This window comes from Dreissena polymorpha, chromosome 3 (assembly GCF_020536995.1).
Source record: "Dreissena polymorpha isolate Duluth1 chromosome 3, UMN_Dpol_1.0, whole genome shotgun sequence".
Classification (NCBI taxonomy): Eukaryota; Metazoa; Mollusca; class Bivalvia; order Myida; family Dreissenidae; genus Dreissena; species Dreissena polymorpha.
The window spans coordinates 63,783,731-63,855,819 of record NC_068357.1 but is presented as its reverse complement, the minus strand read 5'-3'; the positions used below and the strand labels follow the sequence as shown (position 1 = coordinate 63,855,819).

The 72,089-nt window shown below is 36.3% G+C and overlaps 4 protein-coding genes and 1 non-coding gene across 9 annotated transcripts in view; 1 reads left to right on the top strand and 4 right to left on the bottom strand.

Annotated features, from left to right (window-relative positions):
• LOC127874477 (uncharacterized) overlaps positions 1-22,983 on the bottom strand; it is a 30,792-nt gene extending 7,809 nt beyond the window's left edge. The window contains exons 1-3 of one of the 4 annotated variants that reach the window (XR_008046937.1): positions 22,910-22,968; positions 22,738-22,768; positions 10,501-10,594 (exon numbers count right to left, since the gene is read on the bottom strand). Coding sequence is in view for 3 of the 4 variants with exons in the window: in XM_052418833.1 (XP_052274793.1) it covers positions 10,501-10,584 (84 nt within the window). In the remaining variant the exon portion in view is untranslated. The other 3 variants (XM_052418833.1, XM_052418835.1, XM_052418834.1) reach the window with 3 other exon arrangements.
• A 9,341-nt stretch (positions 22,984-32,324) lies between these two features.
• LOC127874472 (uncharacterized) lies at positions 32,325-46,429 on the bottom strand. 2 transcript variants are annotated; one of them, XM_052418828.1, is made up of 11 exons: positions 45,982-46,429; positions 42,751-43,371; positions 41,951-42,051; positions 39,752-40,060; positions 38,764-38,841; positions 34,717-34,779; positions 34,262-34,327; positions 33,807-33,923; positions 33,452-33,529; positions 33,145-33,179; positions 32,325-33,003 (listed from the first exon to the last, which is right to left on the bottom strand). In XM_052418828.1, the coding sequence occupies exons 2-11, from the start codon at positions 43,362-43,364 to the stop codon at positions 32,524-32,526; spliced, it is 1,941 nt and encodes a 646-aa protein (XP_052274788.1). In that variant the 5' UTR covers positions 43,365-43,371; positions 45,982-46,429; the 3' UTR covers positions 32,325-32,523. The 2 variants fall into 2 exon arrangements, with proteins under 2 accessions (XP_052274788.1, XP_052274787.1); XM_052418827.1 differs by having other exon boundaries at positions 38,764-38,847; positions 45,982-46,428.
• On the bottom strand, positions 38,967-39,041 carry Trnat-ugu (transfer RNA threonine (anticodon UGU)). The gene has a single exon. It is a non-coding gene; the product is annotated as a tRNA-Thr (tRNA).
• Positions 46,430-55,553: 9,124 nt separating the features above from the next.
• On the bottom strand, positions 55,554-61,836 carry LOC127872281 (zinc finger protein 98-like). The gene is made up of 4 exons (XM_052415611.1): positions 61,374-61,836; positions 61,045-61,151; positions 60,081-60,231; positions 55,554-55,642 (listed from the first exon to the last, which is right to left on the bottom strand). Exons 1-4 carry the CDS (start codon positions 61,834-61,836, stop codon positions 55,554-55,556), a joined length of 810 nt encoding a protein of 269 aa, XP_052271571.1.
• A 3,774-nt stretch (positions 61,837-65,610) lies between these two features.
• LOC127874475 (uncharacterized) lies at positions 65,611-67,141 on the top strand. Its single transcript, XM_052418832.1, has 2 exons — positions 65,611-66,244; positions 66,666-67,141. The coding sequence occupies exons 1-2, from the start codon at positions 65,776-65,778 to the stop codon at positions 67,016-67,018; spliced, it is 822 nt and encodes a 273-aa protein (XP_052274792.1). The 5' UTR covers positions 65,611-65,775; the 3' UTR covers positions 67,019-67,141.
• The last annotated feature ends 4,948 nt before the right edge of the window (positions 67,142-72,089 follow it).

The following is a 72,089-nucleotide window of genomic DNA, read 5'->3' as shown; positions in this document are numbered from 1 at the left end:
CTTTAAACGTCATGTTATATACCAGTATCATATTCCAGTATTGTGTAATTTGTTTTAATAGAAAATACAGTTTGTGATATCAATTTAATTTCAAAATTGTTTCTTACCAAGATGTTATATTTTATTTTGCTAAACTTTAATTTAAGTATTCTTAAACAGAAAAATTAACTCAATTGATTTTTTCCAGATGTATTTACCCATAGCAGTAAGGTTACTCTATTACATACCTGTTAAATGCTTTTTACAAAATACAGGTTGTATCAATCGTTGAAATAAAAATCCCGTATTACGCTACTCGCTGTTTCCAATTCCGTATTACCATACTAGCCGGACTACTTAGACCCATTTAATGATGTCACATAACGCGCACCGAAAATAGAAATATTTTATATTACGAACTATTTTAAATTACGTAGAACATCGTGTGCCGTCATTTCTGTGACGAAACACAATGGTTTTATCTTAACTCTCTGGATTTCAAGGACTAACGGACGGGGTGTTTTTTAACAGTAGGCCTAAACTATTTGTTAAAAACATAGAATGAATTCAAAACGTATTTTGGAAGGTGTGTTTGTTTATCATGCATAAATGTATATTTCGTTAGGAATTCAATGAATTAGTGTGGTTTAAACTAAGTTTCGATAAAGACATGGAAGATGGAAGTGGAAGTGCATATCGTGTCAACGTTTTTGTTATAAATATCGGATTAAAATTTGAAGTTGTCAACTTAATTGTTATAAACATTGGTTTAACGATTGCATTAAGGTAAGCGTTTCGGAAACCTTTGTTTTCCCGGTTCGAATGTTTACACGTTAATTTACATAAACTGTATTCATACGCGTCTTAAATAAACTATGGCGTACCAAACTTTTAGTCATTGTTTTGTCAGTTTTTTTAAAGTAAAAAATACAATTGTTAACTGTTTTTGTTAGTTGTTGTATATAATAAAAGGAATATTACGCTAGTCAATTGTTTCAAGAGTTTGTATCACTCTCGTGGCGTGTGCTATTTCGCATCACACTCGAGACTCCGCCTCTCGTGTGATACGTCATCACACTAGCCACTCGAGTGATACAAACTCTTGGAACAATTGACTAGCGTAATATTCCGTATGTATTTAAAGTATTATTATCAATATGAATTTTACGGAACGCATACGTCTGTGATAGATCGATGGTCCCCATTCAAAATGCCGAAGTTACACAAACACAAGTTTTCAAGAGACGTATTTTTGTTAAACATTTCTTTCACAAAATCAAATAAATATTATGTTTAACCTTTTTTAAAGTGTTTCATAATGGAGCATGTTTGTATGGAATTAATTTGACGTTAAGTTAATAAATCTGCTGTAAAATGTATCTTCATCATTTAGACTTGAATTTATGTGATGTTTCGGCAAATTGGACAGCTAATTGTAATAGATTTTGTTTCAATAGAATAAATTATGCCACTGTTTTCCATTAGATATAGCATAGCAATGCGTATTTTTTCTGTTTTACACGATGGCACAGAGGAGACAACCTCAGTTCTTTATTTATATTGTGGCCTCAACTTAGTAACTTGTGGGAACAACTTCATAAGATTTGGCTTCAACTTAATAATTTGTGGAAACAACGTTTAAAATATCTTGTGGAAACAGCTAAGTACGTTGTCCCCACAACTTATTAAGTTGAGACCTCAGCTTAATAACCTGTGGCCACAACGTAATAACTTGTTCCCAAAACTTATAAAGTTGTGTCATCAACTTAGTAATTTTTCCATTTAACTTATTAAGTTATTCCTTCAACTTAATAACTTGTGGGAACAACTTATTAAGTTGAGGCCTCAGCCTAGAAACTTGTGGCGACAACTGCATAACTTGTTCCCACAACTTATTTGTTGTTGCCTCAACTCAATAACTTGTGGGACCAACTAACTAAGTTTAGGCCAATACTTTAAGTTTAACCAATCAGATCGGCCGTTTCATCTTTACCGTTTTATCACAATTAGTACCCCTTATACAACTAGGTGCTCGGGTTCGTGCTCCGGTCTGAGCACTATCCCTGTTAGCTATAGATCCCCGGTTCGAGTCCTGTCTGAACACTTGCCATGTAAGCCATGGATTCCAGATTTGAGCCCCTATCTGAGCAAGCGCCAAGTTAGCGACTGGGTTCAGGGTCCAACCCTGGTGTGAAAACTAGCCACATAAACGACGGACTCCGGTTTTGAATCCAGGCCGTATAGCTCCTTTTTTAAACAATGGGTCTTTGGGTTTTAGCCCAAGTCAAGGACTTTCCCTGTTGACGACAGGGACCACAGTCTGAGCATTCGCACCCTACGTAACGTGTCCCGGTTTTGGGGCCCTGCCTGAGCACTCACACTGTATGCTATGGGCCCCGGGCTCAAATCCCGGTTTAAGTACCTACCATTTAAGCGAACGGACCCTGATCCAAGTCCTTTATTAGCGCCGGACCCGAAAAATGCGGGATTTATAGCTTACATGGCTAGTGCTCAGACCGGCGCTCGAACCCAAACACCCATCGCTTGCGAGGCGAGCTGTCATTCCGGGACTCTAAACCAGGAAATGTTGCTTACGGAGCTAGTGCTCATTTCGGCAACGGTCGCTTAGAAGGCGAGTGCTCAATATGGTATGTTAGCGACGGCTGTTTGGTTCGAGTCCCTGTGTGAACCCGTAGCTTTCGATGCGAACGCTCAGACTGAGGTTCGCAACCGGGATCCTTCGTTTACTGGGCTAGTGGTAAGACACAGGCTTGATCCGGGATCCATAGCTTTTAGGGCTAGTACTAAGACTGGGGCTTGAACCCCGGACCTGTCACTGTTGGTGCAAATTCTCACATCGGCATTCACGCCGTCGCTTATAGGGTAAGTCCTCAAACCGAGGCACGATCTAGAGACCCAAAGCTTTCAGGGCTAGTGCTCGTACCGCGATTCGAACCCCGGGACCGTCGAAAACTCTTAATTAGCTTTAAGGACTAGTGCTCATACCGTGATTTAAACTCAAGGACCGTCAAAAACTTAGGAATATGGCACTCGCTTCGTAAGTTTCAGTTTCACGATAAACGTTAAAACAATACACTCATGATATGCAATTCAAATGAAAAATAATAATACGAGCAATAAGAAATGATAACTTGCAAAAGATGATACATGTAGCATGTTTTAAAATTGTGTGGAAATACAATAAATCCTGTTAGAAAAATGCAATAAAACATTAAAACTAAAACCATGTTGCCAAGAATTTTATTGTGAAACATACTTTTCCAAACATATTCACGATTTAACATTCCGTAGCAACAAGATAAATCACTCATACGAGTTATGTGATGAAACCTAACACTGAATACGAGTCTGGTGAATGAATTCATGATTTAAGTTCACGTTCCAAAATGTTTGTAATGAAACTTGTGAAACAAAACTATTGTACTTTAAACACTAGGATTTTGTCGTTATTATATTGCCCCACAATAAATGAGGCTGTGCTCCTGTTGTAGCAGACTGAAATTGGGTCACTAAGTCCATCCTTTCTGGTAGCAAGAGTTGCCAGCTTCTTCCTGCCTTCCCCATCAAGCTGTAAGATAGTGTCGGATGCCCCTCCACAGACCAGCACCTGTCCATGAGCTGTTACATGTATACCAAGTGGACATTGTAGGTCTGGGTCTGTGAAGGTGCATAGTACTGTACCATCTCTAGCCAGGGTGAGGACTTGGTGATGGGTACAGTTTGTGACAAATATCTTGTCACCTGTTGGATTAACTGCGCACGTCCATACTGCAAAGAAGAATAGTATTAATGTAGTTAATTTTTACATAATAATTATGTTCATAAGACACATTACTCATTTTTTTCAAATATATAAAGGATGGTTCAAATGTATAACATTTTCACAATAATACATGTGGTTACTGAGATACCGAATGTACTGACATAATTATGATCATGGCATTATTTTAAATTGTATTTTAGTTAGCCTCAACATTTACATAATAAAGAAAGTCCTAATGATACTTAGCAAAGAAAATACTATTGTATGGTGGTTTTCAATGTAATGCAAACATCAAGTAATTAAGTTCATGATTTGCAAACATAGTTATATCAGGAATACTTATGAAATCGACATGTTAACTATACAGTATAACAATTGTTAATATCTTTCAAATACTATCTGCATATATCCACCATTGTATTACCTGTACGACAGTCTCTAGACGTATCCTCATAAAGCCTCTTCAACAGGTCTCCATTGCTTGAATACTTGTAAAGTTCAGTGCCAGTGGTGATGTACAGGTCCTTCTGATCATGAGCAATACCACAGCATGAATGTTCAAATTGTAACTGCCTGCCCTTAACCAGCCGTCCACCATTCACTGAGACAAACTGGACCGCATGTGTCTTGTCATTATGCACCGTAACAGCTACTTCAATTGGTGTGATTTGACAAAGGCCACTTGGATGAGCATTTAAATCACAGTGTCCTATCACCCGGTATTGCTGATCTAGTAGCTTAACACAATTATTATCATTATCTGCTACAAGAATCTGATCACTGGAGAGAATACAGATGGCATTGATCTGACATCTACTTGAATCTCTTGGTATTCTTACATTATATATATACCCTGACTTTCCTTGCACAGTTGACTGAGAAAAGGTCGCCATCTTAAATATTGTTTAAGTTAAAGAAAAATGAATCATGTATGTCCTCAATTTACCGGTAATTATAACATCACTATTTAATATTTTCCAGTACCAAAGAAACATTATCCAAACAAACAAAATATTAAATACTTATGTCAGATTTCAAGCAACTAAAAAATTGTTGAACATAACCCTAACAAGATAAACGTTAGATAACTTCCGCAGTTTCAGTTTCAGTTTCAGAAGTCACTATGCAATCTGTCCTATGAGTATAAGGTTTCACTAAATCAGTACCCATACAGCAAATTTGTAATTCTGTTTAAAAGGAAAACAGACGTTATGAAATACCCTATGTCTGTTTTGTTTGGTTTGAATCCATTGTGGTATTCAGGTAAGTGTTGTTTTGTGAAAGTAATAATAAAATGTGATCATAAATAAAGAAGTTATGGCAATTTAAGCAAAATGTTCAAATATATAAGTGTAAAAGGGGCCATAAGTATGTCAAAATGCTTGATACAGTGGTATGCTCTTGTTTATAAGTTGGGGTCATGTTGGTAAACAAGTATGCAAAATATAAAAGAAATATGTCAAAGGATATAGGAAATATAATTTGGGGTAGTACGCAAACTTTAACATAGATTTATCAATAATATGCATATTATAAGTATAAAAGGGGCAATAATTCTGTCAAAATGCTTGATACAGTTGTCTGCTCTTGTTTATAGGTTGGGGTCATGATGGTTAACAAGTATGCAAAATATAAAAGCAATATGTAAAGGGACATTGAAAATAGTTGGGGTAGTACGCAAACTTTAACATTTGCTGCATATTATAAGTGGAAAAGGGGCCATAATTATGACAAAATGCTTGATAGAGTTGTCTGCTCTTGTTTATAGGTTGGGGTCATGACGGTTAACAAGTATGCAAAATATGAAAGCAATATGTCAAGGGACATTGAAAATAGTTGGGGTAGTACGCAAACTTTAACATTTGAGGCATATTGTAAGAGGTGAAAGGGGCCATAATTATGAAAAAATGCTTGATAGAGTTGTCTGCTCTTGTTTATAGGTCAGGGTCATGTTGGTAAACAAGTATGCAAAATATAAAAGCAATATGTCAAAGGATATAGGAAATATAATTTGGGGTAGTACGCAAACTTTAACATAGATTTATCAATAATATGCATATTCTAAGTATAAAAGGGGCAATAAGTCTGTTAAAATGCTTGATAGAGTTTTCTGCTCTTGTTTATAGGTTGGGGTCATGATGGTTAACAAGTATGCAAAATATGAAATCAATATGTCAAGGGACATTGAAAATAGTTGGGGTAGTACGCAAACTTTAACATTTGAGGCATATTGTAAGAGGTGAAAGGGGCCATAATTATGACAAAATGCTTGATAGAGTTGTCTGCTCTTGTTTATAGGTCAGGGTTATGTTGGTAAACAAGTATGCAAAATATAAAAGCAATATGTCAAAGGATATAGGAAATATAATTTGGGGTAGTACGCAAACTTTAACATAGATTTATCAATAATATGCATATTCTAAGTATAAAAGGGGCAATAAGTCTGTCAAAATGCTTGATAGAGTTTTCTGCTCTTGTTTATAGGTTGGGGTCATGATGGTTAACAAGTATGCAAAATATGAAATCAATATGTCAAGAGACATTGAAAATAGTTGGGGTAGTACGCAAACTTTAACATTTGCTTCATATTCTAAGTGGAAAAGGGGCCATAATTATGACAAAATGCTTGATAGAGTTGTCTGCTCTTGTTTATAGGTTGGGGTCATGTTGGTTAACAAGTATGCAAAATATGAAAGCAATATGTCACGGGACAAAGAAAATATTTGGGGTAGTACGAAAACTTCAACATTTGCACGCTAACGCAGACGCAGACGCTAACGCTAACGCAGACGCCGACGCCGGGGTAAGAAGGATAGCTCCACTATATATATTTTATAAATAATAGTCAAGCTAAAAATGCTAGCTTATAGCTTATACAATACTTGTTCAATAGGAAGGACACAACGTATTAATACAAAAAGGATTGCTGATATAATACATGTTTAGTAAGAACTTAATGTTTTTAATTTCAGAAAATATGCCAAAAAAATTGGACACGGCAGTAAATTTCGTTGTAAGAGAGCCAATTAATACTTCTTCAATAACTAGGATACACAGTATATTAAGTATAAAAATATTGGGGCGTGTACAATACTTAAACAGGAAGGACACAAAGTATAAGTACAAAGAGGGTTGCTTATACAATACTTGTTCAGTGAGAAAGACACAAAGTATAAGTACAAAAATGCTAGCTTATGGCTTTTACAATACTTGTTCAATAGGAAGGACACGAAGTATTTATACAAAAAGGATTGCTGATATAATACATGTTAGTAAGAAGGACACACAGTATCAGTTCAAAAAGATAACTTATGCAATAAGGGTAATATATTTATCGCAAACTAACGATATATACGCATAAGTGGGCACGCACAAACTATAAGTACAAAAATGCTAGCTTATGGCTTATACAATACTTGTTCAATAGGAAGGACACACAATATTAGTACAAAAAGGATTGCTGATATAATACATGTTTAGTGAGAAGGACACAAAGTATCAGTTCAAAAAGCTAGCTTATGCAATACGGGTAATATATTTATCGCATACTAACGATATATACGCATAAGTGGGCACGCACAAAGTATAAGTACAAAAAAGGTTAGCTTATAAAATCTGTGTTCAGTGAGAGGGACACAGAGTATAAGTAAAAAAGGTTAGCTAATGCAATACGGGTAACATATTTATCGCATACTAACTATGTCTACGCATAAGCGGGCGCGCAGGCACAACACACACTTGCACAATTAATCGGAAACAAAAGGGTAAATGCCACACACTTTTCAGATAAAATTTGGTCATAGGAAGACCCATCGTGGTAACTAATTATCACTGAAACGCAGGGCATAGAGTGTAAATGTAAACATGGTATCTTATGCAATACGGATGGCGCTTGTATCGCAAACGAGCGTTTTTTACGTATATACACGTACGCAAGCACAATACACACGAACGCACACACGCCGCACACACACACACACACACACACACACACACACACACACACACACACACACACACACACACACACACACACACACACACACACACACACACACACACACACACACACACACACACACACACACACACACACACACACACACACACACACACACACACACACACACACACACACACACACACACACACACACACACACACACACACACACACACACACACACACACACACACACACACACACACACACACACACACACACACACACACACACACACACACACACACACACACACACACACACACACACACACACACACACACACCACACACACACACACACACACACACACACACACACTCTCATACATTGTACATATTATACATATTATAAATATCATAATATTGTCACATACACGCAACCTACAGTGAAAAAACGTAAGCAGGGATAACTACAATAGGTACATGTACATGTAATAAGTCACTGTGTAAGTTCAGCACGTATGCAGAGAAATAGAAGGCAAGAGTTACACGCCGCGCTGCGCACATATAATCACATTCAGTCATGCACGAATAAAAACTATTTGGATATCAGCTTATTGCTAGGTTTTAACAAATGCTAACTGTTCCGTATGAATAATTGTATAACAATGAATGAACTTTATCTGATAGTGTGATGCTTGAGTAAACACGTAATGACGGCAAATATACGGTTCAGGACAGGAAAGGGGACTTATTCGAACACTTTAAGTTCATCATGTCGAACAACCCTGTTCTTGACCATAATGACCCCGTCAGCAGTCCATCAGCCCTCCAGCTTCTTGTATTTTACAAGTTGCCTGGCGTTGTACATGATCTGGCTTCTTTTTACGGGTTAGGTCCTCGTTTAGATAGGCACCGGAGAAGCCCGTCGATTTTAGCGCCGCACGAGTTTTGTAAAGGGTTTGACGTGCCCGATAAGTTGCAAATTTAACTATGATAGGTCTGCTTTTGGAAGGGCCGGCTTTACCAACACGATGACTTCTGTCAATATCTGACAATTTTATGTCAGCATTGACCTGCTTTCACAGTTGGATAATGATGTCATCTGTACTCTCGCCCTCTGTCTCGGGTATACCAGTAAGTCGTAAGCAATTCCTGCGGCTGTACTGTTCCGCGTCATCTATCATGTTCTCCAACGAGTTTACGCGAAATCGGAGATCTTTATTTTCCTGTTTAAGAGTTGCATTTTCATGGCTCAAAAGATCTAGTCTAGATTGTAGACCCTGAACCACGCCATCAACGACTTGTTTTTTAAGGCTAAGAATATCATCCTGGAATGCTGACTTCACTACTAGTGCGATTTTCTCTAAGTCAGTGTCTGATAGTGCTAAGCTATTAACAGCACTAGTGTTGCCATCAGTTTCCATGATACTTTCCAAGAATTGACCCTTTTTTAAATCAGCTATGTCTTGCGGCGATGACAAAAACCTCTTTTTAGTGTTGTTGACAGTTGGTGTCGAAGTGTTTGTTGTATTGGTATCAGACATACGCTAGTTTTTATGAGTAGTATACCCTGTCAATAGTAACACAAGCCATATAAGGAAATGTGATTGTTAAAATATAGACAAAACCAGAGGAAGAAAAACAGTCAATTTCTCGTGGTCAGCCTGAGAATTGTGAAAATCGTGGAGCGTGTAAAGTCAGTTGAACAATACTGTAATATGATCTTCACTTACTTCTCTTATTCCTAAAATAAAAATCCGTACCACTTTATCTTCCTTGCATGATACACTTTAATATTGTTTCCAGTTCATTCAGCGCTCATTTTTCATAAAAACAACATCACCTTTCGTAAGATAAACAATGAAAAACGACCACACACACACAACACTACTCCGCCATGACAACCAGTACCGGATCCACTTATTGTTATGAATTTCTTTTCATTTTAATTTCAAACATTTCAATTAAAAATGACCCTTCAATACAGGTTTGAAAAACAAAAACAAACGACTAATCACAATGGCTATTCTATTACAGTTCTTACCACGAATTTTGACCACGAATTGAGACAAATTCTGATGCCGAGTGGGTTTTCGTACATGCCGTTGGATCGAGTGAATTGTACCCCTTGAAGCAAATATCATTATTATTAAAGAAACAAAACCGATCATCTAAATAACAATCAAAATTAACAAAAATATCTTGTATTGATAGACAAATATGTCAGCTGTGAATATTGAATTTCAATATTGAAATTCTGATTTGTTAATGTTTTTTTTACTGTGCGTCAGCATAGTTCACCGAATAACATGCACTTTCTATTGACTAAGCACAAAACGATACTTAAACGTTTTAAACCTCAACAGAAGGGTTAAATTATCATAATTGAATAATATATTCCATACATTGATTTACGCATGTAAATATATTTTCAAAAACACGGTATGCAATTTTGACATTTAACACATTTTTTAAGAAATTAGAGTTTGAAGCACCAAAACGATATTGGTGTCGCAATTTAAAGTTAAATCTGAACAACGTATGTGATCAACCAAAACTTGGGTATGATAAATACCATGAGCTTAACGCTCAGAATTTTTTTATATTCCATAAAATTATTACCCGAGATTAACGACTACACAATCGGTTGTGTCTGGGTACTATTCAAGACTCTGCATTACCCGAGAGTGACGACTGTACATACTGCTGTGTTTGGGAACGCTTCCCGTCTCCGACTAACCCGAGAGGGGCGACTGTGCAGACAGCTTTGTCTTCCATTTCCTAACTTACCTGAGAGTGACGACTGTACAGGCTGCTTTGTATGGGAACGCATCCAGTCTCCGAATCTCTAAACCCGATACACCATTCTGCCATTTGTAGAATGCTGGAAGTTAATAAACGGTTTTAATTGCCAAATACGCGACTAAATAAAAGAGGGCTTTATGAATGGTAATAATTTACGTTTAAAGATTTGTAATCGGGTTGTGTGTACTAAACACTAGTTGTTGTATGTTCCACGTTATATTCAATCATATAAATGATGGTCTGAAACATTTATAACACATTTCCTAATTAGCACATTACAACGATAATAATAATTTAAATATTCTATTGTACTACACAATACTATCCAAGAAAAATACAATTGGATAAAACACAATGACCAATGCTATACGATTCTATAAAGAATATATATTAAAAGGCAATTGGAACATGAATAACACCTCTTTCAAGGTTTGGCAAGCAATCGAACAAATGTTTTTGATAATTTAAAATCATAAAGATGTTTATGAAATCATCGCACCAAAACAGCATGCACGGTAAGAAATACAACTCACTCATTTATCACCAGTTATAACCCACACTGAACCTCTCTTACAGTCTTGATTGGATTTGTAGTCATTAGCAGATAAGGGTGTGTGAATACCCTGTTACAGATTGTTTAGATTAAATGTATGTGTTTTATGAATGTTTCAATGCTGAGAATCCTGCATAAACCGTAATCAAAACGTTAAAATCGATATATACATAAACATAACAATTGACAGTCACATATGAATGCAACTCAAAATTTTCGTCAAAGGGTCATATGTTTTTGCGATGCTATCAATGAACTTTAAAGCACCAAACACACTGCGGAATATGCTAAATCACATGTAAATTTATACATCAAGAAAATATATACAACTGATATAATCATTGTGTGGCGAATCGCACCTAATATCCTCGCATTATATGTTTTTCTCCGCTAAAATACGATTATTTTTTGCCTCTTTGTTATGCTTCCTGTTTCCTTTTTCCCGGCTTTAGTGGGTATAAGCCATAGACTGGTTCACTGCAAACGCGACAGTTTTTCCAGACACAATTTTTGGTAAACATGACCCATCTTAAATGAATTGACTGAATCGCGAATTATTTCGAATTAATTTGCTTCGATCTATTCAATATCGTATTGTTAATCATCAATAACCTCATAAATACTTAAACGCTTAAAAAATAGTATTTTGTATAGTTGTCATCTGTATTAACGCGGTATCGCTATTCCCATGGTATGCCAATTGCGCCCCCCTACGTCGTGTTTATATGTCATAGTTTGTGACCCATTTTCAAGTCGCTCTCAGATAGCAGCTTTACATGTGATCATGAGCAATATTCTGTTAAGATGTGGTTGCAATCCATCATAAATACGTTTATTTACAAAAATTAATGATATTCCGACTTAACTTGTTAGTTCCGTAATTACTTTAAGTTTTCAGACACTCTTAATGTTCGACCCCCCGTTTTTTCATCCAAAATAATTATTTTTCGTGACTCTCAATTTTCAGACAACACAGGTTTTTAACAAAATTTAATGACTAAATGTTCGGGCAGTTTAGTTTACAATTATATTGTAACATATTTCTGCCAGATTGCGCTTATCTGATGACACCTCGATCATGTTTTTTACAGCTGGATTAAGGGCATAACAGCTGGCAGACGAATGTCATAAGGCAATGGACCATTGCGTTTACGTTTTTTTCAGTAAATAACTATGTATACCGGTAATAGGCAATGGTTTCACCAAACAGCCTAAGTGAAACATTATGTAAAAGTAATTTGTAGAATACGGCGTGGTATTTTACACGGACTTGCTATTCCTCGAAACATTTGCCTCTATACAAATTGCATACCCGTATCCGATTATCAATGCAATACTTTACAGTGTCTCTAAATTTTTGATCATCTGTATTTGTTATTCCAAATGTTCGGATATCTTCGTTTTGTACATATTAGCCATGGTGATCTTATTTATTGGTTCTGCTTGTTTACTTGTATTGAACATATTCGAACTTTTACAGAACTTTGAAGAGTCTATATATGTCTGCCTGCAATCAAAAATCAGCTATGGCATTATAGAGGTCAGATGTGCAAACATTATCAAAGGGTTGTTTAATTTACAATTTCAATGCAATTTACATGCTAAAAAATACAATACTCCCATCGATGACAACCAGTTCCTGCAAATAAATGTCAAACTAGTAAAACAAAACTTACCACAAGTTTGTAAATGCACTTATTAACTAGACCACTGTGTTGTGGTCATTTTTTAGTGAGACAGTGTAATTCTTAACAGTAGCAACTAGCTTGCTTAGTTAATTCATACTCCATTTATAGGATTTCCTTTTTATTGTGCAATTAATAAATTGGATTTTGTGTTTCATGATAAATGTTTCATTCGCTAGTAGAAATCCAGCATTGTTTGTCGCGAAGATCGCGAATTTGAATAACATTTGTGCAATATGTGTGTATATGTTTCTACATGTATATTTGTTTAATGACTACGGTTTCTTAATATGGTTATGTAAATATGAGCTCCGGTATGATGTCATCAGTGTAAATTTCGTCTTTCTTGTTTTTCACGTTAAAATTGCTTGGCGGGAACTTTTTGGTCACTATATATAGAGAGATTGTTAAGATTTCTCTTTAGAGCTAAAATTTATGACTACAGGATTTCTATCATAAATGATCTATGTCGAAAATAAAGTGTTATATTCAAGTTGGATGTTATTCAGGATTAATTAAATTAGAATTTATTCAGTGTTCTGTGTGATATTTCAAATATGTACAGCTCTCAAAAGTTTTCCTTGTGGTCGGATCCAGGGCAGTACTGAAGAAAAAAAGCATTCTCCACCACACGGAATTTGGTGCCGAAATCCGGGAAGTGTTGCAGGATTTAGTTCGATAAAAGTATTCTAGATATGCAAATGTGATTAAAGTTCAAAAGTAAAAAAAGTATTGTGATATCGTGAAAAATGAAATTGGATGGAAAAGGATTATTACCACATAGCAGACTCGACAATTGACAAATAGGTAAGTATCGAATGTTATAAAAGTAACATTTGCTTTGTGTTTCTGCTATCGTGAATGAAATACTTGTTCTGAATATAATATGTTCGAAAGGTGTTTGCGATAGGACATAAAAGGTGTGTTAAACTAGTGTGTTGATTTCAAGTTTTATTGTGTCAGCGTGAAACTACGTGTGATTCAAAATGTCGTGAAACCAACAGTACATAAAAGGTGTACGCACGAGGTTCTATAAGGTATTGGAGAAGGAATTAAATTTAGGATTGGAGTTGTTGGCTAAAATAGTTGAGGAGGAATTGTTGGAAGAATATGAAGCTATTATCAAACAGGTTAGTGAATGTAGAAATAAAATAAATACATATGTTGAAAAGTTGAGCGCCCAATCAGAAAAATTAGCAGAGGCTTTAGGGGATTCAGATGAAGATACAACAAAACGGATCATCAAAGAGGACTCAATCTTGTCTGAGAGTGCATTATCATTATCGTATAAGCTTTAATCGTTTGATAGTGAACTGAAGGAGTGTGCTAAGCATGTAAAGCAAGAACATTCTGTTAGTGATAGTGCTATACAACAAATGTGCGAATATCAAATTAAAATGCAACAGGACTTCTTTAAACACCAACAAGACAAAAGTGACAGGCAGTTTGAAATGCAGAAGATCTTCATGGACAAGCAAACATTACAGACACACACAACCTCGGTGAAGTTACCGAAACTGGATATTCCGTTTTTCAACGGAAATCGTTTGTATTGGATTGAGTTTTGGAACTCCTTCAAAAGCTCCATTCACAATCATGACAGATTATCACCCATACACAAATTCAATTATTTGAAGAGAAAGGTTACAGGCGAATCGAGAAGTGCAATAGCTGGACTTAGTCTTTCGAATGAAAACTACGCCGTTGCAAAAGGAATACTTCATGATCATTTCGGTGATAAACAGGAAATAATAGACATTCGGTGATAAACAGGAAATAATAGACATACATTAAAATCGTCTACTGAACATTGAACCAGCTAAGAATACCATTGAAAGTTTATTAATGGACAAAATTGAAAGGCATTTGCGAAGCCTACATGTGCTGAATGAAATACAGACCAACGTGTTTTTGTGTCAATGATCCGTAGTAAACTACCCTGTGATGTGTTATTACAGTTAGAAATAATGAAAGGTGCCAATAAAAAATGGACAACAACTGAATTGCGTGAACTACACTGTGTCTAAAGCGAAAGCAGAACAGATAAAACCTTACGAAAGTCTTCGGGATGATAAGGAACAAAGACAGCAACCTCCAAGAACGCCAACTGGTAAACTGGTACTTATGGCAAATATCGAGAAAGTCAATCGGCTCCAAGGCATGCCACCGGAGCTCTTGTTGCCGGAGAGAAGAGACAGAATGCCCCATCACAACTACAAAAGAAGTGTAGATATTGTGAGAAAGCTCATTGGAGCGATGAATCTTTAAAGTATAAAAGTGTAGATGCAAAAAATACAGTTAAAGGGTAGCTGTTATAAAAATTTTAAAGACAGCCACAAAGCCAGCGAATGCAAAAGTTCAATGTCGTGTGTTTACTTTGGTAAAAATGATTTACCCCATAGAAGTTTATGCTGGAAACAATTTCCTAAACATAAACCAAGGGAAAATGTTCAGTTGTCCGAAGAAGTACAGGTATCTTCGGGAGAATGTAGTGAAGAAGCTGGACTTTAACCTGTAAACGAAACTGTACTTATGCAAACGGTGCTGACAGAAGTACAAGGTGCAGACAGTTTAAATAGTGAAAGTGTGCGACTGATTCTAGACTCAGGATCTCATCGGACATATATTGCTAAATCATAAGCAGATCGTTTAAGTCTTAAGGAAGAAACGGAGCAGGAAATCAACATTGTTACATTTGGCAGTGAACGATCGAGAGTGATAAAAACGAAATCAACCACGATTAGTTTAAAGACAAAGGATGATGAATACATGACAATTAAGGCAAACATTGTACCGAGTATCAGTGGTGTGATTCAACGTACACCTGTTAAGTACGCACATAAACAAACGTTAATGGAGCTTACGAAAAATCTGCATTTGGCAGATTCTACTCCAATGGAAACGGAATCAGATGTGTTAGAATTGTTAGTGGGTAATGACTTTTATCTGGACGTCATAGAACCAGAAAAGAAACACTTGAATCCGGGACTATACCTACTTTCCTCAACGTTTGGATGGATGGTGTCGGGAAGAACAGAACTTGATGATATTGATAATTCAGAAGATGTCAATATGTTGATACTGACACACGGTAATAGCATTCGTGATAACAGTAAATTCTCTGAGGTCGATGATCTCTTACCTATGAAACCAAATATTGAAGACTTCTGGAATATAGAAGGAAATGGAATTACTGATGATCCTATGAAAACCGATGACGAAAAAGCTATGGAACATTTTTAAGATACCGTTAAAAGAGAAAACGGAAGATACCAGGCCACCTGGCCATGGAAAGGAGATAAAGCAGAAACAGACCTTCCTGAAAATAGGGCTTATCTATTGGCAGACTTAATTCACTAGTGAACAGAATTGAAAAACAAACCGATCTTATGGAAAGGTACGATGCGATAATGCAAGATCAATTACAAAGTGGTATAATTGAAAAGGTAGATACGGGTGTGTGTGTAATGGAATGGAGCATTACATACCACATCACGTAGCCCTAAAACCAGACAAGGCAACGATGAAGCTCAGGATTGTTTACGATGCATCGGCGAAAGCGAGTAAAGAGCATCATAGGTTGAATGAGTGTTTATTTCGAGGACCTATTCTACTTCGTGATCTGTGTACAATTATTCTAAGATTAAGGTTAAGATAGCTATGACTTCTGAAATAGTAAAGGCTTTTCTGCAAGTTGCCTTAAACCATCAGAAAGGGATGTTACGCGTTTTTTTTGTTGTTAAAGCATTATAAAAAACCAGTGGTGTGTGTTAATTACAATAAGGAATTAAGGTTCAGTAGAGTGCCGTTTGGAGTGGTAACGAGCCCTTTTCTTCTCGGCGCAACAATAGAGACTCACTTAGATTCGAATGGGACCTCACTTACTAACATGCTAAAAGAAAACGTTTATATGGATAATGATATATCGGGAGCAGATACAGTTCAAGGTTGTGTTGAATTATATCATGAAACAAAGGCGATATTTGTTGACGCATAGGTGAATTTGAGGGAGTGGAGTGTCAATATTGAGGAAGTGAACAGTGAAATACCAGAACATGATCGCGCGAAATATGATAAAGTCAAAGTGTTAGGATATATACGGAAACGTAAAAATGACACGATAGCTATTCAAACATCAAATACCCTTAACAAGGAACTACCGTTTACAAAAAGAAATGTTTTGAAACAAGTGGTATCAGTGTACGATCCGTTGGGAATGCTTGCTCCGGTAACAATGAGGGCAAAAGTTTTGCTTCAGAAGGTGTTGGGAAAACATTTGGAATGGGATGATTCACTAGATAAAGACGATATTACAGTGTAGTTGGGAATAAAGGATGATCTGTTGAAAATAGAAAATGTGTGTATAAAACGGCGTGTGACAAGTGCTAGAGTGAAACTCGATATATGCTGATATGCTTTTTGACGCTTCGACTTAAGCGTACGCTACGACGATATATCTTAGGCAGGAGTGTAAAAATTCGGTCAAAGTAGATTTGGTGTTTAATAAAAGTAGGCTTGCTTCTTTGAAGGGTTTATCCATACCAAGACTTGAACTTCTGGCAGTTCTTATAGGAGTTAGGTGTGTAGTGTTCTTAGTTACTCAGTTGAAGTTACTGTTTAGTTTAAAAGTGGTGATGACGGATTCACAGTGCGTGTTACAGTGGAATGTATCTGAAAAGCAACTACAAACTTACATTGAAAAAAGAGTAAAAGAAATTCGAAATCACGAAAATCACGAAAACATAGACTTCCAGTATGTCAACTCGAAATATAACCCTGCGAGTCTTGGTTGTACTCTATCTCAACTTGACGAACATTTGTGGTGGCATGGTCCACAATGCTTGCTGAAACCTATAAAAACATGGTCAAATATAAATAAAGGTGTTGTGAATAATGCAGGCAGTTGTGAAAAGACAGACGATATCCGGATGTGTTTGAAGCAATTACCGCGAAAAAGACAAATAATGTTGTGATACAGCTCGATTTATTCGTTGACGATAGTGGTGTTCTTAAATGTGGAGGTCGATAACAAAATGCCAGTTGTACTGAAGCCGCAAGATTTCCAACTTTGTTGCCATCGGGAGAAAAGTTGACTAATCTAGTAATTGAACGAGTTCACCGGAGTATACTTCATAGTGGAGTGTCTCAAACATTAAATGAAGTTCGTCAAGCATACTGGATACCAAAGGGCAGAGCTTCAGTTGGCAAAGTGTTAAAGGACTGTTGAGTGTGTCGCAGAATGGAAGGTGGGCCATATAAGCTTCCACCCATGGCTCCATTTGCAACACGCGTTTCAGAGGCTACCCCATTCTCTAGAGTAGGAATAGATTTCCTTGGACCTTTACACATAAAAGAAAATTAGGAAAGAGAAAAGGTGTGGGTGTGTCTATTTACTTGCCTCGTGACACGTGCTGTACATCTACTAAAACTTGTTCAAGATATGTCAGCAAGAACGTTTCTTATGTGTTTAAGACGATTCATAGCTACAAGAGGCACACCAGTGCAAGTAATTAGTGACAATGCAAAACATTTCAAACTTTCAAGTGATACTATAAAAAAAATATGGTTAACAAGTATACAAATTAAGGACGTACAAAAATTACGCATCCACTCTTGGCATAAAATAGACATTCATTGTCGAGTTGGCTCCATGGATAGGCAGATTGTACGAACGTCTTGTAGGCTTAGTGAAACGCGCGTTAAGACAAACAGTTGGAAGGAAGTTACTTTCTTTAGACGAAATGACAACGATGTTAAAAGAATGTGAAGCCATTGTGAACTCGAGGCCTTTGTCGGAAGTGATTTGAAGTCTTCGATTGCAATTTCTCCTAGACATTTCATTTCATTGAATCCCTACACTGGAATTCCAGATTCGGAGTATCATGACAGTGGTGCCGACTATGTATCATTTGAGAGCAATGCTGACAAACTATTAAAGCATTGGAAAAATGTCAAAAACTGTTAGATTTCTTTTGGCAGATATTGCGCAAAGAATATCTTTTAAGCCTTTGAGAACGAATGCAGAACAAGTTAAAATCGCCGCGCATCCAATCAAATGATACTCCCAGCGTTAGTGATATTGTGCTGATAAAGGAGGACATTCCCCGTGGTCAATGGAAATTTGGGTAAGTGATCAAAATGAATATCAGTCGGGACGGAAAGATACGTTCAGCAGACCTACTTACACATACAGGAAAGGAATTGAAACGACCTTTAAACCTATTATATCCAATTGAAGTATCTCAAAGTGTCAGTGATAAAGTGTAAAGTGTCAGTGATACAGTGTTAAGTGTTAGTGATAACGTGAAAAAATGTAAGTGATAACCTTAACAACTGTAAAGTGTTAGTGATAAAGTGTAAATAAGAGTGTTGTTACTGAGTACATTATATCAGGTATACATAAGTAATATAAGTGTTATACAAAATGTTATACTTCTTAAATGCACTACGGACTTAAACTGTTGCGGGGATAGTCGCTAACCTGCGAATTATTATATATGAATTGATACATGTTGTACATAAAATTGTTTTAAGAAAAGTATAAATGCATAAAAATGTGCATTGTAAATTATGCAGGACTTGATTACGTGTAAACTCACCGGAGCATAAAAACTATAGTAGCACAATTTCCCGCGCAAATATATTACCGGAGCAAAGTACAATATTGTGAATTGAGGCGACGCGCACGTGGTTTTCGTGAAAGTGCTGCATAATTGTCTTCCGGTAGCCATTTTGTCAACAGGACAGGACGTATTTTCAAAGTGTTTTTACAAAATTAGAAATTATTTATCGTTGTGATACCTGTTACAGAACTTACCGGTATAAAAGGAATCTTACAAGGCATATTTCTGAACGCCACAGGGAACTTAAAAATTGGACATGTGTTGAAGTGAGTTGTTCTGTGAAGTTTATTTGGCGAAGTTATTTATTGGATCATCTGATAAATATTCACAAGTACACGCGTCCTAATGCAAGAACTGCAACATTGAATCCAGAACACGAACATAAGCAGAAATCCCCTGCATACAACGAGGACATATCTTCATTAGATGATGATATGTTTAACATATTGGCCGAAAAAGAAGAAATAGATCAACTGGATTATGAAAATGGAGAAACGGTTTTGATATGGGAGATTTGGACAGTCCAACAAGTGAAGTGATTGTGAAACCAGCAGAAAGTAACAATCAATATGAATTATTGTCAAATTTGGAAAGTGATGATGACAGGTTGAAACTCAGTGATGCTTCAAATGCTTCAAAGAGTGATGATAATGAGGATGTTATAAGTGATAGTGATGTTTCAAATGGTTCGAACAGCGATGATAAGCAGGATGATACAAGTGATAGTGACAACATGAAAGGCAGTAATGTTTCAAATGATTTGGACAGTGGTGAGAATAATTCAGTCGTTGAAGTTAGTGATTCTAGATCTTCCGGTAAGTCCTCCCAATTGGAACTCTGAGAACGAGAGATAAGCTATGGAACGGCGGGCAGTGGTCGAGACCTGGACGAAGACAGGCGTGCTATATACAACATTCAGGGGCGACGGGCCATTATTCCGCTGGGTCAAATATGAAGATGATTATAATAAATATAACAACGAAACCATGAACACTATTACATCTTGTCAAAACACGATAAGATGTTTGATGAACAATTTATTTCCGTATTTTGGTAAATACGATTAGATATTTCAGGAACATTTTATTTCTATTTTTTTATTAAAAGATTGGAAGTTTCAGTTAAAGTTTTAAGTAAAAATGTGTTACTATTGAAGCAAAGATATTGCATGAACCTACGGAATTTGTTATTTGACATTCATTTGTGAGGAGTGTCGCGAAGATCGCGAATTTGAATAACATTTGTGCAATACGTGTGTGTATGTTTCTACATGTATATTTGTTAAATGACTTCGGTTTCTTAATACGGTTATGTAATATGAGCTCTGGTATGATGGCATCAGTGTAAAATGAGCTCTGGTATGATGCCATCGGTGTAAATTTCGTTTTTCTTGTTTTTCACGTAAAAATTGCTTGGCGGGAACTATTTGGTCACTATATAGAGAGATTGTTAATATTTCACTTTAGAGCTAAAATTTAGGACTACATGATTTCTATCATAAATGTTCTATGTAAAAAGTAAATTGTTATATTCAAGTTGGATGTTATTCAGGATTAATTAAAATTGAAATTAGAATTTATTTAGTGTTTTGTGTTTTATTTCAAATATTTAAAGCTCTCAAAAGTCTTTCTTGTGGTCGGATCCAGGGCAGTACTGAAGTAAAAAGTATTTTCCACCACATTGTTTATTATTCAAAAGGTAATACATTTTTACTTATTACGGTAGATCTAGTTTTGAACTCGAACTTCGTGCTATGCTGTATTTTGCTTGCTTTTCATACATGCATTGAATGGTTCATAATACATAAGTCATTCATTCCACAATTTTTCAAAAGATAACATCACTGTGTAAGTACATGTACATAAATGCTCTTGTAAGGTATGCCAGTGTTTTAGTATTACTTATTGTTTACTATTATTTTACGTGCAAGTAAATGCTGTGAAGTGTTTTGTATCGCCATACAATACCGCATACATTTTTCTATATATTTACTTAATATTCTAACATCATTTACATTTTTCTGCTAGTGGCTAAGTCTTAAAAGAAAATGACTGACATAAAACACTCATATGATTACTGATATATCTGTGTGTGTTGTATGTGTTATTTGCATGTATAAGAACCAATAATTTAGGATATAACATTATGTTTGTTTGAATTCCAATAATTACCATACAGCTACGAAATAAGAGTATGCAGTTTGGACTGATTTATTTATTGCCTCAAAATAGCTAGTTTTTAGTGGCGACATAATTTAAACTAGGCGACAATTATTTGCGAAAGAAAATAAAAACCCTGCGAGATACCCGTATTTATTAATTATTTCAATTGCAAAACATGTATGCTGTTATATGCACCACATAATTATACATTTCTTATCCTGCCAATCTTAATTGATTTAACACCTCACATTTTGATTATTTTTAATCAGTTACCAGCTTCAGCGAGTTTGAGTTGAATTGAGACATTTGATAAAAAAAACCTGTTTCTTGGGTAGGGTAAGTAATTGATGTCTTTAGTGTGCTCTTAAAAACACTCCCAATTAAGGGATCAAAACCGAGACCTCCCAGTCACAAAGCTGACAACATAATCACTACACCGCAGCCCCAGAACCAGCTTTGAATTGCAGAGGCTTAAAAAGCACACAATTATAAGGTATTAGATATTATAGCTTGGCACATGAAAACGCCTTTCTTCCGTCTAGCAAACATAGGATTAAATTTTGGATGCATTACTATTTTATTGAAACAATAATGTTTTGAACACAATAATAGCCATATATTTATTAAAATACATGGGTATCATAAAAGCTTAAGTAGTCCGTAAATTAGGTAGCACCTATTAGCACATTATGTCCCATGAAAGACAAAACGTCCTGGTCGCATAAATGAACCTGTTGAAAAACTACTAGCAATTTTTTATTTATATTCGAAATAATGATAGTCTGAATAGGCAAGTCAAAACTGACTAAAAGGCAAGTTAATACTTGCATGCACATATTGACGTACGTACAGCAAGCTATGGTTCGATAAAGCTCTAAGAAGAACTTATCTTACTCATGACAAAAATAATATATCCGCGTCGAATAAATAAAACTTTTTGTAAAACACAAGCAAAGTAAATCTTAAGTTTTAGAGTTGGGCAGGTAACAATATTAAAATACATTGCATTTTCGATTTAAATAGTTCAATATCCATTCAACAAGAGTTCAAAATTATTAATTAGCTTACAAGTACAGTTTCAATTACAACTCACTGTCTACTGCAACGCCGAACTTAATGTGATAACAGTTACTAATGGCAAACACATGTCACAAGCAAACACATCTTTAAGGTTAGGTTGTAAAGAAAAGTGCACGTACTTTCGATTTCAGGGACATCCCGAAAGAATTTCTGATAAAGAAAGCAATTCGAGGGGTTAGCCATATACCATCACGGTTAATATTAATATTGTAAACAAGTGGTTATTTAATGTAAGATATATCATTTTTAATTACTTCAATAACGTTAAGAGATCATAGTCAATCTACTTACAGATCTAAATTACGCGAATGGAATTTTCCTTTTGTGTATTTACCTCGCTTAACTACTCCTGCCACGTTTGAGTGATTCGGGCATTCTTTAAATAGATAGCATGTGAACGAAATCAATAACAAATAAACTATTTAGCGTTGTAAATATTAAAGTGATATTTTGGGCACTTTTCACTGTTGAATTGAGCTTAAAAGAATTAACAGGTCAAAAAAGGTAGTTAAAATGTGGTTACTAACCAATTATCTGCAACTCATCTTGCTTCCAGTTGTTTATTAAAACTATATTTTATATTTGATTTCTTACATGACTCACCCGGTCCTCTAAGCCGAAATGATTCGTAAAACAAAATTATGTGTTTGTGTCGTATGAACGAATCTGCGCTAAAACTAAATTTAGGTTCACGTCGTACATTCATGATAAGTTGTGAAACGAAAGTACGGTTGATATTCAAATGCATTATTTTTCTCTTTCCGGTAAATTGTTTTAGTATGTTGATGCTGCATTAACAAATATAAGTGTATATGATGTCAAAACACCAAAAATAAACAACCTTTTAGGTCACAGGTGGTTAGCGTGTGGCTATGATATTATTTAGTGAAAACATCATTTTGATAGAAAAAATGATCAATTATAACGAAAATTCAACTCTAAAAAACAAATTCACTATCACATATATATAAGGTATTCAACTTGAAATGACCCGAAAACAGGATGCATCGCTTTGAACTGCAATTACTGCATCAATTTTGCACCGATTTTAACGAACTTCGTCTTATTCAACGAAGAAGTGAATATCCTTTCTAATGTACATATCATGCAATATTTTTGCAAATGCTGGGTCGAATTTTAAGAAATAACACGATATCTGTCTCAAAGTCGACGAAGTTGTTGAAGAGCTCAGGTCTTTGCAGGTGTTTCTCAATGATCTATCTGCAGTTGAAGATTTGTTCCACTATGCTCATCCAGCTCTGAATCCAGTCTACTCTTCCACAAGCAGTTACTTGACCTTACTTTTCAGCCGAATGAGGGTGATGTATTCATATGTATAGCATGGCTTCGCTGGGATGGCTGATGAGGCGAATGATGCGGTTCTTCTCGTATGATTTGAGGTTGCCCTTTTTCGGTAGGGGTGGATGAACAGAGACTGGGTCCACTCTTTAAGTAATTTCTTTCCCTCCCAGATCTTCTGCTGGCATTGTGTCATTAAAGCTGCAGTCGTTGCCTCAACTTCGTCTGAATCAGTTTGGAAGGGACGTTGTCCACTACCGATTACTTCCATGCCTTCAGTCTGCGCAATGTCTCTGACTCGGTCTTTAGTATTGACGGGCTTTTATTGTCGGCCTTTGGCTTGGGATCGTTGTGAAGGAGACTGGGATCTGGTTGAATTGGGTAGTTAAAACAGCTAGAAATACCGAACAGGTAATAATGTTGGACGGCTAGCGATTTCAGACAGCTAAGGATGTCGGACAGCGAGGGATACCGGAAAGGTGCCGATACCGGACAGCTAAGAATATCGAACAGCAAGGATATTGGACAGCTATCGATACCGGACTGCTACCGATTCCGGACAAATAGCGATACCGGACAGCTACCTATACCGGACAGCTAGGAATACCGAACAGCAAGGGATACCGGACAGCTAGAGAGACCGTACAGCGAGAATTGCCGGACAGCTAGCGATACAAGAAGGCTACCGATACCGGACAGCTACAAATACGAACAGCTAGGAATATGGAACAGCATGGGATACCGTACAGCTACCGATACCGGACAGCTACCGATACCGGACAGCCAACGAAACCGGACAGCTAGGAATATCGAACAGCAAGGGATACCGGACAGCTACCGATACCAGCCAGTTACCGATAACGGACAGCTACCGATACCGGACCGCTACTGATACCGGACAGCTTCCGATACCGGACAGCTGGGAATACCGAACAGAAGTGATACCGGACATCGATGGAGTCCGTAATGCGAGAATTACCGGATACCGGGCAGTTACCGATACCGGACAGCTACCAATATCGGATAGTTTGGAATATGGCACATCAAGAGATACCGGGCCGTTACCGACACCGGACAGCTATCGATACCGGACAGCTACCGATACCGGACGGCCAGAAATATCGAACAGCAAGGGATACGAGACAGCAACCGATACCAGACAGCTAACGATACCGGCCAGCTACCGAAACCGGACAGCTAACGATACCGGACAGCTAGGAATATCGAACAGCAAGGGATACCGGACAGCTACTGATGCCAGGCAGTTACCGATACCGGACAGCTTCCAAATTCGGACAGCTACCGATACCGGACAGCCAGGAATATCGAACAGCAATGAATATCGGACAGCTACCGATACCAGAAAGCTACCGCTACCGGACAGCTACCGATACCGGACAGCTACCAATACTCCACAACTATTGAGACCGGACAGCTGCCGATACCCGACAGCTAGAAATATAAAACAGAAAAGGATAATGGCAAGCTGGGTATACCGGACTTCTAGGTACAGAGGGCAGCTTAAGAAACCGGAGTAAGGATACCAGACAGCTAGAGACACGCACAAAAGTTAAGATCCTGAGGTCACTCACAACTCGAAATACAAATATAACCGACACTTTGAAATCGGAATATTGTATATGACTGGACCAAATAATGTTCTTAAGAAAATGTCCTAGTGTAAACATTAAAAAATGTAAGCAGATAAAACGGTATATCCGCTTACTTTCGTGATGTGTGTGTTTATAATATTCCTTTTGATTTGGTTTACAATCAATAGCGTTCATACTGTCTTAGGAATCTTACGCTATAAGCAATTGAGTTTGCTTTTAAATAGTATGTTTCGATAGGCAATATCATATTGACCTATTGTGTAAGATTTAGTTTCTCAATTGTATGTCGGCTTTTGAGTCTGACGATGCACTTCAAAACCGTAAGGAGTTGATTATGCATATGACGGGCTTGAGATGCAACATTGTTATGCGGAAACCATTTGTAAAGCTCCTGTATCATAGACTGGTCCGTGTATAAGATTTTTTCGATTTGATAATCGCTGAACACGATCTTCGGGCGCTATTCAAATCACTCAGACTTTGTAAAGATATCTGGTATAACTTTGACGAATTTCGAAGTCAATCATATTAGTTTAGTCGAAATAATTGCAAATAAACACCGTATTGCTCATGATTGGTGCATGTCATCAAAGATAGATATAGCCTTAGGTAATCTTTTTTGGCATTATACCGAATCTGCAATAGAGAGTTTGTATATTGCAAATATGTGTGGTGAAACACGAACCAAACGTGTTGATGCCTCTTCACCAGATAGATTTAAAACTTTTACTCTAGCAGAGACGAATAATTTTACGAACATACGCAGAAAAACTTCACTTGGAATCGACCGCGAATTAGAGCTGGTCGCGTTTGGAGGTAACGATTTCAAGATTGAAAACTATTTTATGAACGAGGTGATAAGATGCACGAAAGCTTTAGCAGCAGTTATTTCTAGAAAAATTGGTAGAAGTGATTAATGTATGCAGGATTTTTGAATGTTGCATTCCGCGGCAGAATGCCAATCTCATAATGCTGACAGGTGAAGTTCATATGTCATCGACTTCAGCCGCGATCAGAGACTGATCAACACGTACCTACAAGTAGTTTGGAGGTTATATGACAAGGAGAATAAGATCTGATAGCGAGCTGGGACAACGTCTGTAACTCCATACTGGAACTTTAACACCTACATTAAATATGATACTTAGTATTTACATATTTTTATCAAAGAGGAGATTACGTTAATACATGTTTCATTTGTATGTCGTTTTACCTCAGAGGTATACGATTCTGATGCTCAAGTTTATAAACGTGTACTACCGACATAGCGTTTGAACAACGCTCCAATATCAAAAGCCTGCGCGGTGTATTGGTAATTCGATAGCTTTTCTTTTAGGGGCCCCCACCGCAGGATAGTTATTTAATGTTTATTTTTCCTTAGTATAATTACAAAAATAAAAAGCTGCGCTAAACACTATTACAGTTTTTAGAAATTATGACAATAAAAAAGAAATTACGTCATCGTCGCAATGCTTCCTCCTCCTCTTTATCATCATCATGGGCGTGTTGGTTCTCCGTCGCAATTAAACGCATAAACGAAACTTAAGTATGTGCGCAGATTATAAGGGGTGCATTACTTATTTAATGCACTAAAGACCGTTTAAGCATATGCGAAAATTAAATGGTGCAGATTAAAATGCTTCGTTTGTTCTCCATTTCAACAATTTTATAACCTTAGGGGATTGTAATGATGCAGACGAATAAAGGTTCATTACATAAACAGTATTGCCTAATAATTCAAAACGCTTAAGGCAGCATCATCGTAATCATCATCATCTTCATCAGCAGCAGCATCAGGAAAACTCATGTCTGTTTACTGAATTATTGTTTTGAAACCCGTGCTTAATACACTCATCATTATTATGTGTACATCATGTAGTATATGCTGATGATGGGGATAATATGTTAATATAATGACGGTTTAGATTTATGACGATACGATTTTTATGACAAAGACGATGGATATAATGGCGGTGATGTTAGTCAGGTTTGTTGCTGTTGATGATGATTACAGAAAATGATGCTGGGGATGGTTTTATTATATTGTTGTAACTGATGATGATCGCGATGTTCTGCTGCTGATGATGGCGATTGCGAGTCGGATTACTACTAGGATAAAGAAAGGAAGATGATTGAAAGGATTATGTACTATTTAACTTTAGGGTCACTTATAACAAACATAAACTACAATACACGGTGCTCAAAACCAAGTCTGGGATTGACTACCAATAATTGGTCGACACCAAAGTGTGATGCAACAGAACATTCAGTAATTGTGCTTTTTTTTCAATAATAACCACGCTCGTTCACCTTAAACGCTACACCTTTGTTTTATATATATTTGATGGATATCTGTTCCAACAATTAATGTTGGCACTACAATTGTTTTCTTTCTTCACCCTAATTCTTTAAAGTGAACTGTATCTGCTTTTATCGGAAATGGAGAACACGACCTTGCACAATTTAAAATTTGAATTATATAGATCTAGTATAGATCTACATAGTGGAATCATAATGTGGTATACTTTTATTTATAATTTGCAAATTGTGTTCACGAATGATTATATTTTATAAAATGATATGATACCAATTGTGTCTGCTTGTTTTCCTTTGTTTTTGTTAGACGATATCGCTATACACGATGTCGATACCGTTTACCATGATTTAAAAGCAATTTAGCAAACGCTATTTCTTGCATGTAGAATGTGCGTGTAATACGTGTATTAAAATTATTCATATGTGAAAAGCCTGTGCCTGTTCCTTATGAATCTCTAAGATCGGAACAGAGAGTTGGCTGATATTTAGCGTAACGCGCTATTAGCGCTTAGGGAAGTTTATCGCTGACAGAAGTTTAATTTTACCTGATAATACAACAGGTAAAATTAAACTTATGTGTTTATAATCTGAGGCTATAAATACTATAGCCTCAGATAAGTAATCACCACATGTGCTGCGAAAAAATACCACGTGACTATGACGTAGCACAGTGCTCTACTTTACTTATGCTTACATGTACTCCTCCGTTACACGTTAAAATCATAACGTGTTTATTGATTGTTTTGCAGTTAAGTTACCATTCAAAATTATTATATTAATTAAACATATTATGTATATTCATGTATCGTTTGCCAAATTGTCAACGAATGTAGTTGACAAACTGAATTATCGTACTACTTTGTTCGGTGAATTGTTGTAATGTCTTGCCTGAGCAAAATGTTTTGGTTACGCTAGTGCTTCACAATCGAATAAGTACAAATTACATTTTGCTAAATAATCGAGGCATATAGGGCTGTGCTCTCTAAATAAATCAACACATTTTACTCGAAGCCATGCTTTACACTTAAGACTGTTGTTATGTTTGATGTTTTGGAGATATTGATAAGGTAAGCATATATGTTCAGTTCACTACTAAATTTCTGAAATATGATAAAGTTAGAGACTATATTAAAACATTAAGCTTAAAAGGGTTACTTTCTACTTTTCTCTTGCTGATTTCATGACATGTCTGTGTCTTCGTCTTCCTCCCATTAAATGCAAGGCTTCTCTGGAGCATCAGCGCACTTTCACTATACAATGAGCCCAGGATCCTGGGGAGAACAGTACTTGATGTCTTTGGTGAAGATAAAACAAAACGTTCATACAGTCTGGATCTAACCCTTGACCTCCCAATCGCTAAAAAAACACCATAACAACTATGCCAAGACGATCTTAAACCAATTAAGTTTAGAATAATTTTTTATGAGAACTATGGTTATAGGGGATGTATGTACATAATGGTGCATTTATTTTCGCTAAAGTTGTCGCTTTTATATTTAATTATATGTAGGAGGACTTGATAGAAATCAGACTGGGGTGCTGTGATGGTGCTCCTCATTGATAAGAGGCTGCTTCCTTTATCAAGACTCGTTATTACAATTAATAATACGTGTCGCGCTTCGCGCTCTATAGCGCCTTTAAAAGTAACTAGGTGGTTGCTATGATAGTGGAACAAAGAAGTTTTGTTTTTATACAAAACCAGAAAGTTTCACCGGTTCGCGTATTTGACCAGTCCCTGTGATCTTTTATTATTGCCCAGTCCCTGTGATCAGTTATTAATTAAAATAATTAGCTTTGTATTATTGGCAATAAATGTTGTAGTAAATGTAATAGGCACAAATGCAGTACTTATTTACAATAATTTACACAAAATATCACCACTATGCAAGATATTCTGACAACAACAATATATACATTGATCCGTAATAAAACTTTTCCTCCCATAAGCGAAAAAAAAACGTATTACATACTAGTCGCCGCACTTCAGTGCGACGCAAAAAACATCAAGAGGTACAGTTACGGATTACTGTGTTATCAAAACCTATGACCTCATTGTTTGGCAATTGGTTCTTTGCCATAAAAAAGCACTGCATGGTTATAATAATGTTCCGTTATTAAAAATTAAATGCTTGTTCGGACGTAATTAAAACATATACCACAAGAGATGTGTTCGTCAGAAACACAATGCCCCCTATTGCGCCGCTTTGAAATTAAAAAAAATTCCTTTGACCGTGAAGGATGACCTTGACCTTGAACTTCCACCACTTAAAATGTGCAGCTTCATGAGAACGCCGCTTTGAAAAAAAATCTTTTTTTAGACCTTTGACCTTAAAGGATGACCTTGACCTTGAACTTCCACCACTCAAAATGTGCAGCTTCATGAGAACGCCGCTTTGAAAAAAAAATTATTTTTTTGAACCTTTGACCTTGAAGGATGACCTTGACCTTGAACTTCCACCACTCAAAATGTGCAGCTTCATGAGAACGCCGCTTTAAACAAATATTTTTTTTTACTTTTGACCTTGAAGGATGACCTTGACCTTGAATGTCCACCACTCAAAATGTGCAGCTGCATGAGAAACACATGCATGCCAAATATCAAGTTTCTATCTTCAATAATGCAAAAGTTATGGCCAACGTTAAAGTGTTTTTTTTTCAGACGGACGGACAGACTGACATACACACATACGCACATACTGACATACTGACGGACAGTTCAACGGCTATATGCCACCCTACCGGGGGCATAAAAATGTATATACTTTTATATCTTCATAAACTCCCATAAAAGCACGTGGATATGGTAATGCCTGCAACATGGTCCACACATGCACATCAGTGTGGTAATATATGCATAACCTTCCAGATAAAAACGTTATTATGGAAGTAACAGCAGTAACGAAATTGTTAATACCATTTACTGCCCTTCTGCCCTTTACGTTACCTTAAATTCAGCCCTATAACATATATCGGACCGAAGTTGAAGGCTACTCTAAACGAAGGAAAGGCTTCAAGTAGTGTTATACATTTTTTAAATATAAACGAGCATTGTTCTCAGAAAAATGGGCATAATGCATGTGCATACAGTGTCGTCCCAGATTAGCCTGTGCATTCCGCACAGGCTAATAAGGGACAACACTTTCCGCCTAAACTTGATTTTCGGTAAAGAGGGACTTCCTTGAAACTAAAAATACCATAAAGCGGAAAGTGTCGTCCCTGATTAGCCTGAGCAGACTGCACAGGCTAGTCGAGGACAACACTTTACGCACATGCATTAAGCCCACTCTTCTCAGAACGCGGTTCAAATGTATTCAATATTTAAAGCCGTGCGCTATTGTCTGTGACGGATGGCGTTCTTTTTTAAAAGGATATTCAATTGGCCTATTGACCTTTTTTTTTCTCTGCGAAAAATCAATTTATTGTTTACTTGTCAAAAAAAGTCAAACACATCTTACTTTATGTAATAGTTACAAACTTAGTGTGCCAGTTATACCGAGCAAATTACTTTTTTTTAATTTATGGAAGGTAACAACTGAAACCGACAAGGTTTTCTTTCGCAAGAAATGCATATCGATACATTAATCTGCGAAATGGATCGATGAGAATAGAATATATAATACATACGCTTGGTACGAACCGAAATTACTTAATCGTTTCACAACAATTACATCGGAATTTATTGTGTGTACAGAATCTATTTTATGTTCATTTAACAGTCGCTGATTATTCTACCAGTATCAATTTGGTGTTTATTATTTGGTCGATTGTTAATCCTTAAATGATTCCGATGAAATTGTTTGTTTGTTTGTTTGTTTTAATATTACGGGACTCGGGCGTAACTACTTTTTTTACTCGAGACATCTGCAAGTAGGGACTTATATTAAATTGAAAAAGGACACACACACAAAGGCAGACGCGTATCGTATTTATGTTTGTTTTAATATTCAAGCATCCTTGCAATGTAAGTTAATGCACGTGAAACTATGAAGTATTTTATGTTGGTTTTTACTATATAAAGATTTAAGTGTCCAATGTATTCAAGAATCGCAAAACGTAGATGAAGAAGTGTTAAAAGGCGAATAAAAACAAACGTTAAAACAAACTCATAGCCAATATTTGATAACGATGAGTTCACACCAAATTAAATTAACCAATGTGTTATCTTTAGGCAAATATTGTTTTCATTAAAACTTTTCAAAATAACTCATCATCAATAGATAACTATTTTATGAATGTCGATATGGTATTAAATAGCGAACATGTTTTCAGATTATCAACCATATCGCACGACTGTGACTGGTTTTCCTCTGTTACGCAAAATAATGTAGCATCAGATCACGTCTAGATCTTTAAAAACAGCTTAAAACCCACATCCACAGCAAAATCAATGTATCGATTGAAAAAAGATTATATGATGCAATGTTCAATAATTCGAATATATGTAATTGTAATATATGGGCCGCGTTTCAACAAAGAAATTGCCTAATTAGTTGATTTAATCAAAGTAACAAATTATGGGAATATTAATACTTTGTATATGCGCTACATTTAGTCTTTTTACGAATCAACTCTATGCTCACTGTTTTATGTCTGGATTATAAAAAGCGGTACATAGACTTGTAGCTAATCAATACCGACTCTAAATTTGACTGTACTCAAAGTTTCGCAATACTAATTTCAGTCATTGGGAATCCAATTTTTGTCCCTCATTTGTAAAAGCTTCAATACATCTAGTTTCTGCAAATGAAGTGCCGATTCCAGATCGCTAGATGTAAGAGACTTGAAGAACCCGCCGTCTAATCGGCCTTCCTCACATTCCTTCGCCAAGGCATACATCTTACACAGATTCAATCTTTCAACGAGTTCGCTGCAGTTAAGCTCGATGAACGGCTTTACTTTTGATTGGCTACTCTGCGCCATTGAACCCTTCGATGTCATCGGTTTGACAATGGCAGTATTCGCAGCAGCCTTTGCGGCGCCCTTCTTCAGGCCCGTCTTCTTATCTAGCATGTCCTCTTCTTTAACCTCGTCGTAATGCACGCAATTATCATCATAGTCTTGGCGATTATTAGGTGTTTCGTTGGCTGTCATTGGCTTTACTGGGGATGTTTCTTTTTTTCTCACAAAATTTGCGACTTGCTTGAATATCCCTTTGTGCTTTAAATGAAAAGACGTAGTGTGTTAAAATATTCAGTTGTTAGAATTCATGAGTATAAAAGTATATACGTTTGCGAATATTTGTTAAATAGACGTCTTATATGAGCAATAGTAAATTTAATGAAAATGTTAACATTTTACCGCTTTCTCTTTTCCTTCTTTGAAATTATAGGCATCTGAAATAATTCAAATACATAGTTGACAACGTGTACGATTTGTTTGATTAAAACCGAAGTGTTCCAGCTTCAATATTCATATGATCAAAGTGTAGCAGGTATTGTTATATACCTTGATAACCCTTAAACTGCCGAAGCAAGTAAACAAAAACGTTCTAATATGCAATTAATATGTTTATATATATATATATATATATATATATATATATATATATATATATATATATATATATATATATATATATATGCAAATAATCAATAAAGCTTTATACCACTAGTAGAAGAATACATGGAGGCAAGGTCAAAACCAGGGGGCGATACCACGTGTGCAGGCTGCTCCTTTGACAAGTCTTAAATATACAGGAATGAAGTAAACGTTAATGCCGGGGATTTCAAAGTCCATCTGTGGTTATTTGTTTGCAAAAAAAATTGTTAGAAGCACATTCAACTGCATTGCAAAAACCGCTAATATAGAACCATATACTCCTTGCTAGAAAAATAAGTTACTGTAATGGATTACAAATATAACACTTCTATGTTTGTGTGATCGTGTTTTGTATTCAATCGCTGCCATTACTAAAACACAACAATAACAAATGAATGCGAAATAATAAACTAAGAACGTGCTTGGAGCGTGTTTCGGTTCCTCCGGTATTTCGTAGTCATCAGCCTTAACAGGCGCACTTTCGTGGACTATCGGTTGCTGAGAGTTGTAGTAAGTACCTGTTATTTCTGCAGATTTATCTGAAAATATATTAAAATGAATAGAAAAATGCATTCAATGGTACAGTCAGTGTGATTTAAATAGTGTATGCTTATTATGCGTAGACGTGGTCAAATAAAGTAAACATTTGTTGAGAAAACAGTTTATTAACGTTTCATACATTAAACAAAAAATAAATAACGTTTTGTTGATATTCTCAGCTTCGACTCGGATTGTTACGTAGTTATACGTACTATATTCATACGTGTAATAAAATCAAGAGTCTTTGAAAACAAGAGAATTTGCGCAGCAACTTTAATAAGAATAGTATTAACAATACAGACAGTAACAGACAGTAAATATAGAAACATTTTCAAACCATCAGTTTTAGGTTTCTGTGGATTCCTGGATGGCAACGCGGGTGGTTGGTCATCCTTCTCAATAACTGTCAATTTGTATACGTATATAGTATTATGTTATGTATACATATGTAGCCTTGTGTCATGTAAACGTTGATAGTATTGTGTAATGCATACGTATAAAGCATTGTTTAATGTATACATATGTGATATTGGGTAATACATGATTAAAGATCGAAGGTCTATTACGTATTTTCAGTTTTGTTTTTATTGCTTTATACGTCTGTACATTATTTGCATTGTACTAGTATTTTAATAAAATTTAGAATTGATAGACATACTTTGATTTAGTTAGTAATGTAACACCTTTTATAAAATGTTTGAATTATTCCATTATATTGATGTCGACCTTTAATGCATTATTTTCATTTAAAAGGAAACAGTATTTTAACTAAAACAGTATACATGTTCTAACCTGGGGGTTGGACAGTTCGTTTTTCAACACGGTTGGCTTTTCGACGTACTTCTTGGGGCGCACCTACAATCGAATCACGCGGACATGTGTTCTTGTTTAATATGGTCGAGTTTTGTAGTAGCAATTAATTTAATATCTGTGTAGTGGTCATGTTAGTTTTAATATTTTATTTAGTTCATGAACCCTAGCATTGCTAGCTAGCTATCTAATTTATACATTCATGTGTTTTCAATTTAAGGTCCAACCATGTTTCAACTTCATATTAATATGAGCCGCGTTCAAGACAATATCGTTAAAAAGTTGCCTTGCATTGCTCCTTGATATTTGTATAAAACTAGACATGTAATTTATATTTAAAAATAAAACTTCTAAACCTATAAACCTCAAAGAGGTCTCTCCGGCATATTCTCTTTAATCATACGATACGCCTCAATGTGAGCTAGCAGCTTGATTTAGCAGCAATGGACATAACAATTTATTAATTAACCCATGTATGCCTAGCGTCTAGAAAAAAGGCCTTGGCAAATAGCGTAGACCCAGATGAGACGCCGCATGATGCGGCGTCTCATCAGAGTCTGCGCTGTTTGCATAAAGGAATTTCTGTAAGAAATATTCTAAATATAGAAATATTATACTAGACATCCCTCATTTTGGAAAAAAAAGATCCAATTTAGATGGATGGGAGAGTCCACTAGGCATAAATGGGTTAATAAATGAACATAACAATTTGTCAAATTGGCTGTCTTCGTATAATAGAACAATGCACTAGCGTTTGAACTGCGACAATCATACAATTATAAGTAAAAACCTAATATTGATAACTGAAATGATTTAGAATCGAGACAAGAACAGATTGCTATTTCTTCCTGAATCAATCAATACCTTTGCAAATAAACATTTGCGGCTACTGTTCTGTTCTTTTGTCCGGTTTAAGCCAATGGAAGTGCTCATGTGCTGTGTTGGTCGTATTGTGTACAGATGATACCAACGAAATTACCGGGTTCATATGTGAAGTTAAATTATTTCTAAACAAGTTATTTGCATATTAACTACCGTAATTTCTCACAATGCCCTTATGCTTTATTGTTATGTTATGTTCATATACAGGCGCTCATTTAACCTCAGCCCTGGCAGTGCCGCCAAAACCAAAAACAATGGCGAAACCAAACAAACCAGTTGGCGCCTCTACACCGAAGGGTAAGGATGTGTAATGCAGAAAAACGAACACAATTTGCTCCAATATGAACATCTATTTATATAAAACACAGTACTGTCTATTTACAGGCCAGAAAATGTAACTACACATGTATATACGAGTAATGCAGGCGTAGATCAATTTTTTGCGTGGAGTTTTTAGACCAAATAATGTCATACTGATGGTGCGACTCGACTGTTTTAGAAGTAAAAGGTTAACGGGGAAAGTAAAGTGCGGATCCAAACAATTACATTGTGGATACATTTGAGTGTTTTAAATGTTTTACTGAATGCAATAAGAAAAACAGTTACATATATTTCGGGTATATGAAGACATATGTCAATTAATATTTAACAACAGCTGTCCATTTTCTAAATTTTCTTCAATATTATACACGGGAGCTGCTTGACGTATGCGTCCACACAACAAAGGTGTGTAATTGATTATTTTCTTATAATTAAAGCGTGTGAGTCTAAAAAATTCAGTTTAAATAGCTATGATAACGAAGTTTGTCATGGTTAACTATCGTGTGTGAACAGTCTGAAACTCAAATAGTTTCAAGTGCATAAACTTATTTTAAAATAATGCATTATTAGAGTAGACCATTAGTTGGGTCGATGTTCAATTTGTACACTGTTAGTTTCACATTCAATTTGTCATTGACACAATGCTATCATTCGAAACTTACTCGCCGTTTTCGGTTTCGCATAAACTAGTCTGGAAACTGTTCAAATCATCAACGAATTAATAAAATATTTTCAATATAAATGAAGCGTCTAATAATTAAGTAAACAATAATAGATTTAAATATACTTGTATGATATAAATGGGCTTCATTTATGCTCGTAAGTATTTTCTGGAAATATTAATTTGTTATATTGCATCACAATTATTAGTGTCACCCTTTTTATTTTAGCTCGATTGCATCAAAAACCTAAGGCTCTACAAGCTCCCGAGTCCACTCCTGGGCCTAGAACCAGTACTTTGTGTCTTTGAGGGAGGTCTAAAGAACGCTCCGTCGGTGGGGATCGAACCCGCTAGGCGGTCACCTTATCCATTACACCACGATGACCTTTTATTCACAATTCACAATTATTAAAACATATTGAACACGAAAATTTAAATTATATCTAGGCTACTTTCACTGATAAAAATGTGATAGTGTATATGACTTAATATAAATAATCGAATAGCGGCTGAACGAATAAATCAGTACGATACAAACACCAACAATAAACGACAGTTGATTTCATGGTGAAAAGGAGCAAAATGAGACAATGCGAATAAGCGTGTAACACCGCTAGCTAAACGATGGTGGACAACCCAGAACCAATTGACGAATACAGAGTTACGAAATTACCATACATAGTTAAATCACAGTTTACAAGAAATTGTACATATGCTTTAAAGATATCAATTATATAATTTCACAGAGCCAATGACACATACTGACAGGTGCCCATTGAAAGCCAAATAGTTTCGTCACAAACCCTTGCTTTAAAAATTATTTCGTTTTTGGATGCATTGGCGAACGTTTAGGCAACATTTTTAGAAAACTCTGGAAATAAATCGTTGAACAGAAATTGTTGCAAACAAATGAGTAGTGATAAAGCAAAAAAAAATGTTGTCCCCAACGCGGTAAAAAATTACCCGCACGTTAATCTTTGACTTGATCGGAGGAAAGACACGTATCAGGGTACACCATCATTCGAGAGGATATAATAGTCAGGCAACCTTCGACTAAATCGGGTATAAAAGCATAAAGCACGACAAAAATGGTTCTATATAGCGTTAATTTGTTTAAATATTGCAAACACATGTATGATTAATATTTTATGTTTTTGTTGATATATTGTGTTCGTTAAGTCAACTTAATTGTTTAATGTACTCATTTTGTTTTTAGCGAGACGGAAGGGACTTGGGCTGATTGACAATCAAACGTTAATGGTAAGGATACGCTTGTAATTGAGCCTTGTTGTGAGAAAACTGGGCTTAATGCATGTGCGTAAAGTGTCATCCCATATTAGCCTGTGCAGTCCGCACAGGCTAATCAGGGACGACACTTTCCGCTTAAACTTTCGGTTAGGAGGAACTTCTTGAAACTAAAAATACCATAAAAGTGGAAAGTGTCGTCCCTAACTAGCCTGTGCGGACTGCACAGGCTAATCTGAGACGACAATATACGCACAAGCATTAAGCCCATTTTTCTCAGAACGCGACTCAATTACATCTGTGCTTGGTGTGAGGTTTGTTGACGAAGTGTAATAGGGTAATAGCCACCTCGATTGTTTTACACCATAAGCATGGCGTGTTCTTAATATACGTTAAATGTTTTAATGCAAGTTCTTTAAATATCACCACTGTAGTAAAAAACTAACAAGATATGATAAAATTACATTAAAGTTAACAGTATGTACGCTGTTCATTATAGTAAGGTTTGACTATAATAGTGCTTAAAAAATAATATGTACATTAACAGTATAAACTGACTCTAATAAACAGCGTGCATAAAATGCAAATCTCAGGCATCTGATAGTAAAACTTACAGTTGTACGTGAATAAGGCACAAACTACGCGAGTAGCCAGTGCTAAAAATATTACTTAGGAATCTCTGAAATAAGACTAAAAACCACAACGGCGTATAAATGAAAAAACAGTACAAGACAGGCAAGATCATTTACAACTCTTGCGTAAATCTTCGTGATAGTAATGGTCATTATGTTGCAGCATTCAGCAATGTGATAATGAGTATTACTCCATTCAAACTAACAATTCGCATAGCTAATACATAGATATAACAGTGAAACAAATAAGAGAATCATGTATACATGTATTTAAAAACAAAACTTGACCTGACGAGAGACCAGGTTGTCCGGGTCGCGGCGGAGGCCTTGGTGGCACTTCTTCTGGAACAGTTGGCTTGTGATGGGCTGTAACTAGCACAATATAGATCATTTTATTTGACTATACAACTAGTAATGAGACAATATGATGATACAATAGACAAGTAAGGTTCAAATTGCAGTTTGTGTATGTCGCTGGGTGGTGAAAAGTTTGCAGCCAGTCCGGGACTCGAACCCGGGACACCTCGCTTACAGGGCGAGTGTTCTTCCGACTAAGCTAACCGGGCCGCCACACATCCTTCCACCAATCCCGCTTATGTCCGGTACCGTGACATTCTCCCCTGCCAAGTAGGAATTCGTCCTCGAATTCGAGTCTTAGGGAACAGTGAAATACTGATCCCGACGAAGCCACGGGCAGATTCGGTGGAGAATTAATAATGTCACGGGCCCCACATTGGGCGCCATTGTCGCCGGGTGATGAAAAGTGTGCAGCCAGTCCGGGACTCGAACTCGGGACACCTCGCTTTCAAGGCGAGTGTTCTCCAGCTGAGCTTACCGGACCGCCACATCTCCTTCCACCAATCCCGCTTAAGTTCGGTACCGTGACATGTAAACATAATTTGGATATGGATATAAGAAATTCTATATATTTATATTTATGTCTTATAGATGAACCATCATCGATTACACTTGTACATATGTATAATGAATTTAAGAGACCGATCTGTAAAACAACCATTGTCTATGTGTGTCGTATGAACAAATATGCACAGAATAATTGGGTTTGCCCAACAATGTAAATGTTTTGTGAAATAGTTTTCAGCTGAACAGCAGAAACTTATTTGCAATTAAAACAACTGTATTGTCTTATGTTTATGGTACTTCTTCTAGTGTACTTTTATTATAGTGTTTTATTTGCCAGCGTTTTATTTGTATTCATATATTTAGATTACATAAAAATAGTCACATAAAACAGCAAATAACTGCCGTGACCTACCCGGCGTATCAAGCTTGAACATTTTTGGAGAAGGAGTATCTTTACAGAACTCGACGTATATTGTATCCACAACTTCGTGCGAACTCGAGATGTTGGAAACATTAAACACTTTCTCATAGATTTCTGAAATATCGCCGTCGTCCTCCAAAACGTTCACCTCAATTTCACGGATATCCGGATGGTCCAAGGGCAGGACTACCAGTGTACGCTTTCTGTAACTGTCTGTGTCGACTGTCTCCATCCCTTCTACGGCCTTGTAATGACCAACGAGGACGTTTTGGGTAACCAGTCGATTCAGTTGTAGCGTTTCTGTAAACCATCTTAACATGCAGCATTATTACAATTTCTAACTATTTTGTGGTATGTTTCTCCTGTGCATTGACATACATCTGTGGCCACAGTTTGGACAGAGTGTCCCTGATCGTTTAAGATCATTATCAGCTGAAACTGGAACTGTACACTTAACCATTGCTCTGCTCTTTTAAATGAAGGACACTATTGAAAAATAGATCATCTATGTTATGGATCATCTATACGCAGAGTACATATTTCAATTTAGAGTGCAGACATACATTAATTGAGATAAGTTTAATTGCATTATAGAAACATATATCTGACCTCTTCTTTTTGGTACTCAACTCTGTGTACAGGTCCACCATGATGATTTGTATATCAATGTGCAAACCTTCATCTCAGATGACTAAGCAATGGTAAAAAGCGCTGTATCTACTGTGACCTCACTAGAATGCCAATACAAGAGAGATCAGGTTCTGGATTCGCATATATAATTATTGAACTCGGTCGATTTGGTCGTTTACATTTGGACTTCATCTCGGACACTTATTCGAAAATTTGTTTATGGGTATTTGCAAACGAATTTTGTTGTTTTACTATGTTTCTTATTCCAAAGCCAAATATGAGGTATACTGTTACACAGTACAGACAACTGGCCCGTTTCTGTTGGGCTCCAAACCTAAATTATTGAAAGTATAATTATGTATAATAATAATTATATTTAGTGTATAATATTCTGCCACAATTATATTCAATTCAGGAAATGGGGCATGCAAGACACCCCAAGTCGCCATTTACAGTAAATATAGGAGCATGCTAGAAACTTCATCGATTTTATTCTATCAACTGTCACGACCAAAATTGCTAAACGTTTCGGAATATTTTATGTCACCGTTCACTGTATAAGTCAACGTTCAATGTAGTCATTGTATTTTCCACACTGTGTCGTTATTATATTGTAAAACACATGATATGGTTGCAAAGCGGACTTTTTTAGATTTCTGATAAAGGTTTTGACAAAACCTTATCTAGATGAAGGCTTAATGGTGTCACTTTCAGTACTCTCTTTCGGACGCGCACCTGGTAAAAAGGCCCTTAAAACAGCTTAGCAAAACAACCAGAGCCTTGATTAACATAAATTCTATCTCAACATGTAGGTTACTCCCAAAAAGGTTATATGTGTTATTGAAAGTGTAGGATAAAACTAGACTGAAGTTCAAAAAGTGCATTTATTTATCATGGTTTGACAATCTTACATTTAAAAAGTTTATCTTGACATCGACAGTTCATTAACGTTTTCTTAAATGGTCATGTTTACGTATACTTATTATAAAAAAATCCAGCTGTTTTCCATTAAAGTCTTTTCATCAGCAGTATAAAGGATCTTTTTTGCTGTAACCTCTCTTCGTACATGCTCTACTGTTTAAATGCACAACCATTCAATCAAGATGCATATAAGGTTGTTGCACGTGGAACCTAAACGCAGAATTAAACATCCGAATAAGTTTCATTTCGTATAATGTTGAATGTTAAATTAAGTTTAAGTTATAATATTAAATACTACTGAAGTTGAAGTTTCGATCGGGGCGATCATAAAATGAAGACTTCCTTTTCTATCTGTAAGCGGAAAGTGCGCCCCATTGGGCATAAATTCATAAATCCCACATAAGTAAGTGATGCACTGTAAACAATAAAAGCAGTGCAATATCAGTAATACCCGCCAGTAAACTGTTTGCACAAATGTCAATGACAGATAAGAGTGTGTTTTTTATTAAAGCAGGAGTCATCGCCTTTAAACAGCGAAGTCTGTGGGTTTAAACTGTTTTAAAGGCGCGCCACCCTCACACTGACTACTTCATGCAATACACATCATTGTAAAGAAAAAATCACCCGGGTAATGTTTACCTGTGATTGTCCGCATGTTTTCAATGCCCTCCACCAAGTCTTGTGTGTAAACCTTGCGAATATCATCGTCAACGAATTTCACGATTTGCGGCATTTTGAATCTGCGAAATAAAAATGTATACATCGTGATTATTTCATAACAAATATTAAAGAAAGTTGCAATAGTATATTCTTTTACAGTTGCGGTCGCTAAAATAGCACTCTTCTTTATCTATGGAGGTTCATGTAAGCAACGTGATCTACATGTACATAGTAATTCTTCTGTTATTGCAATAACATAACGTATTTACACGATGTCGTGCCCGAAAGACTCGCACATACATATACAAGATGTGTGACATATGAAATGATGAGTTCATGATAATATCATACACACTCCTCTACAAATATAACACTACAATTATGTTATAGTATGGGGCACCTGAGATGTAGAGCGGGCAGGAAAAGCTATATAAGTGAGCCGTTGTATTACAAAACCGTTCATGGAACTGTTGGAAAGAGTAGATTGTCATTAAATGAGTCATGTTCTGAGAAAACTGGGCATAATACATGTGGGTAAAGTGTCGTCCCAGATTAGCCTGTGCAGTCCACACAGGCTAATCAGGGACGACATTTTTAGGCTTAATTGGATTTTTGCTTCAAGAGACTTCATTTAAACGAAAAATGTTAAAAAGCGGAAAGTGTCTTCCCTGATTAGCCTGTGCGGACTGCACAGGCTAATCTGGGACGACACTTTACGCACATGCATTATGCCCAGTTTTCCCAGATCGCGACACAAATAATGAGACGCATTTACAAACCTGTCAATGACTTCTTTTATCGTATACTCAGTCTCATCCGACTCGCATCGGATCTCAGCGCGTTCAGTAACGGCCACCTTGGCGTACGTCGGCTTACCGGAAACGTTAAATTTAATGCACAAAACGTCCGGTTTTGTGTCCCTTCCTGGTAAGATACGGTCCAGTTCAATTGTTGTTCCTCCGGGTAAGTCCATCGGCTGATCGTCAGCCGAGTATGCTTTCAGTGTCCTGCAGATCTTCGCAAAGCGCGGAAAGTCGGCAATTAGACCTGTAACTGTCGTATACGTCTTCCCAGTGCATGTCTGGACTTTCGCCTTTCCCTTGTAATTTAAGGGAACCAAAATCTCTTCGCTTAAGCGCTTATACCCGAAATCATACTCGCTTTTAGTCGGTCGTATGCCAGATAGCCTTTTCGAGAAGTGTGCTGCTACCTTGTGTAAAACCAACTTGCTGTCTATTCCGATGATGTCATCTTTAGAGAACCCTTCCGATTCACTGTCGGAGCAAAAGCCTTCGGCGAGTCGCACGACGCACGGGAATGAGAACTTCCGCTCTAATTCATCGAGTCTGTAGGAGGCGCTCGACCAGTTCATGACGTCAGCGGTAACACTCATGTCCACACTGGAATGGTATAGTTGCTGTAAATCTTAAACGTACTAAGTTGCTTCTCCGACACTTAAAAACTATGCATGAAGGATTGTTTTTTATATTTTGTTTTCTTCCTGTCTTCTACAACACCATTAAGTGGACGTTATACATAAGCTTTTTATTAACCCCCGCTTAAGGATTTAACTGCTTCCGAGTAAACAATTTAATGATTTTATAACATGTACTGCAATTGTAAAAAATTATCAACGTAGATACTGTATTCGTTGACTTTAAAACCCGGTCGCGATAAAACTGTATCAATAATAATTTATGAGAGATTTAAAAATCGAGCACACAATAAAAAAACGTAACGGCGCTGTATAAATTGAGACTTGGAATTGCCCTTTTCCATCGATTTTGAATAGTGTGTTATATTGTACTTTTTAAAACATTCAAGTCAGATGAATTGCCGAGATTTCTACTACTTATTCGAAACAACACTATTCCCAGCCATATTTCAAAACCAAAGATTTGTAATTAGAAATTAGTATTTTAGTTCCGATGAAACAGTTCAATTGCAATTAATAATGAGACAGTCAAAATGAGGTTTACGAACTGTTTTACGCCATTTTGGTTTTGTGTTCTTTATTAGCATATTTTCTACTGCAAAAGTAGGATGCATCAAAAATCAAAGTTTAAGAAAAAAATACCGAACATTCTCAGACATACCATGTTGCCAACCATCATTCTTTGTTTCCCCTTTTTTCCCATTACCACATGAGTCGCGTTCTGGTGAAACTGGGCATAATGCATGTGCGTCAAGTGTCGCCCCAGATTAGCCTGTGCAGTCCACACAGGCTAATCAGGGACGATACTTTACGCCTAAACTAGATTTTTGCTAAGAAGAGAATTTTTTTAAACAGAAAATATCATAAAAGCGGAAAGTGTCGTCCCTGATTAGCCTGTGCGGACTGCACAGGCTTATCTGGGACGACACTTTACGCACATGTTTAATGCCCAGTTTTCTCAGAACGCGACTCATTTGATTACATTCCACTCGTATATGAACACAAATATTGATGCAGCAAGACTTTTGTGTATGTAGTTTTATTTTTACACAAGTACATAATATATGCATGTATGAAAGTAACAAGGTTGTAAAAAGTAAATAAAAATATAAGCACACAAGTGCTGTTATCTCCCCTCAGAAACCCAGAAAAAATGCCAATCATATGTCATTTTCAACATTTTGTTTTCATGTTTCCTTGATAAAAAATAGTTTCACTGCACAAGGTGTAACTTACAGCTTCACTTGCAAAGCACCCACGTTTGCACAAATTAATATGCCATAAATATTATGCAGTTAAATATTGTAGATGTTGCATACATTTATTTAACATTGTTTTAAAATACAACTATCATAAACTGCTTACAAGTATGAATACAATGCAGTACATCACTTGTGAACAAAAGCCACCAGGCCCGAAATAAATAACAGTTCACATTGCTAAACTAGGCAATTATATTCAGAACTACATAGTGCTTATATATAATACTTAAATAACTGTATACTGATATTAAGAACTAAATTGTTTCCATAAAGAATAGTTCAGTTGTGCAAACGTATGTTCAAATATGAAAACATTTTGGGTAGTTCATGATCAACTGTTGTCATAAGACAAACAATATGTCTTTACAAAGATCAAGAAGGCATTACTCACCTGAACGTTGGAATTGAAAATCCGTTTTCTATTTTATATAAGACATGATACAATTTTACTTAGTAAATAAATGGACTTGTTCACTCTTCAGAAAATGTAATATCATTTTATGTATTTATGAACAAAACTATACTATTAGAATTGTGTATACACTTTTACTATCTATAAAACCTTTTACTATCAAGAGATATGTGTGTCAGTAACACAATGCCCCCTACTGCGCCGCTTTTATTTATTTTTATTTTTTTATCATTTGGCAGGTACAGTTAATTATCTCTCTTTAAAGCTTATTACTTCCCTTAGATTTATTGTTTGACCTTTGACCTTGACGGATGACATTGACCTTGATCTTTCACCACTCAAAATGTGCAGCTCCATGAGATGCACATGCATGCCAAATATCAAGTTGCTTATCTGAAGCGACATAGAAGCTATGAGCATTTTTCAAAACCTAAACGCAAAGTGTGACGGAAAGACGGACAGTTCGATCACTATGTGCCCTCCTTTGGGGCATAACAACCGTTAAAAATGGTGGCCTGCCGCGGGTAATCGAAAACATGGCCTCTCGATGTAAAAGCGAAAGCTGTATGTTTACACCACGACATTAATCTTTATTTCGTATTAGAACAGCTTTCTTGTTTTCATGTGAGCAAATTATCGCAGTTTTACTCGCATAGTGAGATATCGTTCGGTGTGACGGAAATGTACGAGATTACGCTAAGTTCATGACAGGTTCAAATCTTTAAATACCATTTTTGGTGAAAATATATAAAACAGATTTCACTAGTATAATTCAATGTATACTACATGTTTGAAGTTTCTTTTTTATTAATTATTTTACCGGATAAATGTTTTGAGTAACACAATAATGAGAATAAAACTGTTTAATTAACATACTCACGTATAAGTACTATAACATTACCTGTATGTATAACTGATTTTCCGAAATAGTCCTCAGTGTCATTTCACATGCCTTTTAATATTTAAAACCAATATTCGACACATTAAACTTCAAGCAGTTTTCATGACATTTTATTCCATACGCCTCTGATTCCTATATACTTCCTTGTATTAAGTGTACACTTCACTTCAGGAAATATCAGCTTAACAAAATGTGAAAACGTGCATTTGAATCCCAAAGAGAACAGTAATTTATCCGCCTTCTTACATAAGACAAAACTGTCAGTTTTCTTCTTCCTTGTTGATAATTTATATCAATATGTAAAATATAGTGTGTGTTCAAAGATACGTCTTGGTTAACACGGGTAAAGCTATCTGTTATGCTCACAGATAGAACAAGATTTAACTATAAAAGCACGCTTTAACTGGTTGACACAACGGTAACCAGACCTGCTAGAAATGCGCTTTACAAAGAAATAAGCATTAAACTGATAAAACAAAAGTGTATTGTAATAGCGCGTTCAATACAATCGATAGATAATAAAACGAAAACGGTAGTAGCTCAAGCAGGAGCTAAACAATCTAGGAATGAGTTGTCGAAAGAAAGCTTTAACTGAGCTTATTGCCTGGCGAGAGATAGGGTTTAAAACGGAACGCCAAAGATCTACATTGTATCAAGAAATAGTGGATAGATCTATGTAAAGTCTTACAATTTTGAGCTAAAAAGTATAGAAAGCACTAAAACAATATCCCGGAAAGAGAACAATAATGCATTTGAACATCAACCGTACTTTCGTTTGACAACTGCTCGTGCTTGTACGATGTGAATCTCAATTTAGTTTTAGTGCATATTTGTTCATATATATTCATACGACACAATATTGATAATCTAAGAACAGCACACTATCAAAAGCAAAATAATTCATCGGTTTATAAGGCCTTTTGGCATTTCTCAAGACAAAGTAATCTTTCCTTATTTGACCGCCCTCCCCCCTTGATCAATACCTAAATATAATAATAATAATAATAATAATAATAATAATAATAATAATAATAATAATAATAATAATAATTATTATTATTATTATTATTATTATTATAAAACGGATGTATATATATATATATACTAAGTGTAAAAATCTTTTCCAATTAATAACTCGTCATTGAATTGTCCGATTGGCTTTATACTTCGCATGTGCATTGGCTGGCCTTGGACAGTATATCACCTTTAATGAAATTGGGATCATTAGGTCAAAGGTCAAGGTCACTATCACACTAAGTGTGAAAATCGTTTCTGATCAATAACTCGTCAACGAATTGACCAATTGGCTTGATACTTCGCATGTGCATTGGCCTTAGATAGTAGATGACCTTTATCGAAATAAGGACCACTAGGTCAAAGGTCAAGGTAACTATCACACTAAGTCTGAAAATAGTTTCCGATCAATAGCTCGTCAACGAAATGACCAATTGGCTTGATAATTCACGTGTGCATTGGCCTTGGACAGTGGATGACACCTGTTGAAATTGAAGTCAGTAGGTCATAGGTCAAGGTCACTATCACACTAAGCGTGAAATCGTTTCCGATCAATATCTCGTCATCTGATTCGCTGATTGGCTTGATACTTGAATTGGCCTTAGACAGTTAATGACCCCTATTGAAAATGGGGTCACTAGGTCAAAGGTCATGGTCACTGGCACAATAAGTGGGATAAACATTTCTAATCAATAACTCGTCAACGAATTGCCGATTGGCTTGATACTTCCCATGCCCATTAGCCTTGGACAATAAATGACCCCTATTGAAATTGGGGTCACTAGGTCAAAGGTCAAGGTCACTGTCACAATAAGTGTGAACATTGTTTCCGATCAATAACTCATCAAAGAATTGACCGATTGGCGTGATACTTTACATGCGCATATGTTTTCGACTGCAAAACACTCTTTTACTTTTGTAAACAAAACTTGCTAATTTCATACAACCATGATTTACTTAGGACGATTTTAATTAAAGATGCTGAATCTGTATATTTACCCAAAAGGTGTTGATATATCTTTCTTTAAAAAGTTGTTTATGCAAAACATATATTTGATGGAAATAAGCTGCTAACATTTCTGGATTTGTTTATTTACATTAAATGATTATTTCAGGAAATATTTCCATAGCAGTAGATGCACAGACACTGAAAGTTCTGAACACTCTAGCATTCATTGAATGCAATAGGGATATAAAAAAGTTTCAACATGCCAGATAAATAAACAACAAAACACTCAAAAGTTTTAAGATGACTTCAATCTTTTGTAAATTATCATTTTTATGTACATTTGTTTGCAATACAAGGCTATTATTTTACAGATTCTTCATCTTTATGATATTTTATTTCATTGTGGCCACTGAAAAACCAAGTTCAAAGAAGTGTTTTTAGAAAACCATAATTTAATTTTCCTTCCTTTAAGATTTCTATAGATAAATCACTGTTCACATGCCAGTCATCATTAATGTATAGCCACCAATACATTCTTTGAAGAACGGGTTAAACTTGTGTAGTTAACAATCTATGTGATCAGAAAGCGTTGTATAGCTGACTTTCAGCAGGTTATGATACAATTTTTAACAAATATATAATAATAATTGTTATATTATAATTTTTAAACTCTAGTTAGCAAATCAAAAATAATTTTCACCGAGTTTATCCTTAATTGTAAAAACAAAAACAAGAAATTAAACAAAGGTCTATTAAGATTGTAAATTGTTTTGGTAAAACATAAATTCAAACCGTATGTTAGTGATAGTAAATAAGACATATAGTCTTCAGAAATTTCCAAACAATAAAATGGGCAAGATTACAGGGCACTTCTGTAAAAAAAAATCAAAATCAATCGGACAGTCCCTCTTTAATTGGTGACAACACTGGAGAGCTCTATGTGACACATGTTCCTATAGTGGCTGCATTCATATTTTTGTTGTGCAGTATACACAGCTGTTATTCCATCAATATTTGTATTGCAATATATGTTATATATGTATAATAAACAGTTCTTCCTTGGGCATATTACTCATGCAAGCAAGCTCCATCTACAGGCATGGGAGTGTGACATGTGCGTGCAGGTTTTAGTTGTGGCATCACTGGACACTGAAATTGACTGATGAATTAATTGTACTATGTTTAAGTTATTCATAACAAACTTTAAAGTGGATTTTTAAATATTAAATATAAATGTGAATATTGGATATTATTTTATTGTGTTTTCGTGTTTAAATGAGCTACTTCGCAGATTTTTTAATTTATGTAGTTTTATTTAGGTTCCTTTGTATAAAAATAATTGCTTTGGGAAAGAAGTGTGCAAAATTAGTATACGTATTTTTATTTAAAAACTAAAACAAAACACAAACATAATACCAAACAAAATCTTAGGCACCAGTCTTTACATAGCTATTAGGCACCAGTCTTTACATAGCTATCTATATTTCACAATTATAATAATGATGTACATCATTTGTATAGCACTCTCATTCAAATGTCTTTATAAATTTGAATGGGTTTTGTTCATTTCAAACTTGCGATATAAAAAGCTATAACATAATTTTGAAAACTGAGTTGCGTCTAACATTATGCAATAGCCAACAACTTCAGTGCCTTCTGCGCTTTGATATTTTCGTGAACAAGATCAATACACTGATGTACACTCATTAAAATTTCTTAAGAGTGTTCTGCAATAGATCTTAATTAAAAGGTGTAAATTATCCACATACAGTTCTTTAATTTTCGAAAATTAGCGTTATAATTGAATTGCAACGGCGACATTGAAAAAAGGGAGTGAACTGAACCGGATTTATATTACTTATAAGTTTATACTCCAATGCAGTGGATGGCATTTCACTTTACACTCGCCCTTTCTCCAGAACGTTCCGAAAACTGTCCTCAACTCCATAACTGCTGGGTGGATTTCGCTCAACTTTGGACTACTTGGTGACCTTTATGTGTATAGTATCGTTCGGATAGGAATATTGGCTATAACTCGTGTTGGCACTCAACTTAGCACTGGTTAATCTGTCCTGGGTCTTGTGATGTCAAACTGTACCTCTCTCACTCTTGAAGCTCAACTTCGTCCAATTGTGATAAAACTTGTTAAGAATTTTCATCTTGATCAAATCTAGGGGAAGGACGACTTTGGGCTATACTTATGTCCACAACTGTGTCCCCTTGTCAAATCTAAGAAACTCTGTAACTGCTCAAGAAGCCGCATTTACGACCAACTGTTAATGAGACTGTTAGAATATTGTATTGACAATATCTAGATAATGGAGAAAAAATCTAGCTACTATATCAGCGACATTTTTGACTCGATATTCATGAAACTTCTTCAGAATGTCAACGATATGAAGACCAATTTCAAATCTGGGTCTCGTATGTCGGACAATTACCATTCCGCTTGGCGATCCTAATTAGTTCTTGTAGTCCGCGACATCAGCGGGAGAGGACGTCCGGTACATAGCACATCGACACAAATTGTGGCCCAGTTACAATCATGCGTTAAAATCCATCTCTCAGAATTTCAGGGTCTGTACTCAGTCACTAAATCGTTAGGGGAAGACATAATTGACTATCAATAAACACAGCTTAGATTTCAAGATGAGAAAAATAAAAGACTTCTGAAATAGTATAGTGTCACGTTAAGAGGAAAATCGTTCATCTAACCACAGATGTTTGCCTTAGTCGGTCATCACGTCTCGAAATCGTTCCTGAACGCCTATATAGGCTACCCTTATTTGCCAGTTTGCTGTATTTGCTTTTTTAAATTCAATTATATACCAAAATGAATTGTGCTGAAATATGCCATATACAACTCGAAATTAGATTTAACAAGACTATTGCCAAGCAATATGGTCCCCTACCGGTGAAACTCCACCATTGTCAGATTTTTATATATATTTGTTGCCATAGAAACCAGAAATTTCGACGTAAGAACAAAATGAAATCACGTGCATAATCTCCATATTGCCATCTATCAATGTTTGAAGTTTCATAAGACAATATGAAGAACTTTAAAAGTTATCGCTGGATCCAGAAAAGTGTGACTGATTGACTGACTGACTGACACACCGAGCGCAAACCATAAGTCCCCTCCGGTTTCACCGGTAGGGGACAAAAAGTCCCACGTCATGCGAAAATGTGTCTTATGCCATATGCGCCCATCATAGCTATAGACCAACCCAGCCTGCTCATCTATCATCTGGTCAGGAGATACACAATGAAACCATAAAACCTTAAGTGATTGTAAAGTGGACAGCATCATCTCTGACCAAACTACGCAAATGCACAGGCTGGGCTTGAGCTACGCTGGCCGAAACGCCATAAGACCCATTTTCGCATGATGCGGATATGAAAGTGTAATTTAATTGTTCGAAAGAAAACAGCGTGTTAAATAATAACACAAGATATATTTTGATGGTGGAGAAATAAACTCCTAATAAGCCATGTGAGGACACGTGTGATGTGAACTCCCTTAGTATAATTTGTATTTACTAACACTAATGTATGGTTTGACTATAGTAACGCGCATTTCATGCGCTGAATATGCGACTAACAAGTGAAAAAACACACACAATAGCTTCACTTTTGTTTTAACTTTAATTATTGAGAAACGTTAATTTCAATCTTTATTTCGAAGTCAGCATTTTCGCCGATTATCTTTTTTAAAAAGAAAATTCTTGTTATAGTTAGTTGTGTTTTTTTTTGTATATTCCGTTTTAGCGATTATAAAGCATTTTTACCTTTGTCTATATTATACCAGTAGTTATTGGTGAACTCATGTTCAACATTTTATAAATTAGGAACTGTGAACATAAACAAACTTAACCTTATACTATTGCGTTGTTATTCCCCGTGCAATTGATAATACAGGAGAGATCGCCGATATCTGTTGAGAACAAAACGTTTCCCAAACATATCAAAAGCAAGCAAGCACTTTCAACGAGGTTACGCAACAGACGCGTGATAGTGTATTGTACTCTCGACATCCCTCTATACTTGTTGATCAGCAGTAGCTTTATTAACCCTTATGTATTAAAAGCCTCAGAGTTTGAATGACATGTGCTGCGCGAAAAATACCACTTGATTAAGACACAGCATATAGTGGACTATTTAAATCATTTATAAATAGTACCTTCCGCGAAACGTAAAATTCAAAAATTGTTTATTTTTTATTTGTTTTCAAAATTATTCCATATAACACGATATTTACATGACGTGTCCATTTGTGAACGAATAAAGTGGAAAAACTAAAATCTCTGGCATAAATGATACAACTCTTTCTCAGCGCAGATGCGGCAGTTATCAGGTTTATGGTACATAACAAAACTGGCTTGCAAAACGTGATATTAACCTTAATTGTTCGCAAGGGAACAACTAAAAATCCATGGATTGGAACAACATTCGAACTTGATTTGTAAGACACGCAGGTAAACTCACTAACCAAAAATCAGGTAAATATCACAAAGCGATAAAAAAACACTCTGGAAACGTAATGCCGGACAAACAAACAGTCCGACATCTATATGCCACCCTACCAGGAGCATACTATTTGTTTCTGAACTGAAGTTCCAACATGGACCCAATAGAGAATATACCACCACTTCAGCAGGCAGGCTTATGAATTTGAATAGTAGTTTAAACGTTATGTCAGTATTACACAGTTTTTCCAAAGTTATAGTAAAAGCTTTAACATTCTTTTTTTCTAAATTTGAATTGATGATTTTCAAATAATTAGAAAAATTTTGAAATATTTGTTTTACTCCTAGTCAGAAGTATGTTTTGCTTGTTTGTATAAACAATGTTATCCAAAATTATATTTTGTATCTATGACATTATCTTTTAAAATTGTCATTTTGCCACTGTTAATTTTTTTTTTAAATATACCTGATAGCACGTACGCGATGAGGAGGTTAAAACATAAACATGTACAACATTATGCTAGTGTATTGCTCTGAAAACATGAACAGCCAAGTGTGTGTATTTCAAGTTTGAGGATCTTCTGCTCCTTCTGCTCCTGAGGCTGCATAATGGGAGAAAACAGTGTGTGTGTACCATTTCTCTTTGCTGAGCTATGCGTTTTTTACTAAAAGATTTAATATTTTCAGTGAGGTATTGTGCTGTTCGGGGGATAAAAGAATACCAGGTGGAAACCCCACCAGTCTGGTATGGTACGAGAATACCAGGAGGAAACCCCACCTGTCCGGTATGGTACAATTATACCAGGAGGACACCCCACCTGTATGGTATGGTACAAGAATACCAGGAGGAAACACACCTGTCCGGTATGGTGCAAGAATACCGGGAGGAAACCCCACCTGTACGGTATGGTACAAGAATACCAGGAGGAAACCTCACCTGTCCGGTATAGTACAAGAATACCAGGAAGAAACCCCACCTGTCCGGCATGGTACAAGAATACCAGGAGATAACCCCACCTGTACGGCATGGAACAAGAATACCAGGAGAAAACCCTAACTGTCCAGCATGGTACAAGAATACCAGGAGGAAACCCCACATGTCCGGCATGGTATAAGAATACCAGGAGAAAACCCCATCTGTCCGGCATGGTAAAAGAATACCAGTAGGAAACCCCACCTGTCCGGCATGGTACAAGAATACAAAAATACCAGGAGGAAACCCCACCTGTCCGGCATGGTACAAGAATACCAGGAGGAACCCTCACCTGCCCGGCATGGTACAAGAATACAAGGAGGAAACCCCACCTGTCCGGCATGGTACAAGAATACCCGGAGGAAACCCCACCTGTCCGGCATGGTACAAGAATATCAGGAGGAAACCCCACTTGTCCGGCATGGTACAAGAATACCAGAAGGAAACCCCACCTGTCCAGCACGGTACAAGAACACCAGGAAGAACCCCCATCTGTCCGGCATGGTACAAGAATATCAGGAGGAAACCCCACTTGTCCGGTATGGTACAAGAATACCAGGAGGAAACCCCACCTGTCCAGCATGGTACAAGAACACCAGGAAGAACCCCCATCTGTCCGGCATAGTACAAGAATACCAGGAGCAAACCCCACCTGTCCGGCATGGTACAAGAATACCAGGAGGAAACACATCTGTCCGGTATGGTACAAGAATACCAGGAGGAAAACCCACCTGTCAAGTATGGTACAAGAATACCGGGAGGAAACCAAACCTGTCCGGTATGGTACAAGAATACCAGAAGGAAACCTCTCCTGACCAGTATGGTATAAGAATACTAGTAGAAAAACGCACCTTTCTGGTATGGTGACCACTAATAAAACTCACATACTGCCTAAACAGGAATTGGATCCGTCCAGTTGGGATATGCAGTGCTATCGCATCAGAGGCTCAAATTTCCAGAAGCATCCTTAAAAATGCAGCTGACAACCTTATTCAAAGCTGTTCAAATATAGCTTAAAACAACATGTTTAGCATAAATCGGATGAAAACTGTGAACAAAAAACTAAGTAAATTAAAAAATAATTATGAACTTCAAATACTACAGTGCTAGTTTGATGGAGCTTGTTTTTTCTTGCTTTGAGGAAAAGGCCAAGCCTTCCAGTTTGTGGAATACTGTATTGAGAAAACTGAGGAATGGGAAGAAACTTAGAGGTTAATTTGTAATTTTGGGAAATGATAGTGAACAAAATGGAGAAGCAGGAAGATATGTTCTAATGTAAAGTTGAAAGTGATGCAAAATTGTATCATTCTAAAGAAATTGTATTAAGCCTAGGCTAAAAAAGAAAAAGCACGCCACAAAAATGAAATATTGAATCCTGCTGACAGACCTAAATATCCAGTTTCCACTTAAGTATGTGGAACTCGCACAAGGCCAGTCAATGTTAATGAGGACCAGTACTGTACTGGGTGTCATTGCCTGTGGAAACTTCCGGTAGAGTTTACATGTGTATTTGCTTCTCTAGGGCCCAGTTGCTGAAAATGTACAAAAACATTTAAAACTATTATAGCAAACAAATTGCGTTTCAAATAAACACATATATTAAAAGGTTATTAATCAAATCATATAAATTACTTTGTTTAAAAATTAACAGCTTTTAGATTTACTGGCTGTTCACAGTTTTGAGCCACCTGGGCCTGTTAAATTGCATGTAATGGATTGGTAGCCGGAGAATGCATGTTGGACATATGGAAACTTGGTTATATTTTGCAACCAGTATGACATGATGATTTGGGGTAGCAGAAATAAACATCACAAGAGACCACAATAGTTGATGTTTGTTTGTTTGTAAAAATTGTTTAGTTGTCGTTTGTTCGCCGATTACAAAAGCCCACCAGCATGTTTGCTCAATGAGCTAACAATTAGAGCAAGTCAGCACATTACCTTTATCACTCTTCATTTTAGGAACACATTATCACTTTTAAAATACCATTGCAATTTTTATTGTTAAAAACAGTCAATTTTCTTACTAACTTTGAGAACATGGCATGTTTAAAACACGTCTTCCGCATGCATAACAAATTAAAGCACTTCATAGATATCTTTTGATGCTAATTACAAAGCATTTTCTACATAAATTAAGTCGCGTCACGCAAAAATGAGGCTCATGCTATTTGCTGCCAGAATATCTCCAGGCCAGCCTGTGCATTAGCACGATCTGATTAAGAGCTACCCTGTCAGCTAATGAGACCACGACACCTTTTAATTGTGGACAGGTTTGGTGCCAATGGGTAGAAGGGACTTGAACTATGGCACGAGACTCATTTTCGCATAACAGTACTGTTATTTAATGATTCTTAAATGCACTCCCAGTGAATCATGGTAAATATTTGAATGAACCACATAAGCGCCAATATTTTATAAATTACTAGATAACATTTTAAATAATACTTAAGCGAATAATTCACAATCGAGGTTAATATTATTCCTCCCTTTTTATAACGGTAAATCATTGAAATTGTAAGTATCAGCAAGACAACAAGAGATGTGTTTGTCAGAAACACAATGCCCCGTGTGTGTGTTTCAGAGTTTATTTACAGGTCCTACTGGCCTCTTCACGAGGTTACGGTAGCCCGACCTGGATGCCCCTTATTGCGCCGCTTTGTAATAAAATTTAAATATATCATTTTGCAGGTTTAGAAATTATCTCCCTTTTAAAGCTTATTACTTCCCTTGGATTGTATTTTTTGACTTTTGACATTAAAGGATGACCTTGACCTTTCACCACTCAAAATGTGCAGCTCCATGAGATACACATGCATGCCAAATATCAAGTTTCTATCTTCAATATTGCAAAAGTAATGGCCAATGTTAAAGTTTTCGGGCGGACTGACGGACGGACAGTTCAAATGCTATATGCCACCCTACAGTGGGCATAAACATTGAAATTGAAGTATAAATATGCCATGTACAATGTGCAAAACATAAGACCTCCAATAACTCGATGAAGACACTTCAAAGGGATTAACATATATTTTCCTTATATACAAACATGAAAATGATTTTAATAAAGAGTTAAAATTAAAAAAAAAACAATTCATAAAGCTGATTGAACTATTTACTAAAATGAACACATCACAATTGCGTTCCAATTATTGCATGAAAAACACACATCTATTTTCAAAGTATTTTGCACATCTGTCAATATTTACAGAAAATTATTAAATCCAAATCACCCATACATGTTTTTACCATCCTAACTTTGGTAACTTATAATTATATAAACCTGCACCATATGACACTTCCATAAATTTATCACTAACAATTTATATTTATAAGCATTTCGTCCAAACGATTAATCCTTGATAACCGCTTCTGTAATTTATTTTTACGACTGTCGTGACAAATTGTGTCATATTGGGACACTGGGACAAACACCCCAAAAGTAGACTGTCCCGCCAACATTGGGACGTCTGGCATATATGAATTTTAGTATATACTTAGAAAAACCTAATAATTTGACTTTATAATCACAAAACATAGATTTCATACTGAAAACAAAAGACAATTAATAACAATTGGAGTTATACGAGTGTGTTATAAGTCTAGTGCCTGCTTTTTTTTACAGAATACGACATATATTCAAGCATAAGAAGTATGTTGCCAGGGTGTGCTAAAGAACAAACAGTGGGTAGTTTGCTACCAAAAGACTTATAATTATTATTGAGTAAATTCACATGCCAATAATGTTCATGTTAGATACATGCATAAACTGGACCTCCATGTGTGAATCTAGAATGCTCATTTACAAAAACAAACCATGCACAATATTTGAATTACTATTTTATGTATACTATCCTACAGATTTCTCGATTTTTAACTTTAGAAACTTAAACACCTGGTGGCCATTTTATTCAACTTACCACAACCACTTTAATTCAAACATGATAATCTGAATGCAATTCCATGTCCACTACATGGGCATGACTAGACAAAAATGGTAGAGGACCAACAAACACTGTAGCTGGCAAAGTACCAAACCCTAGTGCCTTGCCCTTTAAGAGAAGAATAGTTTTCCGTATTACTACATACATGAAACAAGTAACCAAAGAGCAGAGCACATTTTTACCCAAGGGGCACGATTTGTACAAATATGTTTCATGCCAAATACCAAACCTCTGTCCGCTACGGTTTGAGAGACTTTTAAAGTTTTCAATGTTTACATATAAAGAAAAAAACAGGTTACACCAAGGACGGGGGGGGCTAATGTTTACCCAACTTGCATGTATTGAACAAACTTGGCACGGAACCACAATTTGATATTACATTCCAACTACCGAACCTTTATTAATGGGGCAAGTTTTAACCCTAATAAAACTTAGTAGCAGACCACAACACATGTGACATGACAAATATATCAACTCTGGCCCTTGTTGTTTCCGAGATTTGTAAGTTATTTTACAAGACAAGTATAAATTAATATTGTTTCATTGTATAATGGTCAAATTGCATATAGTTTTCTGTTATTTTCATTCACAGTCTCGGACATAGTGTGTAAAAGACGTAGTGCAATGAAGAAGGGCTTTGTCACAAAGCTAAAAATGTTTAACCACCTCAGAACAACCATGGAAATATATAAGTGTTGATTCCCAATATTTTCTTAGCAAGCTAATTATGTCCTCTGTTAAAGAGGTATTGATAAAAAGGAGGCTGGTCAACCATTGCCAAAATGTAAGTTTATAACCATGCACACAGGCGAATGACTATAATTCAATATTAAACTATTAAAAACCAAAAGAAATGTTCCTTACATACACTATCAGGATACAAACGCTGTTGAACCTCCAAAAAGCAACATAATAATGTCATTATCTAATTGCATGATAGTTGGACACTTGTTAGCTAGCAGCTGCTTGCCAATCGGTATCAGTACCAGTTTATTCTGGTAAGTACTAACAGTAGTTTATTGCATTTCTTAAGTTCTTTTTTTAGGCATTTTTTCTGACAACAAACCAAAGGTTAGTCACACATTTCATTTTTTAGGCATTTTTTCTGACAGAATTCAAAAGTGTGTAAAGTGATATTATGGGCATCTAACAGTTTATAAGTGTCTATCGCAACCGTTGTTTATTTTTGGTGTTTTCACTTCATATACACTTATATTTGTTAATGCAGCATCAACATACTAAAACAATATCCCGGAAAGAGAAAAATAATGCATTTGAATATCAACCGTACTTTCGTTTGACAACTGATCATGCATGTACGATGGTAACCTAAATTTAGTTTTAGTGCAGATTCGTTCATACGACACAAAAACACACTTTTGTTTTACGGATCATTTTGGCTTAGAGGACTGGGTGAGTCATGTAAAATATCGAAAATAAAATACATTTTTTTAATAAACTACTGGTAGCAAGATTAGTTGCAGATAATTGGTCAGTAACCACATTTTAACTAACTCTTTGGACCTGTTAATTCTTGTCAGCTCAATTCAACATTGAAAAATGTCCATTATATCACTTTAAACTGCTCTTTTAAAGCATTGAAATGAGTTTATATTACTTTTGGAAAAAGTTCAAAAACCTTAAAGTGATATTATGTGCATCTAACAGTTTATAGGTGTCTATCGCAACCGTTGTTTATTTTTGGTGTTTTCACTTCATATAAACTTATATTTGTTAATGCAGCATCAAAATACTAAAACAATATCCCGGAAAGAGAAAAATAATGCATTTGAATATCAACCGTACTTTCGTTTTGACAACTGATCATGCATGTACGATGTGAACCTAAATTTAGTTTTAGTGAAGATTCGTTCATACGACACAAAGACACACTTTTGTTTTACGGATCATTTCGGCTTACAGGACTGGGTGAGTTGCGTAAGAAATCAAATATAAAATAGATTTTAATAAACAACTGGTAGCAAGATGAGTTGCAGATAATTAGTCAGTAATCACATTTTAACTAACTCTTTTGACCTGTTAATTCGTTTCAGCTCAATTGAACAGTGAAAAATGCCCATAATATCACTTTAACTAATCTTATAGGTATTAAATAAACAAGTATAATCTTTCATAATTGCATAAAATAAAATTGTACTTAATAATTCACTATACTAAAGCACTATGCAACTAAAATTTCTTGCCGATTATTACATTAAGACTAATTGTATATGTCAATTTTCTACCATGCATTATTTCAATGTTGCATGTAAAGCTATTTATTTTACTTTGTTGTGTCTGAAGGAATGTCAAAAATTACACTATGCTCTAAAAATAGATTTGTCAAAATATTTTGCAAAGTGAAATAAACACATCTTAGTAATACAATTTTATTTATTTAACATAAACTTATTCATGACATGCAGTCCTTATTTTTAGATCAATCGATCTCCTGGATGTATATGCAAGTGTCTCTTTCAGTGACAATCCTAGGTGCATAACACATACCATACACTTGCACAGCCTTTCTCCTGAATATATCCTCATGTGTCTCTTCAAGTGAACACTCTGGTTAAATGCATTACCACACACCTCACACTTATGCTCCCACTCCTGTATGTATCTTCATGTGTCTCTTCAAGTGAACACTCTGTTAAATGCATTACCACACACCTCACACTTGTATTCCCTCTCTCCTGAATGTATCGTCATGTGTCTCTTCAAGGAACCTTTCTGGGAAAATGCATTACCACACACCTCACACTTGTACTCCCTCTCGCCCGAATGTATCGCCATGTGTGTCTTCAAGGTACTACTCTTGCTAAATGAATGTCCACACACCGCACACTTGTACAGTTTCTCTCCAGTATGTATCGTCATGTGTGTCTTCAAGATGCTACTCTGGGAAAATTCATTACCACACACCTTTACTTGTACAGTTTTTCTCCTGTATGCAGAGCTCCAGATAGGAGGCGTATCTGCGTATTTACGCATTGAAAAAATAAACGAACGCATTTAAAATCAGCCAAGTACGTAACAAAACGCTTTACAAATCTTGGTACGTATTTTAAATCGATTAAAGTGCGTAACCGGTTTAACCAATAATCCAGTTAAGTTTGTAGTGTCAGTTAACCTTTGAATCAAAAGTAAGTCAATCAAAATAAGCTTATAATAAAAATGGCGGCCCATCATGTTTGTGGATCAAAAAGGGACGTTTAAAGCAACATGCGGGAATATTTTTGAAAAAGCTTGTTCATATCGTCATTTTAAGTATGTTCTGTTTGAATTTAATAATAGAAATAACAAATAATAATACTATTTCTAGATTAAACACGCCTTTTACTTTTTCCGTTTTCTATGGAAATGGAAAATACCCCTAAATATTCCTAACCCTTTATGGCTGAAACAAAGGAGTAAAATACGCATTGACAATAATATCAGGGGGTGAAATACCCTTTAGACTAAATCCTTATCTGGAGCTCTTCCTGTATGTATCGTCATGTGTTCCTTCAAGGTATTACTCTGGGTAAATGAATGCCCACACACCTCACACTTGTACAGTTTTTCTCCTGTATGTACCAGCATGTGTTTCTTCAAGTGACCCTTTTGGTTACATGCATAACCACAAACGTCACACTTGTACGGTTTTTCTCCTATATGTATCCTCATGTGTGTTTTCAAGTGACCTATCTTGTTACATGCATAACGACAAACCTCACACTGGTACGGCCTCTCTCCTGTATGTATCCTCATGTGTGTCTTCAAGGTACCACTCCTGTTACATGCATAACCACACAAGTCACACTTGTACGGCCTCTCTCCTGTATGTATCCTCATACGTGTCTTAAAGGAACCACTCTCGTTACATGCATAACTACACACCCCAAACTTGTACACTCTCTCACCTATATGTATCCGCATGTGTGTCTTCAAGTGACCATCCAGGTTACATGCATAACCACACACCTCACACTTGCGCACTCTCGCTCATGTATGTATCCGCATGTGTGTCTTCAAGGTTCCACTCCTGTTACATGCATAACTGCACACCTCACACTTGTACAGTTTCTCTCCTGTATGTATCCTCGTGTGTGTCTTCAGGTTACCACTCTCGTTACATGCATAACCACACACCTTACACTTGTACGGCCTCTCTCCTGTATGTATCCTAATGTGTGTCTTCAAGGTACCACTCTCGTTACATGCATAACTACACATCCCACACTTGTACACTCTCTCTCCTATATGTATCCGCATGTTTGTCTTCAAGTGACCACTCAGGTTACATGCATAACCGCACACCTCACACTTGTGCACTCTCTCTCCTGTATGTATCCGCATGTGTGTCTTCAAGTTACCACTCAGGTTACACTTATAACCACATACCTCACACCTGTACTGTTTCTCTCCTGTATGTATCGTCATGTGTCTCTTCAAGTTACTCTTCTGGATACATGCATAACCACACACATCACACTTGTACACTCTCTCTCCTGTATGTATCATCATGTGTCTCATCAAGTTACCCTTGTGGTTACATGCATAACCACACACCTCACACTTGTACACTCTCTCTCCTGTATGTTTCCTCATGTGTCTCTTCAAGTTGCTCTTCTGGACACATGCATAACCACACATATCACACTTGTACACTCTCTCTCCTGTATGTTTCCTCATGTGTCTCTTCAAGTTACTCTTTTGGACACATGCATAACCACACACACATCACACTTGTACACTCTCTCTCCTGTATGTATCCTCATGTGTGTCTTCAAGTAACCACTTCGGTTACTTGCATACCCACACACCTCACACTTGTACAGTCGTTTTTCTGTAGGTATCCTCTTGTTTGTCTTTATACCATTACTGATATTACTAGTATAATTACACACATCAGAATTGTTATTCTTAGGGTGATGTTATACTTGTCAATTGCTCATCACAGAAACTTTGTGAAATGTAACTTTTATTATTTGTAACATTTGAAATATTGATGAGATGTTTTTCATTGGATATAGGATTTATCTGTTTTGAATACGCTTTCAGATATTTATGATCATTTTCTCGACTCCACTGATCCAGAACTTGCAGATCTTTGGATGTAAGTTTATCACCACCATGCACTCTCCTCAAATGACGAACAAAAGGGACAGCAGTTGTGAATGCTATCTTGCAGTACACACATTGGAAAATTTCTGAAAAATAACAATATTAACATGATATTTGGGACAAATTTTATTTTTTTACCTAATATATGAAATTTGAACCCAGATTACGTGTTTGCTCCTATTGGCAATACAATCCCAAGAAAACTTTGATGAATCAGCCTTGAAGAGTGATTAAAAGGTTTTTATTGTCACGATAAACTGTCAAAAAAGCCAACAAACCTTCTCCATTGACATATTTAGGTCTGAAATGCACATTCTTGTCTCTGATGAAGCCATCTTCTCTTGCAAGGCCAAGTTCTCTGGCGCATTCATCTCCGAACCAAACTAGCAGTTTCTCCCCTGAAGCAATAGTAAATATTAACAGGTTATTTATTAAAAATGCGAAAATGTTCACCTTTTCGATGTCACACTACATTCTTTAACTAGACTTGTGTGACGAATGTTACTCAACACAGATATTTATGAAATAATGTGCATGTGGTTTATGATGATTTATTGTGAGTAGACGACATTTCAAAGATGATTGAATAATTTAGACGAGATGGAAAGAAATGTTATTATTGTTTACTATTGGTGGTAAGCCCTTTATAAACTAAGTCAAGCAAGTCAATCAGTTTAAATACAAGTTGAGTGTTAAATATCGTAGTAAGTATCATCAATGTAAAGCATTGAAAAATAGAACTGCACCGGTAAATAACCCAATATAGTATGCATATATATATAATGAAGAAGAATTAAGTCATTTGGTAGTTTTAGCTGTTAGATTGAGACATAGCCAAAGAAGAATTTCCGAATACCAAATGACGTCCGAAATATTGCAAGTTAAGAAATTTACGAAAATAGTAAAAAAGATTATCAATAGACGGGCAAGGTCCCTTGAGCAGTATGGGGGTGTATAAGTGTCGTCTATTTACGGTAATGGCGACCGGAAACACGAATCCATGTTGTTGAAAGTTGGTAAGATCTTTTATCTTGACAATAAAAAAGGTCACGTTCAAATCTAGATCACGTGTCCAAAACGAGGTAAAGTCTTGTAAATGTGTTGACTTTGAACTCAGATGAGTGTTCTTCTTTTGTATTTATATTTAACATAACAGAACAGGACAGAATAGTTATCCCTACGCTTTTATAAGCATGGGGATATTGTATTGATCTCCGCTTTCTGTCCGTCTGTCCTGGCCACTATCTCCTCCTACACTATTAGCACTAGAACCTTGAAACTTACAAACATGGTAGCTATGAGCATATGTGCGACGGTGTCAGCGACGGAATTTTTATATGTTCCCTTGGTAAAAAGTTATGGGTAAAAAAATGGGTAAAAAAAAACTCATTTTACTAACAACATGCGACGCTCATGATAATAACTTTTGACCCAGGGGTCAGATCAAAATTCCAAATACTGCACCGTCGCACATATGCTCATAGCTACCATGTGTGTAAGTTTCAAGGTTCTAGTGCTAATAGTGAAGGAGGAGATGGTGGAGAACCACGCTCACCCAAAATTTTGAAATGGGTAAAAACACTCATTTTCCTAACAACATGCGACGCACATGATAATAACTTTTGAGCCGGGGGTCAGATCAAAATTCTAAATAGTGCACCGTCGCACATGTGCTCACAACTACCATGTGTGTAAGTTTCAAGGTTCTAGTGCTAATAGTGTAGGAGGAGATAGTGAACAACCACGCCCACCCAAAACTCTAAAATTGGTTTAAAAAAAAATCATTTTACTAACAACATGCGACGCACATGATAATAACTTTTACCCCAAGGGTCAGATCAAAATTCCAAATAGTGCAACGTTGCACATATGTTCATGGCTACCATGTGTGTAAGTTTCAAGGTTCAAGCGCTAATAGTGTAGGAGGAGATAGTGGACAACCATGTCCACCAAACATTTTGTCTTAACATAACTTCTTCATTTATTCACCAAATGACTTCAAATTAATACTGAACATCTCTTATGACAACACGGTCTATCTCGACCATCCATTTCCACATCACTCACCCCAGGGCCATTGATGAAGGTAAAAGCAGCTTGGTTCCCGTCCTCTTTCAAATTTATCGAGAGGTCCACGGATACTACTTCCCCGTACCCCCAAATTTTTGTTCGTACCCCAATTGTTTTTGGACCCAATTTTTCTTTCGTACCCACATTTTTTTCGTACTCAAAATTTTTTTCTTTCCCAAATTTTGTTTCGTACCCAAATTTTTTTTGGCAAAATTTGTTCGTACCCAAAATGTTCGTACCCAATTTTTTTTTTTCGTGCCCAAAATTTTGTTTTAACGAAACTTCTTCATTTATTCACCAATTGACTTCAAGTTGAACATCTCTTATGACAACACGGTCTATCCCGACCATCCATGTCCACACAACCCACCCCGGGGCTCAACCAACATAAGCCTTGCCCACCCAAAATTGCCGTTTAATATAACATCTATGTGGCGAGGGGATACGCGTCGGCCTTTGCGGCGCCACTTCTAGTTTATTTTGACTTAAGCACGTGAAGCTCATCTTCATTACATACATTTTTAATAACAACATGCGTAGAAGAATAAACAAAACACACTTCATTTTATTAAGAACGGTTTATTTAAATAAACAGGAAATAAACATATTTCGCGATAATTTTTTGTGAGAATGTCTGACATGGATGATGTTAATACATTAAGATCACACAATGTTATGTGTATAGTCTAACAATAATGTAACAAACATTCTGTTCTTTACTTGTACGACATTTCAAACAGAACTATGTACATTCAATTTACTGTGTTAGCTGTAATAAGGCAGCTTAATATTTTAGATATATTTTTTAAGCAGCATAAATCTCTCATTTATAAATGCAAAGTTTCAGGTTTCCATTATGAGTTGTGTCTTTCTTAAACTTTTCACAAAATAGTGTTCTTTATGTAAACCAAAGTAGAAGATCAATAAGTTATGACATAGGGTATTTCATAACGTCTGTTTTCCTTTTAAACAGAATTACAAATTTGCTGATGGGTACTGATTTGGTGAAACCTTATACTCATAGGACAGATTGCATAGTGACTTCTGAAACTGAAACTGAAACTGCGGAAGTTATCTAACGTTTATCTTGTTAGGGTTATGTTCAACAATTCTTTAGTTGCTTGAAATCTGACATAAGTATTTAATATTTTGTTTGTTTGGATAATGTTTCTTTGGTACTGGAAAATATTAAATAGTGATGTTATAATTACCGGTAAATTGAGGACATACATGATTTGTTTTTCTTTAACTTAAACAATATTTAAGATGGCGACCTTTTCTCAGTCAACTGTGCAAGGAAAGTCAGGGTATATATATAATGTAAGAATACCAAGAGATTCAAGTAGATGTCAGATCAATGCCATCTGTATTCTCTCCAGTGATCAGATTCTTGTAGCAGATAATGATAATAATTGTGTTAAGCTACTAGATCAGCAATACCGGGTGATAGGACACTGTGATTTAAATGCTCATCCAAGTGGCCTTTGTCAAATCACACCAATTGAAGTAGCTGTTACGGTGCATAATGACAAGACACATGCGGTCCAGTTTGTCTCAGTGAATGGTGGACGGCTGGTTAAGGGCAGGCAGTTACAATTTGAACATTCATGCTGTGGAATTGCTCATGATCAGAAGGACCTGTACATCACCACTGGCACTGAACTTTACAAGTATTCAGGGAATGGAGACCTGTTGAAGAGGCTTTATGAGGATACGTCTAGAGACTGTCGTACAGGTAATACACTGGTGGATATATGCAGATAGTATTTGAAAGTTATTAACAATTGTTCAACTGTATAGTTAACATGTCGATTTCATAAGTATTCCTGATATAACTATGTTTGCAAATCATGAACTTAATTACTTGATTTTTTCATTGCATTGAAAACCTGCATACAATAGTCTTTGCTTTGCTAAGTATCATTAGGACTTGTTTCTTTATTATATAAATGTTTAGGCTAAATAAAATACAATTTAAAATAATGCCATGATCATAATTATGTCAGTACATTCGGTATCTCAGTAACCACATGTATTATTGTGAAAATGTTATAAATTTGAACCATCATTTATATATTTGAAAAAATGAGAACTGTGTCTTATGAACATAATTGTTATGTAACAATTAACTACATTGATACTATTCACCTTTGCAGTATGGACGTGTGCAGTTAGTCCAACAGGTGACAAGATATTTGTCACCAACTGTACCCATCACAAGGTCCTCACCCTGGCTAGAGATGGTACAGTACTCTGCACCTTCACAGACCCAGACCTAAAATGTCCACTTGGTATACATGTAACAGCTCATGGACAGGTGCTGGTCTGTGGAGGGGCATCCGACACTATCCTACAGCTTGATGGGGAAGGCAGGAAGAAGCTAGCAACTCTTGGTACCAGAAAGGATGGACTTTGTGACCCAATTTCAGTCTGCAACAACAGGAGCACAGCCTCATTTATTGTGGGACAATATAATAACGACAAAATCCTAGTGTTTAAAGTACAATAGTTTTGTTTCACAAGTTTCATTACAAACATTTTGGAACGTGTACTTAAATCATGAATTCATTCACCAGATTCATATTCAGTGTTAGGTTTCATCACATAACTCGTATGAGTGATTTATCTTGTTGCTGCGGAATGTTAATTCGTGAATATGTTTGGAAAAGTATGTTTCACAATAAAATTCTTGGCAACATGGTTTTAGTTTTAATGTTTCATTGCATTTTTCTAACAGGATTTATTGTATTGCCACACAATTTAAAAACATGCTACATGTATCATCAAGTTATCATTTCTTATTGCTCGTATTATTATTTTTCATTTGAATTGCATATCATGAGTGTATTGTTTTAACTTTTATCGTGAAACTGAAACTAGCGAAGCGAGTGCTAAATGCCTAAGTTTTCGACGGTCCTTGAGATCAAATCACGGTATGAGCACTAGTCCTTAAAGCTAATTAAGAGTTTTCGACGGTCCCGGGAATCGATTCACGGTACAAGCACTAGCCCTGAAAGCTTTGGGTCTCTAGATCGTGCCTCGGTTTGAGGACTTACCCTATAAGCGACGGCGTGAATGCCGATGTGAGAATTTGCACCAACAGTGACAGGTCCCGGGTTCAAGCCCCAGTCTTAGTCCTAGCCCTAAAAGCTATGGATCCCGGGTTCAAGCCTGTGTCTTACCACTAGCCCAGTAAACGAAGGATCCCGGTTGCGAACCTCAGTCTGAGCGTTCGCATCGAAAGTTACGGGTTCACACAGGGACTCGAACCAAACAGCCGTCGCTAACATTCCATATTGAGCACTCGCCTTCTAAGCGACCGTTGCCGAAATGAGCACTAGCTCCGTAAGCAACATTTCCTGGTTTAGAGTCCCGAAATGACTGCTCGCCTCGCAAGCGATGGGTGTTCGGGCTCGAGCGCCGGTCTGAGCACTAGCCATGTAAGCTATAAATCCCGCATTTTTCGGGTCCGGCGCTAATTAAGGACTTAGATCAGGGTCCGTTCGCTTAAATGGTAGGTACTTAAACCGGGATTTGAACCCGGGGCCCATAGCATACAGTGTGAGTGCTCAGGCAGGGCCCCGAAACCGGGACCCGTTACGTAGGGTGCGAATGCTCAGACTGTGGTCCCTGTCGCTAACAGGGAAAGTCCTTGACTTAGGCTAAAACCCAAAGACCCATTGTTTAAAAAAGGAGCTATACAGCCTGGATTCGAAACCGGAGTCCGTCGCTTATGTGGCTAGTTTTTACACCAGGGTTGGACCATGAACCCAGTCGCTAACTTGGCGCTTGCTCAGATAGGGGCTCAAATCTGGAATCCATGGCTTACATGGCAAGTGTTCAGACAGGACTCGAACCGGGGATCTATAGCTAACAGGGATGGTGCTCAGACCGGAGCACGAACCCGAGCACCTAGTTGTATAAGGGGTACTAATTGTGATAAAACGGTAAAGATGAAACGGCCGATCTGATTGGTTAAACTTAAAGTAGTGGCCTCAACTTAGTTAGTTCGTCCCACAAGTTATTGAGTTGAGGCAACATCTAATAAGTTGTGGGAACAAATTATGAAGTTGTCGCCACAAGTTTCTAGGCTGAGGCCTCAACTTAATAAGTTGTTCCCACAAGTTATTAAGTTGAAGGAATAACTTAATAAATTAAATGGACAAATTACTAAGTTGATGCCACAAGTTTTGGGAACAACTTATTAAGTTGAGGCCACAGGTTATTAAGCTGAGGTCTCAACTCAATAAGTTGTGGGGACAACGTACTTAGCTGTTCCCACAAGATATTTTAAACGTTGTTTCCACAAATTATTAAGTTGAAGCCAAATCTTATGAAGTTGTTCCAACAAGTTACTAAGTTGAGGCCACAATATAAATAAAGAACTGAGGTTGTCTCCTCTGTGCCACCGTGTAAAACAGAAAAAAACACGCATTGCTATGCTATATCTAATGGAAAGAAAACAGTGGAATAATTTATTCTATTGAAACCAAATCTATTACAATTAGCTGTCCAATTTGCCGAAAAATCATATAAATGCAAGTCTAAATGACGAAGATACATTTTACAGCAGATTTATTAACTTAACGTCAAATTAATTCCATACAAACATGCTCCATTATGAAACACTTTAAAAAATGTTAAACATAATATTTATTTGATTTTGTGAAAGAAATGTTTAACAAAAATACGTCTCCTGAAAACTTGTGTTTGTGTAACTTCGGCATTTTGAATGGGGACCATCGATATATCACAGACTTATGCGTTCCGTAAAATTCATATTGATAATAATACTTTAAATACATACGGAATATTACGCTAGTCAATTGTTCCAAGAGTTTGTATCACTCGAGTGGCTAGTGTGATGACGTATCACACGAGAGGCGGAGTCTCGAGTGTAATGCGAAATAGCACGCGAGAGTGATACACACACTTGGAACAAATGACTAGCGTAATATTCCTTTTATTATATACAGCAACTAACGAAAACAGTTAACAATTGTATTTTTTACATTAACAAAACTGACAAAACAATGACTAAAAGTTCGGTACACCATAGTTTATTTAAGACGCGTATGCATTCAGTTTATGTAAATTAACGTGTAAACATTCGAACCGGGAAAACAAAGGTTTCCCAAACGCTTACCTTAATGCCATCCTTAATCCAATGTTTATAACAATTAAGTTGACAACTTTAAATTTTAATCCGATATTTATAACAAAAACGTTGACACGATATGCACTTCCACTTCTACCTTCCATGTCTTTATCGAAACTTAGTTTAAACCACACAATTTTATTGAATTCCTATCGAAATATACATTTATGCATGATAAACACACCTTCCAAAATACGTTTTGAATTCATTCTATGTTATTAACAAATAGTTTAGGCCTACTGTTAAAAAACACCACGCCCGTTAGTCCTTAAATTCCAGAGAGTTAAGATAAAACCATTGTGTTTCGTCACAGAAATGACGGCACACGATGTACTACGTAATATAAATATTTCGTAATATAATTTTTTTCTATTTTCGGTGCGCGTAATGTGACGTCATTAAATGGGTCGAAGAAGTCCGGCTAGTATGGTAATACGGAATTGGAAACAGCGAGTAGTGTAATACGGGATTTTTTATTTCAACGATTGATACAACCTGTATTTTGTAAAAAGCATTAAACAGGTATATTAAAGTAACATAACTGCTATGGGTAAATACATCTGGAAAAAATCAATTGAGTTAATTTTTCTTTTTAAGAATACTTAACTTAAAGTTTAGCAAAATAAAATATAACATCTTGGTAAGAAACAATTTTGAAATTAAATTGATATCACAAGCTGTATTTTCTATTAAAACAAATTACACAATACTGGAATATGACACTGGTATATAACATGACGTTTAAAGTCTATACAATAACGTGATCCTGATTATTTATAGAATCATGTCGAAGGTGTGTCCGTGGAAGTCTGCAATATAATGACCCTGCTGGGATATGGGGAAGAGATCAGACGGAGGCGTGTTAAATAGTACAGGGAAAATGATATGCTGAGGAACGAACAATACAGTGATTAAACTCACATCACAGCTGGCAGCAAGGCCGAGGGGCTGACCTGCTGATTGGAAAGCGACCATGACTTGATGTTCATTCCAAAAGGCGTCCTCTGTGTGGAAGCTGGAGTTGATCTATACACCATACCAGACGACATAGAAGTGTACAGGATGGATACACGTGTATACCCAGGAAACTGTAGGATGTTACTGGAGAGATGCGATCACACAACTTTTTTTGATAATAAGGTTCTTTGTGATGACGGAAATGGGAACACTTTTCTTAGTAGTGGTTTATTGTTTGATGAATTTTCAAAACGTAAATTCAAAACACGAGTTCCGCTCAAACGCGCGGGGCCCTCATTACCGAGATTAATAGGACCAGTAATTAATCAGACATAGTGTTTGCAGTACACTGTAAATGCCCTGGAATCCTGCAGAGAGCTCAACGACCTCGACTTTGGCCGCCGCCAGATGTCGTGCAGAAGGTTGTATCATTGGGATTTGTTGTTACCCCTATAGGATTTAAAGGCATTGAATTTAAATATTTTGAATGGAGAAATTGCTTTAATATGGGTGAAACGGAACTTGTTAACAATCTTACTGACACTCAGGCGAAATTGTATGTAATTCTAAAAATGATTTTAAAAGAAGTACTGAAGCCAAACAAGAAAGAAATAACATCCTTTGTACTGAAAAGTTTAATATTTTGGCAGGCTGAATGGAATGCAACAGCAATGTTTCAAGAAAGGAATTTGATCCACTGGTTTCATGACGCACTTGAAACACTCAGAACTGCAATATTATCTACACAGCTGCCATATTACATGATTCCGGAACGAAATCTGATGGCAGCGTGTGAATTGCAGGATACTCAGCAGCGAAAATGGGTAGCAGATATCACGGACATGATGGACGAAGGTCCCAGGGTAATACTAAGATTGCCAAAGATACGACAGGCGATTATCAGTCACCCAGAGCCGCTGCTGTGGTTCAGCAGGAAAAGGATGAAGCTGGAGATGCTGTTGCTGGTGTGGAGGAACAAATCCCCGATGTGCAGAAAAGAGAACATTAATAGCTCGGATATCATTCTGCAGGAGATAAGGAGACGCATGACGGAGGTAGTTGAAGTGGTCCGTCTACGGATATTTATGGAAGGTGGCATTGTAAATAATCAGAATGACATATTCAACAGACTTTTGATGTAATTATCAATTGAACTTATATATCGTTTGCGTTCTCATGCAAAAACTAATTGTACACGTGTTGCTTCATTTTATATTTATTTATTTTCAGCGGGAGCTTATTCAATACAACTTGTGAGATAACCGCCTCTTAATATAGTATATTATTGTATAAAGTATCACAAACTAAATAGAACTGCTACTTCTTAGTTTGATATGGGTAAATAAGTATTGTAAAAGGGATGTAGTTTACTTTAAATATTAATTTAACTCTTTGATACCCTTGATAAAATTTTGAACTTCTATATGTAAATACAATATAACTGTTTTGTGAAAACGGACTAACA

Bases quoted from the DNA above. Each gene is read 5' to 3' on its own strand.
- LOC127872281 (XM_052415611.1), bottom strand. From the start codon at position 61,836: ATGATACATACAGGAGAGAGAGTGTACAAGTGTGATGTGTGTGGTTAT. The intron at 60,232-61,044 runs GTTTGTCGTTAT...GAATTTTCCCAG, and splicing joins AGAGGCCGTACCAGTGTGAG to AGTAGCATCTTGAAGACACA. The intron at 55,643-60,080 runs GTAATGCATTTT...CACAATTAAAAG, and splicing joins GTACAAGTGTGAGGTGTGTG to GTGTCGTGGTCTCATTAGCT.
- LOC127874472 (XM_052418827.1), bottom strand. From the start codon at position 43,364: ATGAGTGTTACCGCTGACGTCATGAACTGGTCGAGCGCCTCCTACAGA. The intron at 40,061-41,950 runs GTAAACATTACC...GATGGTTTACAG, and splicing joins AAACATGCGGACAATCACAG to AAACGCTACAACTGAATCGA. The intron at 33,180-33,451 runs GTATAAAGCTTT...GAATTATTTCAG, and splicing joins CATGTATTCTTCTACTAGTG to ATGCCTATAATTTCAAAGAA.
- LOC127874475 (XM_052418832.1), top strand. From the start codon at position 65,776: ATGGCGACCTTTTCTCAGTCAACTGTGCAAGGAAAGTCAGGGTATATA. The intron at 66,245-66,665 runs GTAATACACTGG...TCACCTTTGCAG, and splicing joins GTCTAGAGACTGTCGTACAG to TATGGACGTGTGCAGTTAGT.